At 40.4% G+C, this 72,089-nt stretch overlaps 2 non-coding genes across 2 annotated transcripts; both read right to left on the reverse strand.

The window, feature by feature from the left end:
- Window positions 1-4,584: 4,584 nt before the first annotated feature.
- TRNAQ-UUG (transfer RNA glutamine (anticodon UUG)) lies at window positions 4,585-4,656 on the reverse strand. The gene has a single exon. It is a non-coding gene; the product is annotated as a tRNA-Gln (tRNA).
- Window positions 4,657-33,739: 29,083 nt separating this feature from the next.
- TRNAQ-CUG (transfer RNA glutamine (anticodon CUG)) lies at window positions 33,740-33,811 on the reverse strand. Its single transcript has one exon. It is a non-coding gene; the product is annotated as a tRNA-Gln (tRNA).
- Window positions 33,812-72,089: the final 38,278 nt, after the last annotated feature.

A 72,089-nucleotide genomic window follows, 5' to 3' on the forward strand; every position in this document is an offset into this window, starting at 1 on the left:
CAGTAAGTAGATAATTTACAATCTCAATTGGTGTTTTCTCTGACCCTTCAGTGGAAGCATACCAAACAAAGTTCATTCTATAGTTTGGTTAAATTAAACAGACTGCCATAAATTTCCTTCAATTTATGTACGAGATGATGAGGAAAGTTTTCTCTTTAATTTGTGGGATTTAGTAAATCAAAATATTGCAATTTTTCAAATGATGCGAATATAATTGTTATCTGGTTGCCGATATTATCAATGATTTTTTAGTCTAGAATAATAAACATGTCCAACAGTAAAATTTATTCACCACATCACACCCGCAAAGCCAGTCTGAAATTGCATAGAGTTCTTTTCGAAAATGTCTCTCAAAACCTTTTCCAGCACCACTTTTTCCTTTAACACATGTTGACATCGTGAGATTCGGACATGGTCCACCATTGTCAATCACTTGTTACTTCTCTGAATACGAAAGCGAAGAAAATGAATTACTCCCTCTGTTCCATAATTATTGTCCGGTACACTTTTGTTTGTTGTCCCATAATAATTGTCCGATAAGCAAACTGTGACATTGGTGTATACAGAAGAAGAAAATTAAACACGGGAATGAACCATACAACGTTATTACTCAAGGATCAGTACAAATTTGCCGATCAAGTATCCAAAAGAACATAAATAAAAAGTCACCATTTTGGCATACCGGACTATAATTATGGGACAGAGGGAATATTTAAATACTTTTGCACAACACTTTCACTCTTCTCCATCTTAAAATAATCACATCACTTCACACCACACGTTTAAAAAATAATGCACAACAATCACGAGCAAAACAACGCGGAACGCGGGGCGAATGAAAGCCAAATCGTTGGAAACAAATACAACGCCTTGAGAAGGTAACCATGCTGGTGGGTGGCAGGGTGCGCATGCGCGGTCATCCTATGTTTTGGCAGTGGTAAGACGTTGTATTTCCTCTCCAACGCCCTGGCAGTGTGGGACCGATCTGCCTGCCTGACAACCACTGCGCGTTCGAAAACTACCAGGCGCTCGAGACTGACAATTGAAGAAAAACGCTCAAAATCGTAATTTATTAAAGTACAGATACTTTCCTCTTTATGTCTTTTCCTTTGGCCGTTGACACACGACTTACACACCCAGAGAAATCGCCACTGATTGCACAGTGTTCGTAGATCAAGGCAGCTAATTCCGTAAACAATGACGTTGTTTTCCAAATGTCTCAAATATTTGTCTCAGGCAATACACGCTCTTAAAATAGACGCATCTTCTGTGGTGGTAAAATGACACGTTTGTTGCGAGTTCTTTCTGTATATTTTTTCTCCAATGGCATAACGTTGTCGCATTATAATGAAGAGGTCCTGTGTTCGACTCCCCCTCCTCTGGTGGAAGCACAATGCACACTGGTTCGGACTACACGTTAAATTGTAGGTTTAGTCCCGATTAGCCTATCTGAGCATAAAAGTGGGCTTAAAAACAAACTCACATACTTCGTGACATAACTTTTTTCTTTACTTCAGCTGCATCTACAGATTCTGTCGACATTTTTGGCTGATTCATGTGGCAAAATTTATGTGTCGAACTAGGACTTCTAAATATGATATGCCACTCAATAGCAATTGAATAATTTTGCAGATTTTTCCATACATAACTGGTTTATCAAAATTTATTCAGTTCTGTATTATAGTGATTATTGTGATTACTTCTTATTAATAGAACGAATATAAAGTTGATATTCCACATACCATATTGGTATTTGAAGATGACAGGTATATAAAAATTGTAATGAAATAAAGAAAGGGACACTTCTGGAATTTTAATGCAGAGCTAATTTCCCTTAGGTCCATCTCAACGTTATCCCTCCATCTTCTTGTTGGCCTTCCTACTGGCCTCTTACCATCAGGTTTCCCAACAAGAATCCTGTAAACTATTCTTTCCTCTGCCATTCGTGTTCCATGACCTTCCCATCTAAGTCTTCTTGATTAAATTATTCTAATAATAATTAAAAAGTCTAAATAATTTATTGTGTTGCTGGAGGAATTAACGCAAAGGTGATGTTTTTATTTGTTCATTTGGAGATTATTTTTATCATACTCAAGGCCGCAATTTATGTACGTATGTGGAGGCCCAGAGCTTACAGCACTCAGAACTCACTCCAACCCCCTCTACACAGTTTCAGTTATAACTTCTCGCCAAGTTAAATTTTGTGGTATGTTATTGTATTCCTTACCACATCCGAAGTACCTATTTTTTATTATTATGAGGTACTTTTCAAAGCAGTCTTTCCCAGTGAAGACCTGGAGCTGCAGTCCTCAAGTTCACCTTAAATTCTGATCTAATCTTGATCATACCCTGCATAATTTTGAGCCTCCTAAGCCTACTAGCTGCTTTTAATCATAGAAGCATTAATTTGATCACATTTTTTTCAATAGCTCTTTCACTTTCTAATGGCAAAATTGACTTTTTATGCGTTGATAATATGTGAACATTTCTAGCATAGATAATATTCACAAGTAAAATATACATGTTACGAACACCAGAATACACTTATTTATTAAGTCATTCACATATCCCCAAGTATATGTACTTATTAAATTGGATTGGGTGGGCAATCGGGTGGGCACAGGAATTTTTGGGTGGGCGCTCGCCCACCCGTGCCCACCCCTGTCGCCGTCCCTGACCCTCATGGACAATGAATGCTACTTTACAGTCTGGAAGTGTCTGTGTCACTAGTCACTCAGAGTGAACATCTCGTGTCGCTTGTCCCATTGGTCTGAAAGTTTCCTTACACTCATGTCGATGGCACTAAGAGTGTTTTGTGGGGTTTCCCTTTCCGTTTCATGCAATCATCATTATCATCATCGCCGCGATTAGTTTAAACCTGAAGAAAAGAGACAGTAAATATAAAGAAATACAAATGCTTCAGTGTGTATATCTTTAAAATAAATGATGACGATAATGACAATAATAATAATAATGAACCTAATTCATACACAAAAATTTAGTTACCAAGAGCATTCCACGCGCATATTTTCTCCCGTATTATTAATGAAAGTATAACGATAACAGGACGTGATCGACTGTCTAGAAAGTTCGTTAATATATTCGCGAGCACTGTACCAAATATCATAGCAATTATCACATACATAGAAATGCTTCACTTCACGTAAAAAAAATCAGACGTTGCAGCGAAAACCCCATTTACTTGCATTATAAGCAGACGAATACTATGCAGCGAAACCGACACCAGCGCCTCTAGCGGTATCATATCTGAGTGGAACCAGCCAGAGAGCCCAGAACAGCACCGTTTTCCACACTACGTATTCAAGGCGCTGTAGCTACTGCAACGTGCCTTTGAAACACTGTAGACGTCTACGTTGCATGGATCCTCCCAGCGTAGAGATGTTATTTCTTTAAATTAGGCGCACGCAGGAGATACCAGAGACCCGGGTTCGAGTCTTGGTCGAGCCTGCATTTTTGCTGAAAAATTCTACGAGTACACAGGCCCGTAGCTAGGCAGGAGCCAGGGGGGGCTGAGCCCCCCCTGGAACTGCCGTCAGCCTCCCCCCTGGCACTGCCATCAGCCTACTTGGCATTAGGTAAAACTATTTTGTATAATTTGTTCGCAGCGAAGAGTGAAAATGTAGACAGCTCCCAACTTTAAGGATAAATGCACGGAACATGAAGAGCAGCTATTACATTCGCTCATATTGTTTATGAGCTGAAGTCGAAGTAGCTGCTAGTATGTAGAAGATTATCTAGACTTTGTAGGGGAGCTTATTTATCTGTACCTTCACTGCCCCTGTTGCGGCCTCCATTTATTCAGAAATCTGTGACTGTCATCATGCAAATTTCCTTCGCATCTGCATAAAAGGTTAACAGCTCACAAGTTTTGGGAACGAAAGGGAGTTTCACTGATTCGGCCGGAAATGAAATGTACTGTAGGCACTGTTATTGAATATTGTGCACTCTTTTGTGTGATATAAATATCTGTATCATCTAAAGCAGTATGGAGTGTGTAAGGGATGATTTCAGTACCAGTCAATTAACACTCCAAGAGATATTTTAAAAGATGTAGAAAAATGTAGTATTTGTGTGATATTTATACATTTTTGTAACGTAATGACCTCTCCCCCCACACACATAATTTACCTTAATTTAATACTTCATTTTTTTAAAAAATGGAATTGGTTTACAAAGCCACCGTGATAGCCCGGGAGCCCCTCCCCCCCGCCCCCGGAGATCAATTCTAGCTAAGGGCACATCTCCTGTGTGCGCCTAGTTTAAATAAACTTTTCCTTAGTCTTGTTTTGAATCTCTTTGCAGCTGTTTTTAGAAACTATTATTTGCCAATTCAGATTTTTATTAAACGGAGTAAAGTTCCCCCCCCTAACGACACCTATGCATCTATGTGCAGGTACACTACTTCAAGAATGAATGCAACGTGAATGAATGTTATACTTTTCCAGAAGTTTGTTATGTCATAATTCAACATACATTTTAATCAGCCATAGAGTGACGTACGTACATATGTTGTGTTGAAGTGGTAACATAGGTGTATAGAGGAGAGAAAAAGAAGTACCATTGAGGTTCCACCGAGATTTGAACTCGGATCGCTGGATTCAAAGTCCAGAGTGCTAACCATTACACCATGGAACCACGAGAACGACGTGTGTTTTAACGGAACATAGGTAATGCGTGCAACAGCACGAAGATGGCGCGCGGATCGGGTGAGTGAAAGCAGCGTAATCGTGTCTCGCGTGCACGACCTTCGCACACCTCGCTGCAGGGTTGCCAGTGCATACATCTTCTCCCGTGACGGCGTGAGGTTCTTGTCTCAGTACAGATCTGGCTGGCCCAACTAGGGCACCCGAGGCCTCGCGCCAGATAGAAATAATTTTTCGTGTACCGTCCAGAGACGCAGCCACGAATTTTTGTCTGGAAGGGGGATAAACCCTGGATAAACGTGCCAATAGTAATAATAATAATTTTATAACAATAATAATGATGATAATGCTAATAATAATAATAATGTTAATAATATTATAACATTATTATTATTATTATTGATTTGCTTTATTCTACTTCGCTTCTTGTGCCACTTTTGGCTAATTTGCGAAGATGGGGATGAGTGATGATATGATGAAATTGATGAATGGACACTCACAAACATCCATGCCCAAGCCGGGATTCGAACCCAGGATCAACATTATTATTATTATTATTAGTAGTAGTAGTAGCAGTATCAAAGATGTTATTATCCTCGTAAATTATGCAAGAAGGGTGTAGAAGTTGGTGCTAAAGCATTTGTGTTCGAACAAAAGATTTGAATTTTATTTCAACACGTTCAATTTGACATTAATAATGGAAAACAAGCACACAAACTATTTTTGAAAGACAGAAAATGCTTGATAAATGCATTCCAAATATAATTCTTTTTTAGATTAACATGTATAACTTACATGCACGATTATTTCACATATATGCAACATGGAGCAACGTGGATACTAAATTGTGTACGTATTCAAAGTTTATTTTATACATATTATATGCAACTATTATTATTATTTAAATACATTACACAACTAATTCATCCATCTCACAACAAACCAACAGCAAAAATTACATAAATTTTGTCTCAAATATGCACGCTCCCTTTCCTCCAAATTATTGTTCATGGATTTAAAACAAAAACAATGAAGACAAGTCTTATTCCCGTCTCTCGTAATTTACAATGCATTACAGATGAGAAATTGCGAGCGAAGCGAGCAAAAAAATTTTGGATCCAATTTTTTTGCAGGCTGAAATCTCTATTGATTTAATAGGGCGCAGATAATTTCACGGGACGAAAATACATTCTCTCTTTTACAAATTTGGTGCCTCCCCGATGGTGTAATGGTAACATCGTCACCTTGTGATCAAGGGGTTTCGGGTTCGATACCCGATGGAGGCACATGGTACAGTGGTTCGGATCCCAATTTAAACTGTAGGTCCAGTCCCGATAAGCCTTTCTGAGCGTAAAGTGGACATAGAACCACAAATCAATCAATCAATCAATGTTACAACTTATTTTAATTTAGATCGTTCGGCTCCCATGACCCAATTCCGCTGCCCCCTAGCTATGTTCTTGAACTTGATAAGAATAAGAAAATTTTATGAAAAGTATTTTTATATGCATAAATTTGAAGTTGTAGGCGGTAATTGCCCCCTGCAGGTACACTTCGTCTTCAATGTTTGCCCCCCCCCCAAGAACTAACTTCCGTCCAAGGTTGGGGGGGGCAATGCCTCCCTGTGGTTGCGCCACTGGTTCTGTCTATATACCTATAGGACTCGGGTGCTCCCAATTAAGGAAATAATTTGTTTTTCCTGTCCCAACCTCCGTGGCTTAGCATAACACGCTACGAATCCGGGTTCGAATCCCAGCTTTGATATGGGCGGGCATTCATTGTGGGTGTCCTTTCATCAATTTCATAACATCACTCATTTCCATCTTCGCGATTAGTCCAAAGTGGCGGAAAAGCAAGTTAAATAAACAAAATAAATCAAATCAATTGATTTTTTTCTGACTTCATGGATTGTTTTGGCCTCTCCGATGGCGTAGTTTTTCGGCCCTCTAAAAAGATTGTTATATGCCCCCTGTATATGTATTGTATGTCCCGTACCCACCTAGGACCAGCCCTGCTCAAGAAAAACTACTAAAGTAATAAGTAAATAGGAGTGCCTACAGCAGAAGGGGATAATGGAGCACGCTGTCAGAATTTGAAGGGGGGCATAGTTTTTTTATAATAATATAGGATTCATCATGCATAGCCTATATTTTTCTTGAATATTTGTAAAAAAAAAGTTTACGCCTTGACACCGTGCTGCAATACGTGCGTTGAAGCAGGGAGAAGGGGGAATGAGGATGTATTCTCGTAATTCATTAACTTCAGCTGGTTCCAAGTCACTTTTGCTACTATGTGCACCATATTAAATCCGTTACATGAATAGAATGAAGAATTTAGGGTGGGGTAGATGAAGTAAAGTGACCAGGAGAACTAAGAAAAGTGACTTTCAGTACTAGGATAGTAGTACAGACACTGTCATAAATAAGTACATGGGGATTATGACATGATATGGGGAGATGGGCACCACTGGAAAACTTGGATATACATATTATAACTAACCAAATCCAAGACTCATATAGTCTCCTAAATGTGACGTCACATACAAGGCCGCCCGCTGAATTATTTATCCGAGGGGGTGACAGTGCTGAAAATGGGGGGAACATGGAGGATACTATCCTCCAGAGTATCCCCCAGTTAAGAAAATTGCATTTTCCACATGTATCCCCCACTTTCCCCAAAGTGGGCAAACCACCGCCCCCTCAAACAAGAAATTTCTTTCCTATTCGAGCACGGAGGGGCAGAGTAAGGTTTCATATCCAGCCCTTCAGTCATAAAAGAAACTTATTCCCATTTTACCTTGTATTAATATTGTTATTTTTTACAAATCATAAGAATGAAATTGAATTTTAAACATTGACGTTGTTCTCAAGCTCAGACTTGAGTCCACTATTTAAATATAATATGGATCTAACTTGATTCCTTTTCATAAAAATCTATCACTTTGTAGACGCGCAATTATTTGTGTTTTTGTATGGCACCCTCATCCATGTTTTCATGCTATAATCTAACAATACGAATCATTTGAAGTGTTTCTTGATATCTCAGGGGGAATCAAGTGCCTCCTCTGACTCCCCTTCTGCGGGCGAACCACAGAGGCGAACTTTGTCACCACGCTTCATAACATAACGTAACCTTGAGTTTGATCACTTCACATCTCCTACTTTTCTTTGCGAGCGATTTCGATATTTTGACTTATAATAACCTTGATTTTGACAGCCCCACCCTCTAGTGCTAGTTTTGTGAACTTACCAGTTTGCGATGTGGTTTGAATGTGCCTGTTCTTTTGCTGATTGGCAGAGGGGGCCACTCCGCGACTTGCACGTTATTGGCTAGAGCTTGTGACGTCACCAAGCGGACATGAGCGGAAGAAAGCTATGCGTAGAATGTAGCAGATGGCCCATGAAACGCTGTGTTTTCATGCATCTTTTGATATTATACACCAAAGCTGTTAATTTAATTTGACAACAAGAGATCAAATACGCGATGGAAGAATACACTTATTCCGAAACAATGCATAGTTTATTTTTCATACATTATATGCGTGATATCTTGTCCCTGTAGGCTGTAGTCCACTGCCAGCTTTTCTTTCCAGCTAATTTATTGCATTTATTTTAAATGTCTAATTCTAAGGAAAGTTCTTGTCCGGGCATATTCTGATATGAATTTTTACTGAATGTCCTGGAATTTCCCTTTAATAATTTTACGCTACTTTTAAGATTCTCCAGTTGATCGCCACGATGAGGATAAATTTGTTTTTGTTATTTAGTGTCTTCTTCCACTTTTGGCTAATCGCGACGAACAGGATGAGTGATGATTAGTTTAAATTGATGAAGGGGCACTCGCAGCAGGCACGTATCCAAGGGGGAGCTTAGGGGTAGTGTTGCCCACGGGACGAGACGGGACAGGCTTTTAAAAATTCGAGACGAGACGAGATTGATCATGTGTCCCTTTGACAAACGAATATTTTCGAGACGAGACAGCATTTCACAGCATTTCCACGAGACGAGACAGGCTAAAGTCTCGTCTCGTGGGCAACACTACTTAGGGGGCTCGAACCCTCCGAAAGTTTGCGGTTTACAATTGTTAAAATGAGGTTTTTGGTTTCTTGTGGTGTGAAATAAAATAACGTGACGATAATTTAAGGAGAGAAATAATTATCGAGTCAAGCACGTATGCAACGTGGGAATCAGGGGGCTCCAGCACCCCATTCAGGAAATTACGCTACATAAAATTAGGTTCATGGCTTCTTAAATAATGTGATGATAATTTGAGATAAATAATTTTCGAGCCAAGACACAGAATGTTCTATAACCCTGTTATTGTTAATAGCGCGCACCCAAGGTGGGATCAGGGGGCTGGAGCCCCCCTTAATTTTTTCAGTTTACACTACATAAAATTAGTTTTTTTTTTTGATTTTATTTATTTTATTTTGCGTTTTGTTCCTCTTAGCTAATTTACGAAGATGGGAATGAGTGATGAAATGATGAAAATGATAAATGGACATTCACATACAGCCATGGCTGAGCGGGATTCGAACCCGGGACCCTTGGCGTCGCAGCGCGATGTGCTAACCACTCAGCCACAGGATCCGTCAAAATTAGGTTTTTGTTTTCTTGAATAGTGTGCCGATAATATATAAGGAGAGAAATACTTACCAAGGCAACACGGAGAATGTTCTATAAGCCTGTTGTTGATAATATTGCATTAAAACTTTTCTTGCGCTTTCTGTGTTGTCGCAACACTATGCAAAGACTTGTCAGCATTTGGAAGCTGCAAACGTAGCGCACACGTAGGACGATTCATTGTAATTTTTTAATCTCTGAAAAGCGCGAGAGGGAACGTTCTTGAATAAGAGAAGGAGTCGAACTACTGGCAACATTAACGAATCGTTTTATCTGTGGAACGTTCTAGAATATAATGAGGTTAAAATACGCGGCTTCAATTTCCAGGTTGATCTGTACAACAGAATCGGTTAATGAGTATTCAAAGGTAAGTGTGATAGTTCATACAGTCTATTGGTGGCTTTATAAGATCTAGTGATTCGAAAATGAAAAGGACTAAATACCATAAAGTAACGAAGTCTACTACTAGTTCCAGTTCGGGTCCAAAGCAGAAGACATTAACGACAGCGGAATTTCCGGAGCCTCAGTGTAGTGCTAGTTCGGGTCGAGGGCCGAAGATATCGAAGGTCTCTCTCTAAAGTGAATATTTAAGCAGTAACGGGTATTGGAGCGGTTAATTAAAAAAGAAATAAGCTGCACAGATCAACTGAAAATCAAAGTTTTGAGTGATGAGTTAGTTGTGCCCGGACCAAATTTTCCCAGAATTTTAGAAGAGGAGGGTTATGCATACAATTTTTGGTGGTCAGTCCTTATTTTGCCATCTTTTCCTCTCTTTGACGTTAATTTTTTAAGGAATACTTGGTCAAATTGGGTTATGACCAGAGCTAGGAATTTTAGGTGCTGCACCTTAAATTTTTTTTTGTGAAAATGGGTAAAAAAGTGACCCATCCCCAAAATAAGCACTTATTAAACTCTACTCATGGTGTTTCGGTTGCACCTTTTTGCACCTTTTTCGCAATCTCAGAACCTTTTCCACCTTTTTCACAATCTCAGAACCTTTTGCACCTTTTCGCCCTTTTTGCATCTTTATCATATTTCTTAATACAACTCGCACGTTGTTTAACCCCAGCCACATTCGAGGCACAGCTTCTTGGCACGCGATTCTTGTTTACCGCACAACAATGAATCGGCTTTCTTCAGTTCTTGGACGTTAATGTAGTAAGTGCACGGACTTTAAACAGTGCCAACAATGACGCGTTACATTTGCTAGAAGTTGTGCTCTTCTTGTCCTATGCTGTATTGTTTACAAATTGTTGTAGGAAAGCTGTTTTGCTTTAGTTTCCTTCTCCCGTCTCAGCGAGCAAGGTAACTGCAGTCTGTGATCGACTGATCGATGCATCGGATTTGCTTGTTCACCATGCCAAAACAAAGTAAATGTTGGGAAACTGCAGGACATTGTTAAACAGTTTAGCGGTGATGGCATTCAGAGAGATAGATCTGTTCTGAGGTGTGATCTTTGTGATATTTCTAATTGCTGTTGATGACAAACACCAACACACTCGGGTTGTGCAGCATCTACAAAGTGGTAAGCACGTCAGGAATAAAGAACTACGAGATGGTGAAGGTGGGAAGCGACAGCAATTCATTGGTGAGGCGTTTGCAACTTAGACTTCCAGAAATTCAAATGAAATTTTCAGTGAGACAGCAAGGACATTTATAGCATGTGGAATACCTCTTTCCAAACTTAACAATCTTGTCATGAAATCATATTTGCAAAAATATACTGGGAAGTCAGTTCCAGATGAGAGCACCTTAAGGAAATCTTACCTTCAACCTCTTTATGAAACTAAAATCTCGCAGATTAGGCAAGTAGTAGCTGACCATCCAGTCTATTTCATACTAGATGAAACCCCAGATAGGCAAAACAGGTACGTTTTGAACATTTTAGTAGCACCTCTCAATATACATCAAGTGGAACCCATGCTTTTAAAAAGTTATTTTCTCGGCAAAACAGATAATGCAAGTGTAATGCAAAGTTTCAATGATGCATGTTTTGTATTGTGGCGGGAGGGCGTAAAATATGATAGAGTGTGGTTAGTTCTTACAGACCAAGCATCTTACATGTTAGCTGCATTTTCTAATCTGAAGAATATGTATCCTAACTTAAAACATGTGACCTGTATTGTTCATGCTTTGCATCGAGTTTGTGAAGCTCTTAAAACATATGTGAACGAATTTGGTTCTAGCATTAAGAAAAAAACTGAAAAAGGCCCCTTCTAGAATACAGAAGTACGTAGAAATTACGAAACTTCCACTACCACCTTCTCCTATCCTCACTAGATGGGGTACATGGTTAAAAGCTGCAGTGTTTATTTGCAATCATTTCCATACAATATCGAAATTTTTAGATGCTTTGCCTAGTGATTCCTCAGCTGTAGAAAAAACCAAAAAACTTGCACTTAAACAGGAATTGCAAGATGAACATGGCTTCTCTTTCCTTACTACTGCAATCACAAAACTGGAGGAGCAGTATCCTGAAAAGGAAGCATAGTGGGCTGTATTGATGGATGTGCAACGAGAGCTGCAAGGGGTCAGGAAAGAGAAGTTGGAACAAAGTTTAGCCAAAAACCCTGATGTTCAAGAAGTCGCAACCAATAAGGATGTGGATTACCGGTTGAAAACAAAATACGCACCACTTGTGTCTGTTGACGTTGAACGATCTTTTTCAACTTACGAGTATCTGCTTAGTGACCGCAGATGTAGCCTCACTCAGAAGAACATAGAAATTTTGAATGTAATCTATTTTAACAGTTTTCCAGATGACTAATTCTAAGCAAGTAAGAAGCATGTTTTCCTTTATGTCGCTTTCTAATGTATCAGAGAATTTTCTTTGCTTAGTTATATTAAACGATTTTAAACCAGAGAATACTCTGTGTTTATCCAGACAAGTTGAATCATATATGTATGCATTGCTCACAATAAATTTTACATCTGAAAATTAGCACCTATTTTAGCACCTTTTTTGTACAAAAATTGGCACCTTTTTTGCACCTTTATTGGCAAATTTTTGCACCTAAAATTCCTAGCTCTGGTTATGACCTCACCAACCCTCCCTTGGGCACATCACTGGAGATAAATGAGTAAGCATTTAATCATATTGGGAGAAGAAACACTAGATGTGTTGGGATCGGAATGGTTTTCATTGTGAATTAATTGTTTCGAACTGTATTCGAGAAGACTTACTTTGTTTTGTGCCAATATATGACAAGACTGGGGAAGTTGTGACAGACAATTGTGAACACTTGGGAGTGCTTAGGCCTCAATATGAATAATTTGGTGAGTTTCGGCTTTTATAAGAACTGTAAACATGGGAGGACAAGACACAGTAGTGGTGTTCAAGCTCGAATCAGAGAGAAATATTCGAGAAATTTCTGCGTCCAGTTCGCAGCCCACAGTTTGAGTCTCGCGTTGTCGAGTGGATTGTCCATCCCGTGCGTGTGTAACAGCTTCGTAAAAACACTCGAAGACGCCATAGATGTTTTGATGTCTGATGATAAGAAATGGACAAACACACATACTGAGATGGTTCCGGCACACAATGTTAATGCATGGAAACAGAGGAGTTGAGTGGTAAAAAATGTTCCGATTTCACGTTCTGAATAATTTGGCAGCCTTGAACAGTGGCGACGATTTTGGGGATAGTTGCTCCCCATTTTTTTGCCTTCACACTATGACCTCTTTATGCTAACCCTTGCATACCAAGGGAAGAGAAAGTAAACTTTTCTTGCACCCCCCCCCTCCCGTTTTGAACCCAATTGCCACCATTGGCCTTAAACATACAATTGTGAGGTTCTATCTATACCCCTTAAAAAATATGGTGTTTAGTCCCCCACGAAAGGAATTCCTGCATATGTGCCTGACTCGCAGAGAACACCTATGCCCATACTGGGACTTGAACCGGGAACTTCGGAGGCGAAATCGAAAGTCGACCACTTAACGCCCTCGGCTACCGAGCCGGCGTATGAATTAGATAATGGCTATTGTATAAAGGGTGTCTTTTCGGGAAACATTCAAATAGCAATATTTCTTCCAGGTAATATATCCTAGGAACTTCATTCTTGCGGGCTTACTAGGTTCTGGCATGTGGGCCAACAATCTGTGTAGTACTCTGTACTGTTTGTGATCCACATGGATTGGTGATCATCCATTTCATCTACTCACCATTCATTTTCATCTTTGCGATTAGCCAAGAGGTAAATTATACTTGAAATAAAACAAAAGCAATACAAATACAAAACAAAAATAATGGAACGATTATGCTGTTACGTTTTCCTGTATTTTAGGCACGTCGCATTTATCAGCCAACAGTCAGAGATTGCTTTTCGGTCGAATGATACTTCTAATAATCGGAGGTAAATGCAAGCTGAGAATTATAATTTGGTCTCTTATCCACCTGAGTTGAGAATCTAAATTTTTAGATTTTATTTGTAACAATATTTACTACTGCGAGGAATTAAAAAATACAACTTACTGCTAATTTGGGCACTGGCTTCCTATTCTGTAATAGTTACATTTGTTGTAAGAACATTCATTTACTTTGTATAAATATTACATTATCCATCGCTTTTCCTAATTAAATCTCATACCATATCCAACACACACATAAAATGTGTTTTACTAATAATACAGGTAGGTTTGGTTTGAGTTGGTTTCTTAAGTCTACTTTATGCACAGTAAGGCTAATCGGGACTGGACCTACAGTTTAAAGTGGGATCCGAACCACTTTGTGCCTCCACCGGGTATCGAACCCGGGACCCCTTGATTTCAAGGCGATGACGCTACCACTGCGCCATCGGGGAGGTCGTGTTCCTTGCATTTTTCTTCCAGACGGTCAAGGGTACTTGCAAGGGGCAATTGCCCCCTTCGATTTAAAATTTTATACAAATAAAAATACATTTCGTAAAATTATCTTGCTCGCTTCGCTCACAATTTCTCCTATTCTTATAGTCCAAGTTCAGAGCCATAGCAATATGGGGCGGCGGGAGTCGGACCTGGGAGCCCCCGTAAAATTATTTGCGCCCTATTAAAACAATTTCTTTCTATGAAACGTAATATCAAATATTAATGATGACATTGTAATCCAAGAAGTCATTGGTCAATCAAAGGATTCCTATTTTTTGTCAGGTGTCGAAACATGTATTTCAACTATAATATAATACAATTCACACAATATTTTGCAAAATGGTTAACGTAACCAGTAGGCAAACATTGTCTGTAGTGATACAAGAGTCTCCCCTTTGAAGGAAATAGAGCCCGTGGTGGACTAAGGGACCCATGTTTTAATGTTTTAGCAAGGTCAAAAAAAGTATTACAATTTTTTCCACAATTCATCAAAGTGCAGATCCTAACCATTATTATGTAATTAATCCGATTTTGCTTGAACAACACAACACAATGGTGTTGTTGGATTCTCGATAGATTCCTTTGTGCGTAAAAAATCTTGCATACTGGAAACTAGAGGGAATCATTATGAAGCATGATTTATAAAGGGCTTCCTTAATCAGTTCTGCAGAGAGGCCCAAAGCTGTTGTTAGTCATCAATTAACATTATCGACCTGTAAATATCAAGTAGGGTGAAGGCACATAATGGTTCGGATCCCACTTTAAACTGTAGGCCCAGTTCCAATTAGCCTTAGTGTGCATAAAGTGGACTTAAAACACCAAATCAAGCAATTACAATATCCAGTAGGTACAGTACAGTCCCTACTAGCCTATTTATGTTAAACTTTATATTCTTTGGCAACCTGGAAAGGTCATTATCGAAATATTGCTATTTGATGTTGCTCGAAGTGTTATTTTTTTTTTTTTTTTTTTTTTTGTTCGTTGCAGTTTCAAGATACTATCCCTTTTCTGTTACTTATAGCTTTTGGGGGAGGGGGGCAAGTGCCTCTGTGTACCCTACCATAATATGTGCCAATGCGACACAATATATTAAAAATTTGCCCCCTCTAGGATTGACTTCGCCCTTCCCCCCCACCCCCACAAAGAATTCCTGGCTACGGGCCTGATTGAATAGCTTCTTTGGTCATTATTTACATGACAGCTCTTCTCATTGATTGACGAGAAGATTGAAAGGGTGTGCAGGGGAGAAATGCCTGTCCTGTAAGTCGTACATTATATTTTCAGCACAATTTCTCAACAAACGCACATAAAGTAAAGTAACAGTGCAATTGTTAATTAGTGTTCGCTACCTACGAGATGTTCAAAGTATTATTTTCGCGGACGATGTTTCAATTTCAAAGCTAATAAATCTTAGCTTGCACTCAATATTCAATGAAGCAATACTTAGAAACTGAGTTCCGATTGTGTAAAGGTTTTTGAAAGTTGCATACGTGATGATACGGAAGGCGAGTGTGGAAGTAAGGCCACAGGCGCAACCACGAATTTTTATCTGGAGGGAGAAAGTACCAGGATAAACGTACCAATAATAATAATAATAATAGTAATAATAATAACATTAATAATGGCATTATTATTACTAGTGGCAGTAGTAGTAGTATCAAAGACGTTATTATCCTCATAAATTACGCAAAAGGGAGGTAGATGTCTGTGCTAAAGCATTTATTTGGAACAAACGATTTGAAATATTTTTTCAACACCAGAAATTTTACATTAGGTAATAATTGAAAACAAGCACACAAACTGTATTTTTGAATGGCAGAAAATGAATGATAAATGCATGCCTAAGATATTTTTTTGTACATATAACATGTATAACTTTCATATGTTTTACACATATGCAACATGGAGCGACATAAAATAAGAAAATACATATGCAAGATGCTAACACTAAATTATGTACGTATTCAAAGTTTTTTTCCTTACATATATACAAAACATATTATTTAAATACATCACATTACAAAAAACAATTATATTGCGAGCGAAGCGAGAAAGAAAATTTTTTGATCCAATTTTTGCAATTTAAAACAATATTGATTTAATAAGGAACAAATAATATCACATGGCTCCAAGGCATTCTCTCTTTCACATTTTTTTAAATTAGATTATTTGGCGCCCATGGCCGACTCCCGACGCCCCCTAGCTACGTCTCTGAACTTGACGAGACTGAGAAAAGCTGGCACTACAAGCAAAGCGACCAAGAAAATTTTACGAAATGTATTTTTATTTGTATAAAATTAGAAATAGAAGGGGGCAATTTCTCCTCTGTGCCCCCTGCAGGTGCTTTTGGCCATCAATGTTTGCCCCCCCTAGAATTGACTTCCGTCGAAGGTTGGGGGACATGCCCCTGCCCTCCCCTGTGGTTGCACCACTGAGGAAGTCCGAAATTTGGAGGAACAAATTGAATCAATTATGCTACAGCAACTTTTTGGGAAGCGATGATCACTTTATTCCAGGCGATTTTCTTCTATTATTATTGCACGTGGCAAGAGCACAAACAGGTTGATTTGTTCTCATTCTACCGACATTCAAGAAAAAGTGTGTATAAGTAAATAATCGACCCATTTATCTCAAGCTTCCGTATAGGATAACGAATTAAGTTCCATTCTGTCCTCTTAAAGACGTCATAGCGCGCACAGAATCATGGGAGAAAATCTCGGAACCTCGGGAATGGCCTACCTTATAAAGGTACCTTGGCTGATTGGAATTCTGCTTTAAGTACAAAGTGTGTATTTCAGTGGGTTCTGATGGAGTTTTAACGTTACATTTCCGTTCACATAGATCCTGCTGTGTTCTAAAGTTTAAAAACGTTTACTGTTGTAACGATTTCGTGCAATATGACTAAGGCTGCAGAGAAAAATTGCCTCGAAGATTCAAAACGTAAGTATTTACATACCTATTCAGTTATACTTTTTTGTGAGTTTGTTACTATGCTCTAGGTTAACTGTTCATCACTAAGTTACATGTGTGGGGTGGAATTACTGAACATTCTCTCATCATGTATTGCTACACGTAGATACAAGCACAAGTGTATATTTGACATACATAGCTGTTGTAATTGAATAGATTTATGACGACGATAAGGATATCGAAGTAAAAGAAATCTCTGAAACGGTTGGTTTCGTACTACAGCCATTACAGGATCTAACTTCTAATAATTGTTCAATTTGTAATATTGAAACACATGGATTTTTAAAATAATGGAGTTCAGAAGTATAATGAAAGTTTTCATGAAGATCGCTGCTTTCATATCCAGGGTGCAAAATGTTCTTAATATGAAACACCATTAGCATTGTGATGGAATGACTCGTGCATAAGTCAGTGGAGGAGGGGTATTATTTGTTTGTGCAGTGTAGAAAAAACGTTTTTGAGCAAAGAAAACTTCAATTCTAACACTAGTTTGTACGTAACGAGTTTGGAGGTTGAGTAAGAGTCTATGTTTTAGCGGGAGTTCAAAAGTATCAGTCTTTCTACTTGTACACGAGTACATCCAACTTCAAAAGAAACAGTAGAAGAATTGTCCATCACCATTTTCATTCGGTCTGTATTACACAGTGTGATGTATATGAATTGGGTAACGGTTCCTATTGTTTTATGATTCCTTCTAGCACAAAGGCTAATTATCGTAGAATTTTGGAAATCATTGTCACACGAAATTTGAACCTTCTTTAAAGTAATGAGCACTGTTTGGACTCGAAAAAAAGTTATTTATGTTGAAAAAAAGCAACTTGAAAATTAACTTATATACAAGATATTCTCAGTCCACAAGTTACAGTAAATATCGTAGAAGCGTGGGAATGAATGTAGAAGTACATCGGAACCTTAGTAGAATGCATTTAGGGACTTTATTTTAATGCTAAGGGATCCAAACCTAACCACGAAAGCATATATTGAACAAAACCTTAAGTAATAGCTAAAACTCCGCAGTATGTGTTAACAAACGTACATCGAAATCGAACCATGTAAAAATTGCATTCATAGCATGATGAAATCGCGATAAAACAAAAGGAACTTGGGCCATGAATTGAAATAATGACATCAATATGCAGAGGGCAATGCCCGCTTGTACTTTCATTCTTTAAAACAACACAGGATGTTGAATAAAAAAGTAATGAAAATAGCGGTGGGCAATTTACCTACCATTATCTTTGCCGTTGACTGCACCGTATTCGTTACATTGCAAGTATTTTTTGCTAGGTACCCTTAACCTTCTGCATGGCCACTATAGAAAGTGAACGTTTTTGAATGGTTTACAAAGATTGTTTCTAATGAACGTTTTCGGTTGTTTTTAGCACGCAGAGGGGAACTGATGGGGCTACAACTCTTCCCGCAATTTTGAGAAAATCAAAAAAAGCAAATGAAAGCAATATAGAACTTGAGAATCAAAGTGATGCCTTAAAATGTCCCCCGATTACAATTTTTTTTTGTGTTTCATCAAGCTTTGAAACTATGGTTAGAAATTCTAATTATCAATATTTCATAGTGTGTAACGCCTACCCCCTAGAACGCAAGTATGTAATATCCAAATTTACGATTCCAACCACCCTCCGAAAAAAAAAAATCCTGCGTACGTCAGTATCTGTTACCAGACCTCACTCAAGTGAATGTACTCGTAGAACTCGGACACGACAATCCAAAACCACGCCTACCGCTTCATGAACACAAAATATTAATTATTTTATATTAAAAGTTATTATTATAAAATAAAGCAAATCAAACACGAAGAATGGAAAACGTACGAAAACAAAATAGAAGCGAAACTATCGTTAGTGTTAAATTTAATAGTGTTAATCTAATTACATTGTTAACTTTGTAGTGTTAGGCTAGATTTGGACATTTTTGTCAGGAGTGCTAAGTTTGGCGGCTAGGTTAGGTTTTTTGCTTGCACGGGATCAAATATCTCTGTTGTCTGTAGTTCTCGCGCCCCGAAACAAATTTTATATTCCAGAAAAGATCGAAATCTATCGGCGTAATTCTCGAGGGGTACAGCCGGTCAAGGTTCCTGTTTTAATTATTCTATTTCCTTGCATTAACATTGTGCAACGTTAATCGTGGTTTCATGGTTATGAAATTCGATTTATACAAGGCCCACTCTTCAGTTGATAAGGGGCACCAAAGCCAGTATCGGGTGGACTCGTAAGGTCCCTTCACATGCCACACGTAAGCACAGAACGTAGTTACTTCCCCTTTCTGCTGCAATCCCTCTTTGCCTTGGAAGAATGGGAGGAGGTGTCACTACAAAACCTTGAACTACATGTCTGCTGATCGAACAATGATCTGCCACAATGTACGGAAGTAAGTACGAAAGTAGGGTTACATGATTCTTCCCCAAGATTTTACTGGTTAAGCTACGTTTCCATTCTGACAAGTTCCAGACTCATGATGCGCAACATGTGCCGGCGCATGTTGCGCGTCATTTAGTGCACTGTTTCAAATCCAAAACTACTTCTGCAACAACACTGGAGTGCAAGAGCGCAGTGTAGCGTTGTGCAGTGCTTTAGAGCAGTCAGTGTTTCTTCTCTTGTATTGTAATAATTTGGTGGTAATTTACAACTTGTGTAAAGATGGACAATATAGCTATGGTGGGTTTTGTGGTTATGGCAGGCGTGTACCATGAACTTCTAAATAAAAGAGGCGAAAACGACCTAGATGGTGGATTAGAAGTGTCTTAGAGAAAAAAAAAACCTCGTTGATGAGAGACTTACGTACGTCTCCAAAGTGGATACAAAAAGTTTGTAAAGATGACTGCAAGTGATTTTGAATTGTTATTAAATCATGTTGGACCACAGATTGTTGTCGCGTCGTCTGATTCTACTTTAATGCGTATGCACGTGCCTCAGGAACTTGCTGCATGCTGTTTCCAATGTCCGCGGCGCATGACGCGACGCATGTTGTGCGTCAAAATCGTTTGCGGCAATTTTGTTCCCGGCACTTGCTCCGCGGCATGTTGCAGACAGTTTCCATTTCAACAAATTCTTGGCACATGCCGCGCGTCATGTTGCGCGGCAAATTTGTGGTAATGGAAACGGGGCTTTAACGTTATCACCTTGTAATTAAAGTGGTCCCGGAAATGAATACTGGCGAAGCCATATATTGGCTTATATCAAGGCACTATAAGCGAAGGAAACTTCAGACGGTGTAAAAGTTTTAAATTTTCAGGGCTGCAAGAGCTTCTGGCCGTCCTTCCTTTCATTCGGTGTATGCATGCACATATGTGTGGATGGGTGAGTGGATATGTGTGCATCAAAAACGAATTAAGAAACTTGTTTTCTCTTTTCTCTTCCGTTGCGATTAACCAAATGGTAAAGTATTGGACTTGACCAACTAATTCTTGCCGGACCCTGTGGCCGAGTGGTTATCACAGCGCGCTGCAATGTCAGAGGTCCCGGGTATGAATCCCGGCTAGGACATGGATGTTTGTGTTTGTATGTAATGAGAAAAACCGAGAAAATAGTAATATTGATATGAGTGAAAGTAGAGAAAATGAGTGAATAATAATAATAATAATAATAAAAAGAGTGGTTAGCACATCGCGCTGCGACGCCAAGGGTCCCGGATTCGAATCCCGCTCGGGCTTGGTTGTTTGTGAATGTCCATTCATCAATTTTATCACTCATCCCCATCTTCGCAAATTAGCCAAGAGGCACAAAACTCGAAGTAAAATAAACTAAATCAATCAATCAATCAACTAATTCTTGTTAATAGCTAGGAAAGGGAAGAAGCATTACTAAAAACCGAGAACCGATCTAATATCCGAGATATAAACAGACCTCTCGCCACGTTCTCTTCGCTTTTTCCGCTGCTACATTGCGACCGACTGGCTGCCCGTGTCAGTTTGACAGATTAAATTTCCGGTAGCATTGGGCAGTCCCGTTATCATCTTACAACTTGATTTTTTACCTCATTTTCCTTCGAGATTTTTACCGCGGTGGAATAACAAACAATCGGCCATGTGCGTAAAGTCCGAGTGCATTCGGAACATCTCCAGCTGACTGCGCGAGTCTAGCCAGCGAGCCTAGGAGCAGTGTACAGCGTGAGCAATAGAGTTAGCTATAGGGGCAGAGTAGAGATGACGTCAGCGGTTCACTTCTTGATTGCAGGCGTCTGGAGTTATGACTCGCTCCCAAGTTGCAAGCGCAGAACGGCCAGAGCTGTTACTGAAATAATCTCACTTGTGTCTACACGCACCTTACTGACATTTCGCACTAATGTAAGTAGAAAACAGTTGAAAGTCTGTGTTTAATATATTTCTCTGTGGAGTTAACCTTGTGGTCACAATTGCCTCGTCTAGTTCGCTGCACTTTTTGACACTAGGTGTAATGCAGGCAGTGGCGTAGCAAGGGGTTGGCGAAGGAGCCTCACGTCCCATGGGATGGATACGAAAATGTAATAAATAGAAGTGAGAAGAAAAGATGGAAAAATATAATTTTTGTGGCCAATAAAATTACAACATTCTGTTTTAATCTGGCATTACATTCTAGTTAAACGTAGTACACGTCAAATCATGGGCATAACATAGAGGCAGGCGGAACCTAAGCTTATGGGGACCCGGAAAAAGTATAAATTGTTGTCTTATTTCTCTTGTGAAACATTTACCAAAAAATTGACGCTAACTTGCTTGGACATTTTTACTCATTTATTATTTTCTTGAATACAAATCACTTTGTCTTGACGTTTCTTCTTTCTCTTGACCTTGCACTCCAGATTTTAATATTTTAACAAATAAAAGCCCATTAAACTGCCACGAAGCAAGTGTGAGACATTTAAATGCGTTGTTTTCAACCAAAGGAGAACATGGGTAATATTAGCAATTCTTCCTTCCTTCTTACAGCTTCAGATTTCAGCTTCCGGAAAACAGAGAAATACATTTTCAGGGTGAATGAAATTATTAAATATAGTTTTCGTTAGTAATTTATTACTATTATTTAAATATGATAATTTACTGACGTATCTCTGAAGATTTTGTAGCAATTCACATTGACACGTGTATCCCGGTGTCTGGCCTGGTGCAAGGAAATTACGTTCAAGCAAGTAGACGAATAGCGTTGTTCAAGTTCAGAGGATTGAACAAATGCCTGTCTGCTGCTTTCAACGTTCATTTGATTAGTTGGCACTCACCACGTGACTCATACACCACACTGTACACCGCTCCAGAACGTAGTGCAAACTTTTAACCATAGTTAACATGCCTTAAACCAAACCCCAGATTCTATTTCCGATGTCGAATTGGTTCAAGTGTCCAGCAAATCTAGTCCCGATGAACAGGGGAGGATTTACCAGTAGGCTATCCTAGTAATCACAAAAATGAGGTGCTGAAAGGGCAGAAGTGACCAATACCGTCGACTATTAACATGCCTTAAAATTGCGAAAATAGCAAAATAAAACAACATCTCAACTTCTTTTACTTTCTTATTTCATTGATTGATTGATCGAATGTAAACTTGTGGGTGCGTCAGCACTTAGGCTATTTTGCCCCCGTCACATGATACGGGGTCCAACCCCTTACCTTCTCTAAAATATAACTAAGAACGCAACTGTAATATCGGAGACTGGACCTTTGGCAAACGAATGGGCGATTTTTTTCAATTTCCTCTCCATTCGAAAAACCGCCGTGATATTCCAAAATCTGAAAAATTACATCAGCTTAGAATTCCTTCTAGAGCATTGAAGTGAATTTTTGTGTAGTTTGCTTTCACTGTTATATAGATATTATCAATTTTGTAATTTGCAGTTCATTTCGCATTATTTCGTGACAAAACAGGGTAGAAAAATGCACCTCAGACCTCTCAGAAATATGAAAAATGAACATTACAGCATGTTATTTCATATTTCGTGTTTTCGTCAAAAACGAAATTTGTATGCCTCTAACTATACATTTTATTTCAGTGACGTGCACTGAGGAGTAGCTAGTCTAGCAGAGATAGTTCAATCAATCTCAAATCTCTAATTATTTTCAAATCACAATATTTATTGTTTTGTTGAAGCCACAGTTTATATGCAACACTTTTTTTCACGCGCTTCTCGTCCCTCTGTGCGTTCAGCGGTCTAGCTCGCTCTTTCTCCGCCTCACAGTTCCAGGTAGAAACGGGTTTTCGAAGGGAAAGGGAAGATTTCTGCCTCTACCTCCCTTGCCCCCTCGCCCCCGCTCCAATGGTTGAAAGCCCGTGCTTTCAGGTCCCCCAGTCTATCTCCTATAGGACAGATAGGGGATTGGATTCCTTTTGCTTCCTTTGTAAATCCTCTAAAGAACTAAGGGGAAATTTTTCTGCAGTACTTCTGTTCTCTGTATTTACACTACTTTTTACACGTTGTTCAATATGTATGTATAATATGGGATGTACTTTTATTATTTATGCAATTGGAACGTCTTATGTGCAGACAAAAATTTTATGCTTTTTTAAAATATGGAATATATAATGATTAGATAACAAATAATTGCTCTCGCTCTCTCTTGCTCTCGTTTTACTAGTGTTTTATTTAAATATACTAATCTCTTGGCCTCCAATTAAAAAAAATGGATAAGCTAAACAATCATAAATACGGAAGTATTTATTTGGGCAAGTGAACGCGCGTTCTAATTCTTGATGTTGGTTTGGTTTATTTTACTTCGCTTTTCTGCCACATTTGGTTATCGAGAAAATGAGGATGAGTGATGATATAATGAAATTGATGAAGGGACCTCGCAAAGAACAATTCAGGCCGGGATTCGTGACGAGCGTACATTCTTGTTCTTGTGTGTTGTACTCTGCCTGCAGTGAATAATGAAAAAAATAGAAATGAAAACTCAAAGAAAGTAGAAAAGAGGTTTGTTTAAAGGTGTGTTTTGTTACCCATCGCTTTTTCCAGCTGTATAGATTTAATCGGAATAAGAGCTTGGAAAGTCGTGAGGGACAATCATAAACAGAGAATTCTAGGCTCCTGATTTCACTGTGCCCTGCAGATGCACTGGGAGGAAATTATTTGTATTTTCTTCTCTCTTCCATCGCTTTACCTAATTTCTGCCATGACGATGAACGTTGATTAAATTAAACGGGTGAAGAGTGGTTGCAAAGAAACACTCATGCAAAGGCCAGGGCTCGAGCCCGGATCCTTCAGTAACGAGATCGTGAGATGGGGAAATTAAGGAAATCAAGCAATGCAAAATTTTTGAACAAACGTTAATCATAAATAAAGATGATATACCGCGGTGGCTCAGTCGGTAACGCGTCTGACTACCATGCTCAAGGTCCCGGGTTCGATCCCCGGCCGGTTCAAATCCGGGAACTTTTCTAACGATGGAAGCGGCCCCGGCGCCTACCCAGCGTCGAATAACATGGGTACCTGGGGGAAACTCTGGGGGGTAAATGCGGTCAGGGGCGTGATGCTGATCTCATCACCCCCACTCACGACCGGATCAAGAAAGTGTGGGGCGTTACCCCCACACCCCCTATACGCCTTCATGGTGTGGTGCTATGCACAGGGGAACACTTTACCTTTACCTTTTTTTATTTCAAAAATTATATTGAAAATTACTACTCAGGAAAAATGTAGTTTGCTTCACCGATACCCACGTATCCGAATGGTTAGCGCCTTCCTCACATGTTTGTTGTCGGCCGACCTCCGTGGGGGAGTGGAAGTGGTCCCGGATCTGTACCCGATGGAGGCATATAGTGGTTCGGATCTCACATTAAACTATAGGTCTAGTCCCGATTAGCCTTTCTGTGTATAAAATGGACTTAAAACACAAAATCAACCAACCGTGGGGGAGTGGTTACCACAGCGCGCTACAACACCAGGAGTTCCGGGTTCGAACCCCTACCTGGACATGGGTGTTCTTTGTGTTTGTCCCTTCATTAATTTTGTCGTATCATCTTCGCGATTAACCAAATGTATCAAAAAAGCGATTCAAATCAAATCATTCATTGATTGATTGTTTGATTTGGTTTATTTTACTTCGCTTTTGTACTTGATACAGAGTCTGAAGAAGACCTTGCTAGAAGGTTGAAACGTTACGTTAGTTTATGTTTTTAATAAAATAAATTACTGCCTTGGTCAGCATATTTAGTTTTTCATTACATGTGCTATGCCTCTTCGTCTGCTGTCACGCGCTATAGGAGGTCCCGACCCAAAATGAATAACTCAACTCTTTAAGACCAATTGCCAATAACTAAACAGATCGTGTACAACTTGGAAAATAACAAAATTCCAGACTTTCGAAACTAGGAACCACAAATTTCGAGACAAACTCTAGGGCGATTAGTATACATGACCATACACCTAAAAAGATCACTATACCTTAGCTGAACACACTCAGAATGCCACAAAACAAATGTTTAGAATCTTGGCCTCTCAAGTACATGTAAAAACTAGAAACTAAACTGAGCAGTTACCGACTACTGAATGCAAAGAAGCATCAGGCGTGAATTTTAATGTTCCACTTGGCATTGCCACGTACAGACTTATCATTTAGATAAAATTTCATTTCCTACAAATTTGCAACAATTATAATGTAAACAAATCATAATTAGTGTACAGTTTAGAAATACATTGCTCCAGAAGTAAGAAAAATATAAGATTTCCCGGCCTTTTCCACAGTGTAAAGACTGCGTAATTTCCACATGAACATGCATTATATCGTAGGGAAGCGACGTGAACTTTTGCCGACACCAATGCAGAACAAATTTGAAATATACCGGAAACTAATGTTCTTCTGCAAATGTTTCTCAATGAACGCAAGAATAGATCATTAATCTTCGTAATTAATTTTGTAAGTAGGTAACTCAAGTATAAGTTTTCCTATTAGAAAGGAACTGAATCTCAATGCGTTTAGCGTATGTGAATTACGAGTTCATAACAAGCAATCAAACAGTAGAATGTAGTATTAAATGATAAGGCTACTTACAGCGATGGATTGGCCCATGTCCACAGAGTGCTGACAAATTTCTTCCATCCACAGTATATAAACTTATTCCTAGTCGCATCTATTGCATTTCGCCATTGATATCGAGGGCTGAAGAGAGTTGCCTTGTGCGAATTCTGTTCACGTAGCAAATACGGGAAAGGAGAAAAACAATGGTGGCATTGTTGGATGCCGTTTCCGTGGCAAACTGGCTGCCATCAGCATTAGGTTGGAAAGGGAGTCTTTTTAGTTTTGCTCGCGAGTATTTTTGTGTTTTTGAAAGTATTTTTCACTTGTGAAGTGAAAATGCTACCAGACTTGCAAACCTTAGGGTTTCTCGTCGCCTTGCTGCTCGAGGCAGACCCTTGCCTCGCAGCAATGTTTTTGTTTGTTCCCCTTCTGTGGGAGCAATGCATCAGTAGTACTAGCTTACTGGCTCTAAATGGGGATAGTCGAGGGCGAGACGAAGGACGGCGTAGGTTGACCTTCCACGTGGAAGCGTCCAACCAAGATCTGACCTTCCAAGGGGACCTCCACCATGCACCGATGACACTGTGGACTTTCACGTCGACGTGCATCGTGGGGGACACCTTCCTCCGCCTCTTAGGCTTTGCTACCACGCCAGTCTTAACTTATTTTGACGTTCATCTGGCCGACGGATTGATACCAAATGTCAGCATCGTGGTTAACAGGCTCTCTAGAGAAGTTGCGGAGGCTGCCTATTTCGCTGATGATCCTCTTTCTTCCCACGGCTTGGTTCTCGCATCCAGCAACCATCCTTCTTCTCCCAGATCGATCGCTATATCAGGAAGGAGAGTATCCAGTTTGGTGTTTTCTGACAGCACGTATTCAATGTTCGAACTGATAGTAAGAAGTGTGCGTGTTGTTCTCGTAAGATGCTCGCCAACTTCTCCCACCATGTCAGAGGCAGTGACTGCCGGCTGTTCCCGAGACTTGCAAAATGAGAGAGAAATAGGAATACGATCGATAGAAGAAGCTTTACCTCAGGAAGTTGAAGACCCTCGTGTTTTCACACTAGCTAACTTCGCTCCATTTGCTCATCGAAACAAACCGAAAGATGACAAAAAGAAGCGTGAAGAAGACTTGATAGCAGGTGATATTGCTGAGAGAAGAGTGGCAGCTTCAAACGTGTGCGTGAAACCAGAGAAAGAAGAGTGCAAGGACAGAATGAAAAGAGATGGCCCCTTAATTGGAAATGATGCTTCTTCATCTTCGTCTTCCGAAAGCTCCCTCGAGAGTGATTCAAGTGATTGGGAAAGAACCTTCGAAATCGCAGCAGCAGAAACGAAGGAAGGGCTTACGAGGAAGTGGCAAGACTTCATCGCTTTGTACAAGAAAGATGCCACAGAAATGGAACTGATGCCTACTTTATTTGCGAAATGTATAAAGAGACTCAGCCAGTTGGAAAGGAACTTCGTATTTCTATACGAAAACTTGATTCTCACTAAACAATTTCAAATGCGAAGCATGGTTGCTGAGAAAGGTTCGAGTGTGGTTCCAAATGTATCCCAAGCTATGAAAGACATTGAAGTAAAGCTGAATGAGAAATGGAAGAACGCTTGCACCGAGTACGGAATGTTCACTCACCGAATAGGAGTGCAAAACTTGAAGGAAAGAAATGCTGAAGACGAGAAGAAGCGGAAGAACGAGATGAAGATGGAACAGAAGCGCCAAAAAATGTATGAGAAACTTGATGCTTTGTTCCAGCGCCTCAGCTCGAAAGCAAAAAATAAGTTGACAAAACAGCTACAAGACGACTATAATACTTATCGCAAGCATGTGGAAACCTTGATCCTAGACGTCCACTTCGACACAGCTGTTATGAAGAAACTCTTGAAGTCAAGAGCCAGAACAATGGATAAGTTCACATTGCGTCTAGAGCAGCTGCGAGCAGAGTTGAAGACCATGGACGACACCCAAAAATGTGGTATATATTCTTGTTATATACATAAAGAAATAGATGATATGGTGGTAAAGCACCGTGATCAGTACGTGAACGATTTGAAGAGCATTACAGCGACCATCACGTCGTTCAAAGACAAACTGACATTGCGTGATTGTAAAGTAAATGCCAAAGCAGAGAAGAGTCATTGTTTTATGAGTAAAACCCTGAAGGAGAACGCTCACAGGTCGAGAAGGAACCTACCCAGATTCTTCCAGAATTGCGTTCCAGTGTACCTTCCAGATCTCCAAGAGAGAGTCAAGGATCAAGAAGTGCTGGACGCCATCAACCAGGCCCTCGACTCCATCCTGAGAAGCTGCCAGAGAAACCTGGAAGATGTGCTGAAGGATTTGCAGGTGGAGTTGGGTTCAGGGTGCATGGACTGGGAGGATGATTACGTGGAGAAGAAACTCCGAGAAACTCGACGAGAGAACGGGCAGCATTACCTGACGAAACTTGGCGAGTTGAAGAAGATGGTGAAGGATTACGAAGAACTGCAGGAGTCAAGTGCTGCCGGTGCTTCCCTTAGTTGTTGTCCTTTCGTGAAACCTCTTCGCCGCTGTTTCGACCGCTTCTTCTGCAACGTATAAACGTTACAGTACGAGGTGTGCAGAAAAGTAGAAACGTTTCAGTGACGGTGTATAAAAAAATAATTTTATCCAAAAAAATTCATTGTGGCTTCAGCCAAGACTGCGATGCAAGGATATTTACTGAGCACTCTTCGTAGATTCAATTAGCAATATTTATCCTATATAGTGAAGTTAAATATTTTCAGATATTTCGGAAAGCTTACTTCAAAAGCATTTTAATTACATTATCACAAATTGTTAATGTCAATATTTAATCTGAGTAGTAGTAGTACAAACCGTATTTAATCTTGGTTCGAATTAAATGTTCATGCATTGAAATTAATAGTTTTAATCGTTTGCTTTGAGGTAGATTCACACAATCTTAGGAAAAATAGCACGTTAGATATCAAGCATAAAAACAACAAGTACATTCTTTTTCTTATCAACACTTTTTAGTTGCCCCGCATCTCCACGACGTATCATTCGACTGAATGATGGGATAAAACCAACCACTCCCAATAGATTAATGGAAAATGCATCTATTCACCATTCATCCTCATTAATGATGAGACCACTTGTCCTCGTGACAAGTTGGGAAAGGTAAAACTGAAATACAATACTTAGTTATACAACTAGGAATGGCAATAGTCACTCGTTCGATTTTGTGAACCTTTGAACCTAAATCATGCATGTTATGGTTAGGATAGATACCTGTCTACACTTATAACAATGATCATGAATTTAGTAACGCAGAGTAACATAAAACTGAGCTCTCTCTAGGCTTCGTAGGTAGTTCACCTAACTCAGGCAGATTGGTCTCCTTTGCAAAGAGCTGTTGCCTGTCCCTAATCAAAGCCAACAAAAGCGAGTCCCTTGCCAGCCTGTCCGTTCCCCTAAACCCCTGTCCTTGGAGTTTCCTCCACGCTGACACGTGAGTTTTCCTTCCTAGTACTCATATTCTCCACAGCTTGCTGCTTGTCAACCTTTTGTCAACCTTGCAGCCTCAATACATCAGGAAGTTTGCTGGATACACGACAGTGCATATTTCACATAAGTGAGAGGAATGGACAGCTGGTAACTAACAAGTGAATGACCTGGTCAGTTCGAAGCCTCTAGAGAAACTTTTGAATGAAATAAAGTATAATCTTATGGATTGATAAGATATATAGCAAGGTAAATATTCAATAACTGTTTCAATACCATTCTTAACATCACATATAAAGGTGATCAAACAAAAACTTTTCTTAAGTAAATATTTTGTCTTATCTATTTTGAAATGTATCAATGTTTATATTTAATTGTATTGTGTAAATTCATGTGGTTTTAGGGTATGTTTGTAAAATATTTTACTTATACAGTATGTTACTGTATGTCTGTACCAGTGTTGTTAAAGGCCCAGGAATTTTAAATAAATTCAATTCCGGTCCAGGAGAGAAAATCAGCAAGCGTAAATGGGTTCTGGATTGTGCGAGAAAAAATATTCCGATCCTGCAGCGAAACCCAATAGAATCCATTAGAATTTATGGCTTCCTGGACTTTAACAACCCTGATCTGTACAAATATCTTGTGTTTAATATTTCCATTTGATGTAATCAATGTATGTAAAACTACTGTAATAAGGTAGCCATGCTGTTCACAGCAGTATAAACGTTTAAATAATAAAAAAATATCGTTTTAGTTGAAACATTATTAAAACCTTTCTACGTGTTAATGTGTAGCTGGAGCAGACTAATATACGGTACCTAGTGAATCACATACATTTAATTATAAGGCGACGACATAAATACTATGCCATCTCCAAGGACGTATTTAGGGGGGATTAAGGGGGTCCGGATACCCCGGAAAGACTGACCAAATACTAAAAAATAATTAAAATATACTTGTTTAAGATTTCTTGTATAATCGATGGTTATTAATTTACTCTGGACTTTAGGAAGGCAAAGATTGTTTCATCCTACAAATATTCAATTTTTCATTAATTTGACATGGATTTTTTTGCCAGGGAACTTGTTTTTATGGATATAATGCCGATCTTAACTACAGGTAAGCTAGATCATGAATACGTGCTGTTATATATCTGCTCATATACGTTACCTATTCGTGTAATAATAACAATTAATTTATCTATATATTTTTATTTAATTTAATTTATTTTATTTAATATAATTACATAATGATTTGAATTTGAACATTGTTATTCCTGAGATACTTGGTTCGAACCCCCCTCGCTCCGAAATATATTTCTAGATAAGTGCCTAGTTATCGGGGGACATACGCAATACATGTTTCTTGGCCTGTAATGCCCGTATATTGATTGATTGAGTTGGTGTTTTAAGTCCACTTTGTGCACAGTAAGGCTAATCGGGACCTACACTTTCAAGTTGGATCCGAACCACCATGTGCCTCCACAGGGTATCGAACCCGGGACCCCTTGATTACAAGGCGACGATGCTACCACTACACCATCGGGGAGGCCCCACAATGCTCGCATAAGTGGAGCTAAAATTATACAGGGTGTCATTTTAATGGCGCCCACGGACCACGGAAACGTACAGAGGACATCAAAACAAACAACTTTTTTCAGTAACATTTTTCTCGTGCGTGCGTAGTTTCAGCGCTACAGTCGTTCCAAAAGCCCGTTTTGCCGCCTGAATGCTGGCAAGCACACACGCCATTTGATGGCATCTGTGACGTCAGTTCCTGCAGCGAAATAGTGCACGGCAGTGTTTTCTGTGACACACTGAACAGTTGACAAAATAGAAATGAAAGAACTCAAAATTCCAAAGGTAGGTAACACGTAACGTAATGTATATTCACGGAATTATGTGGCAAGGGGTAAAAATGGTTGAAAATAATGTGATATACAGTAAGTAGTAGTAAAACAAGCTATCAGACGACTATATTTATCTACAAGCTGAATACACATGTACATGGCAGTATATTCGCTGCTGATTCATCATTAGGTTGTTACTGTGGTTGTACAATGGGATCCATGAGCACAAATTGTCCATCACTATGTGGCTCAGTCGGTAACGCGTCTGACTACCATGCTAAAGGTCCCGGGTTCGATCCCCGGTCGGTTCAAATCCGGGAACTTTTCTAACGGTGGAAGCGGCCCCGGCGCCTACCCAGCGTCGAATAACATGGGTACCTGGGGGAAACCCTGGGGGGTAAAGGCGGTCAGGGGCGTGATGCTGATCACATCACCCCCACTCACGACCGGATCAAGAAAGTGTGGGGCGTTACCCACACACCCCCTATACGCCTTCATGGCGTGGTGCTATGCACAGGGGAACACTTTACCTTTACCTTTTTTACCTATGTTCGTGCACTTTATTTGAACGAATGAGAGCTTCAAGAATTAACAGAAAACTCAAAACAAGCTGTTGACAACTTCTGCATCAGCACACACAAAATCCATCGCTCAAAAACACATAGGCTGGAAGAGATAAATTAATGAAAATAGTCATGGACAATTTGAACGGTAATACACATGGATCCCACTGTACGTGTTTTAGCCATAGTATAACAAGGCGAATCTCAGATTCTTCCGTTATCAGCACCACAATACCACAACGAATGTATTAGGTCAGGACCTGTAGATATCAACTTTGCAACGAGATTTGCAAGTATTTGACATGTAGCTGGGCGTAAACAGCCACATATAAACTTTAAGTCCAATAAAATTTGTTGTTGATGATCATATTAGACATGTAGGCTGAGACAAACTCCGATATTAACACTTCATTTTGAATACGTTGTTTTTTTACATTCTTTCGATAGTTGGTTCCCTTCCCCTGGAATGACTGTTGGGCTTCTGGTGCTGGTAGGTCATGATCATAGGCGTAGCTAGAACTTTATATTTGGGTGTGCACAAAGGAAAAAAATGAGGTCTTGCACCTTTTTAAAAGCATATTTTGCAACACAATCACTTGGATCTTTAACTGCACTGTAAACTGTTTGTAAAGGAATATAAATTCACTAAATGACAGTGTTGAAAATTTCTGAATATATGTAGTAGAAAAAAGTCAAATTGCATAAATTACACACACACACACAAAATGTTCATAAATGCTACAACAAATACATCAAAATACACGTCATCTATAACAAGAGACATCTGTCAAACGGTACAATGTTCTTAAACTCATCAATAACTTCATTTACATCAATAGACTAATCTTTTTCCTGTTCCACAAATAGCAAGAGCAGGGCTTCCAATCTATCCTGCTTCTGAGTTGCTCTTAATTTAGTTTTAACTTGGGAAAGCTTGGAGAAAGCTCTCTCACACGTCTTGTGACAGGTATAGAAGAAAAGCGTTGTAGTACAGAGTATAATTCAGTAAATATCTTCTTTCTCCAATGACATAAAAAAAATCGAAAATCTATAGACACTCGTTTCATCAGCGATAATGCACACGTTTGTACCAAGTAATGACATTCTTACAAACTGACGCTTATCTTCACTCTTATTGAAATATCTGTCTTTATTTCTCTTTGATAAAGCAGCCCATTAGGGTGTGCCTAGGCACACCCGGCACACCCCGTAGCTACGCCTATGGTCATGATACCCTAGATGTTCCGTCTACTGGACTCGTTCCTCGCTTTGTTTTACAGCTGGTAATATGGTTGGTATTCTGAAATTTTTCACAAAATTTGTGTGTTCCTTGCAACACTGCCGTGCGCTGTTTCACCGCAGGAAATGACGTCAGATATCCGATCAAATGTTGTGTAAGGTTGCCATCATCCAGGCGGCAAAAAGGGCTTTTTTGAACGACTGTAACGCCGAAACGACGGACCAAAGTGAAACATTGTTTGTTTAGATGTCCTCTATACGTTTATGTGGTCTTTTGGCGACATTGAAATGACACCCTGTATGTATGTATGTATGTATGTATGTATGTATGTATATATATATATATATATATATATATATATATATATATATATATATATATATATATATATATATATTTAGAGAGAGAGAGGAGGGAGGTAGGACAAACAGACCCACTCACTGACTATGCGTTTGTCTTTGAACAAGTCCTGTGAAATACAGGAAGAAGGAAGATACCGATAATGTATCTTGTCTCATTGAAGAGCGCACGACAGCATTACTTCAGTGATAAAAAAAAAGTCCTAAGGTCCCACCGAGATTTGAACTCGGATCGCTGGATTCAGAGTCCAGAGTGCTAACCATTACACCATAGGACCTCGGCTGTTAGTAGCTACCATGCGTCGATGCTTGTCCTATCTCTCCGATGTTATTTTTAACCTTTTTGTGTTTTCTCTTCGCGCGAGTCCTTCTAATTCTTCTCCACCAATGGCGACCCTGAGGTTGAGTTGGGAGATCCACCTCTGTCCTCCGTCAGCATTTAACGAGCACCATGTCCCTTAGTTAAAGACATAATTATACTATCCATATTACATTGTATGTTGTTACCCTGCCCCTGTGTCAGGGCAACAGTGTTTTTTTTCCTTATTTAAATATTTATTAATATGTTAATTAATTAGGTAATTACGTGTATAAACATATATATGTGTTATTAGTGTACCTCAATTTATTATGCATTTTTAGGTTCGTACTATTCCATGTATAAATGCCATGTAGCTCTCTGTTCTTGCTTCGTGTTTCGAACGTTCAAAAGAAAGGCGGGCAGTTTAGCTGTTAAAGATTAAAAATTTTGAAAGAAGGGCCGTTGGCAACAGACGCCAACCAAACATATATAAACTCCCAGATGAGAGTAGGGGAGGTCGGCTGTTGGAACTGAGACATGGAAGGGAGAGGTTGTTTTTGCTTCGGTTAGCTAGGACCGGAGGACAGGTCTCCCGAAACGGATGCTGTAAGAGATTGGATTGCCGGGCAAGCTAGTGCCTTGGTGTCCAGTTTACAGGTAAAAAGGTAGTTTGTACTGGATGTTATTTTGAAGTAATTACGGTGCGCCGGGCAGCCTAGTGCCTTGTCACCGTGGAGTGTTGAGAAATGTACACGTCGGGCGGCCTAGCGCCTGTTAAGACGTTTCTTGGAGTAACGCGAGTCTACCTTGTGACAAGCGTACTTCAGATGTAATTCATAAAATGTAAAGCATCCAGGTACAAACAATAGAGATTCCAACATCAAAATTAGAGTTTTGGCCCGATAAATAATTAGAGAAATGAACGTTCGGATACGACCTGTATATACTTCAAATTTTACTTTAATTAAACTATAGAAAATATCCAAAATTTCCGTTTTTAATTTCACAAACGCTGGACAAGGTAATTTATCCCCCTGATCATAAAGGTTTCGCAAAAGGTTTTCCGTTGTCTCTTGTAGTTAATTATATAATTATGTTGACTTGTAGCAACCCACGTGCATTGTCGTACAAAGAAAGATACCCCTAGACAAATCTGAGCCGAGTACGAAGTGCACCGAACCTCGAGTGCGGAGGTAAAGTGTGGGGGCAGGATAGTAACAATGTGTGCCTCCATTAACAGGAGGAGAGCGGGGCCGGTTGCCCCAGACACTGAGGCAGAGGCGCAACCACAATTTTTCGTCTGGGGGGGGGCAATTACCAGGATAAACGTACTACTAATAATACAAATGATAGTAGTAGTAGTAATATAATACAATTTTCAATAATAATAATAATGTTATTATTATAACATTATTTTTATTGATTTGCTTTATTTTACTTCGCTTCTTGCGCCACTTTTGGCTAATTTGCGAAGATGGGATGAGTGATGATATGATGAAATCGATGAATGGACACTCACAAACATCCATGCTCAAGCCGAGATTCGAACCCGGGACCATTATTATTATTAGTAGTAATAGTAGTCTAGTATAGCAGCGGTAGTATCAAAGATGTTATTACGCTCGTAAATTTTGCAAAAAGGGGGTAGCATTTGTGTTCGAACAAACAATTTGAATTATTCTTTCAACACGTTCAATTTCACATTAATAGTGGAAAATAAGTATGCAAACTATTTTTGAAAGACAGAAAATGCTTGATAAATGCTTTCCAAATATCATTCTTTTTTACATTAACATGTATAACTTTCATGCACGATATATGTTTCACGTATATCCAACATGGAAATTTAGAATGCATTACAGAGAAGAATGATACATTCCGAGCGAAGCGAGCAAAAAGCGAGCCGCCCCCTAGCTACTGTTCTGAACTTGATAAGACTAAGAAAAGCAGACACTGCGAGCGAAGCGATCAAGAAAACTTTACGAAAAGTATTTTTATTTGCATAAAATGTAAAGTTGCGGGAGTAGATAATAAATGTACTTCTGACCACAACTTTGATTTCTTGACTAAACGACCACAAAAAGTTGAAAAACTCACTTTCTCTCCCCGTTCCGCGCCTCATTTATTGCGCTGACGATGTTTCACGGGCGCAAAAAGGCAGTGATGAGTGAAAGATGAGCTCTCATCCTCTCATCTTTCTCATCTTTCTCATTCTCTTTTTATTCTCTCATCTTCCTCTCATCCTCCTCTCATCCTCCCATCTTTCTCTTATCCTCTTATTTTTTTATTTTCTTATTTTCTTATTTTTTGAAAGATGAGTGCATCTTATCGTAATTTTCCAAGTCTGGGACCAAATGTTTATATATCGTGACCTACGTAAACCTCTTTTCTCATTCTCTCATTCTCTCATTCTCTTATTTTTTGAAGGATGAGTGCACTTTATCGTAATTTTCCAAGTTTGGGACCAAATGTTTATATATCGTGATCTTCGTAAACCTCTCTTCTCATCCTCTTATTCTCTTATTCTCTCATTCTCTCATTCTCTCTACCTTTAGAATATTGTCGTCAACATTAGAGATGAAGTTGGAGTGCTAGAATCAACGGGGCCAAATGTTTATATATCGTGATCTTCGTAAACCTCTCTCTTGGGGGAACGATGTGGCATATACACACGCGCGCGCTCTCATCCTCTCATCTTCTCATCTTCTCATCTTCTCATCTTCTCATCTTCTTATTTTTTGAAAGATGAGTGCACCTTATCGTAATTTTCCAAGTCCGGGACCCAAATGTTTATATATATCGTGACCTTCGTAAACCTCTCTCTCGGGGGAAGAATGTGGCATATACACACGCACGCACGCACGCGCGCGCATATGTATTGTAACACAAACAAACAAACAAAATAATAATTGTTGTTTTTAGGATGCCTGGCCCCTATAACCTCGCCAGGGTGCGTGGTAACGGCGAAATCATCAGGAGTTTAGATTTGTACTGCGAATGTTGTCAAAAATTTAATCAATGTTGTTTATTCTCGATGCTAGAATCTTACATAGATTATTCTCTAAAACGAAAATCGATAATCCTATGCCAAGCCCCCAAGCTATTCAGGCAATTTCTAATGTTCGCGTGGATAGCGACGCTCGGTAGAATTTTTCCTGTCCCTGTGGAGAAATTGTGTTTCATCGCTCAATGTAACATTTTCATCACGGACCAAACTATCCACAGCAACCCCTCCCCGAACCCATTCGCCTTACATCCTCTTTCGCCCGAAGAGATTCTATTTTTTTTCAGCTTTCCCACGGTTCTGAATAAAGAATCTATTACATCCCCGATAACAATAGAATCAGAGGGGGATGTGGCGGAAGCAAACACAGCAGCATCTTCCGCTTTTTGAGTTTTATACTGGGAATCGTTTGTTTCACACACCACACCCTGACGGGGCGTGGAATAGAGGCCGAGGGGAAATGATCGACAATACATACATGGGTGGAACTATCAACGTCCCGTTTATTGTTATTTGTCCCCCACAGGATATTGTGCATATCACAAAAGTTTTTGTTGAAAAAATATAGCATGAATAAATCAGTCAACAAGGGTTTTATTTGCTTATTGTGTTTTCATCAAAAAGAGTCGCGTGGAGTAGGAAGGAGAGAAGGAGAAAAAAGGAGAGAAGTTCCTATATAACCTACCAGTTTTTTTGTACGTCATTATCATAGTGAACGTCAATCCTGGCAGTTCAGTATTTTTTAATTTGTTTGTCTGGCAGTATACATATATATCATCGTGGAAGTTTTAGTGAGCTACAAGTTTTATTTTGAAGTCTCTCTATCTCTCTTGAAAGGTGAACGTCAATCGTGGCAGTTCAGTATTCTTAATTGTTTATCTGGCAGTATACATATATATCATCGTGGAAGTTTTAGTGAGCTACAAGTTTTTATTTTGAAGTCTCTCTCCATCTCTGTTGAAAGGTAAGTTTTTATTTTCATGATATATTAATATTTTATGTTTTTGCGTCTGACACACACATATTCAGAGGAGTCATAAAAAATTGACACACACTTACATGTCGTATATTTTTAACCTCCTACAACAGTGCACACACACATACATACATACATACTGTTTGCGTCTAATATATATATGTGGAAGGAAAAAATATCTAGCATTTTTCAACTTTTTTTCCTTCTGTTTCAGTGCGCTTTCCACTACCATCACCACAACCCCCCCAAAAAAATTTCTCTGTATATATATATATATAAATAACAGAGAGAAAAAATGGAACCGCAACCAGGTCCCTCCGGTCTTGGCGAGAAAGTGGCATGTTGCAACTGTGGAAAGTTGATTTCTAAACCTAATATTGCTAGGCATTTGAAAAAATGTCGTTTACCGGATCATGATGACGTAGTCTCGCCGGCAAAGAAATCTCGCACTGATGGGCATGAAGTTGGTGCTTTGAATAAAAGTGCACGCATCATAACGTATAAATCTGGAAGGGATGAAAAATGTGACTCAAGCACCTTCCTCAACAATGTGAAATCTCTGGTAGTCGATAAATTACGTGATTGCCTCGTCAATGTTGCAATTAAAATTCATCTCGTCTTGACCCTGCTGTATGAGAAAGTTGTCTCGTCCGAGTCAAGTACTTTTAGCTTTTACGTAGGGTGTGAAGGCTTACACGATGACAATAACGAGGATCTTGACGAGATAGTGACACGGCTATTTGAGCACTTGACACAAAAACAAGAAGAGTTTGAAGGTAGAGGAAGTGGATGGAGTCTTTGCGGTCACAACCACATGTTAGAACTTCGAGTCTGCAATTTCAAACCATTACGCAGCACTCAAAAAAAAAACAAAAAACAAAAAAAGCAAAATGCAGTGTTGAACATACAAAGTAATGATCAGAAGAGTTTCCTATGGTCTGTCATCGCCGCATTACACCCGGCTAATAATAATAACCCCCAACGCCTGTCCAATTACAGAGGATATGAGGGGATATACGAGAATATGATGAGAGGAATTTCCTATCCTGTGCCTCTGAATAAGATCAATCAATTTGAAAAAAACTATAGAGAGGAAAAAGGAAAATATATCAATATTTCTGTGTTTGGGGTTGACGATTGCGACAACATTCGTGTGTTAAGACCTGCGAGAAGCCAGAATAATGTAATTCGACTCTTGCTTGTAGATGGCCGTTACAGTTTGATACGGAATTTCTCAGGATTAGTAGGAAGACAGATCAGCAAGCATCACGATAAGATCGAAATTTGCGATCGGTGTTTGAGAATTTTTCGCGGAGGTAAAAAGATGAGAGAACAGCACAAGTGTTTTGGCTCTGTGAATGCAGAACCCGAAGATGTCATGCCGGAACCCGGAACCAAGATGAAATTTCAGAAACACCAGGCTCTTCTCCACCATCCCGTTGTTCTTTATGCCGACTTTGAAAGCTTCCAAGTTCCCATGACGTTTTGCGACCCTGATCCCTCTACCTCAAGTACGACCCAAATTTTTCACCACGAGCCTTGCAGTTTCTCCATCTACGGAGAAAAATTGAATGATGTCATCTTGTATTGCGGACCCGATGCGGCAAAACATTTTGTTGAGAAGATAGCGGAATGCGCGAGAGAACTTGCACCCAGCCTGAAAGGCTCTTACGTTTCTCCACCTGCTCTCACAACAGAACAACAACAGAGACATGACGCGGCGACAAGATGCGAGGAGTGTAACCAGGCTTTCACCGCCGAAAATTACAAGGTCGTCCACCATAACCACCAGAATGGATTATTTCTAAGCACCATCTGTAATTCGTGCAATCTTAAAATTAAGGAGTCGCATTTTGTTGCCGTGTTTCTGCACTACACGGAGAAGTACGACACACATCTCTTCGTCAAAGAACTCCACAACATAACTTCTCGAATCAGCATCATCCCGAGAACGAGCGAGAAATATATTGTGGTGAGAGTGTGGATCCCTCTCCAAGAAGGAGGAAGTGTGGAAGTGCGAATCCTGGACTCTTACAATTTCCTGTCCTCCAGCCTCGCAAGCCTTGCATCTCAACTTGGCGACGAAGATCTTGTGGCCACCAAGCAAAAATGTTTTTCGGGGAGAGATGAGAATTTGAATCTGTTGCGTCGCAAGGGTGTCTACCCCTACGAGTACGTCAACAATTTCGACAAATTTGACGAGACGGAACTTCCACCTCGGGAGGTATTTTATTCTTCTCTCACGGAGGACGTCTGTTCCGAAGAGGACTACGAACACGCTCGTAGTGTGTGGACGGCATTCAATTGCCAAACTTTTCGCGATTATCACGATCTTTATCTGAAATTGGACGTGACACTTCTGATGGATATTTTCGAATCGTTTCGTAAGAGATGCATCGCGATATACAAGTTGGATCCTGCGTATTTCTTCACCACGCCGGGATTGACTTGGGAATCGATGATGAAATACACCAACGTGGAACTGGGCCTCATCGCAGAGAAGGAACAGTATGCTTTCATGGAGAGTGCGATACGGGGTGGCATCGTCCAATGTCCCCGACGCCATGCTCAAGCAAACAATCCTCATACGCCTGGTTACGATGCATCGAAGCCCAACACCTATATTGTCTACTGGGATGTCAACAACCTGTACGGCCACTCCATGTCCCAGTGTCTTCCCATCAGCGACTACGGGTGGATGACCGAAGAGGAACTCTCCTGCGAAGATTTTCTCAACTGGAGCGAAGATAATGAATGGGGCTGTTTCTTGGAAGTGGATCTCGATTATCCCAAAACGCTTCACGAGAAACATCACGGATTGGCCCTGGCCCCCACCAAGGAGAAGCCACCTGGAGGATCGGAGCCAAAACTCATACTAAGCATGGAGAACAAGCGGAATTACGTTCTGCACTACCGACTCCTCCAATTTTACATAAGTCACGGCTTGCAGTTGAAGAAAGTTCATAGAGGATTGAAGTTCCGACAGAGCAAGTGGCTCGAACCGTACATAGCCGAGAACACGCGCCGCAGAGCGCAATCGACATCGCCTGCAGACAAGGATCTGTACAAACTGTTCAATAACGCCATCTACGGCAAGACGATGGAGAACGTGCGTAATTACATCGACGCAACGTTGGTCACGGACGAAAAGAAATTTGAGAAGATCGTCGCGTCACCCTACTTCAAAAACTTCACTATTTTCGACGAGAATCTAGTATTTGTTGAGAGGAACAAGAAGCAAGTGATGCTCAACAAGCCGATTGCCATAGGTGCCACCGTCCTTGAACTATCAAAATTGCACATGTACCAATCGTACTACGATCAGTTTCAACCCTTTTATGGAGATAACATCCAAATATGTTACATTGATACGGATAGCTTCATTTTTCTAATCCAAACACCAAGCCTCGAACATGATCTGACTAAGATGAAGCATCTGTTTGATTTTAGCAACTTACCATCAGGCCATCACTTGCATTCGACAGAAAACAAAATGACGATTGGAAAATACAAAGATGAAGTTGGCGGGGAGTACAGCAGGGAATTTGCGGGGCTTCGTGCCAAAATGTACTGTGTAAAGATTGCAGAAGAAAAAGAGATCAAGAAGGCGAAGGGGGTGGGAAAAATAAGTACCAGCAAATTTAGCATGCAAGACTACAAAGAATGCCTTTTTCATGGTAAAAGGCAACTTAGCACCGATCATCGCATTGCTAGTAAATTGCATGATTTGTACACGACGCGCGTAACCAAGGTCGCATTGGATGGCAGAGACAACAAGTTACGCGTTCTCGATTGTCAAATCCACACGCGAGAGTGGGGGCACTACAATAAAAGCGATAAATGTGACGTGTGTTAACCGTAACCCCATAGTCATGAAGTCCGCTGTGTTTTTGAAGAAGAATGGCAGACGGAGGAAAAGAATGAAAGAGGGAGCCCTCGGGCGATGAAAAATAAGAGTTGAATTTAATGAGCCTCGGTTTGAGCGAGCTTAACAACATAATAACAGGTTGCAACTTTTCATCGCCTGAGGGCTCCCCCTTTCATTCTTTTCCTCCGTATGTTTTGAAGAATAGCAAAAAAGCACAATGTTTTAAATAACTAACAAGGACAATGAATCTCTTTGGTTTTCGCAAACAAGGCAACGTGGACACTGCATCACCAAATTCCAATAACCTCTTACCTTCTGTGTTACCTAAACTCAACGGTCTGTTGATCATTCATCTCAACAGCATTTGGACGAAACTGAATGACGATGTGGGCAAGATGTTTTATGTTTTTAATAACAATTTAGATTTCTACGAAATTCCGATCGACGGGAAACTTCAAATCACAGTAAATCCGGAGAACGCAGGCGAAATCAAAATTTCTACCGGCAAGAACATTTTTCGAATAAAGCACGACAAGATGCTTTCTAACATTACGTACGATGTGTCTGCAGGAGATTATCTTTACGTGGAACTCCTAGGAGATTACGACAAACTCGTTCCTCTCTTCGTAGAATTACGAATCGTCTATCCTATTATAAATAACCGTTAACCAAAAATGCCTAACGACATTTTCGGCAACACCAAGCGTGTAGACCATGCAGAAGAGATTCTCATGCTGGACGTTCGAGTTAAGAAGTTGAGGACCGATTTGATCGCTTTGCAGGAGACCTTAAACAAAAGTTTAGAGTCTGAGATCGCTACGCTCCAAACGCAATGTCTCGATCCCATTCTGAAAATCGATTCCGAACTGAAAACACTGATAAAAAATTATGTTGACGTACCTTCTTACGACAACATTCAAAATATACAGTTGAGCATGGATTCGCTTCAAAATGATTTGGCCAAATTACAGCAATTTCAATCGAAAAATGAAGATTTGGAAAAATTGAAACTCGAAATCGAAGAGCGAACTTCCGCAATAGAAAAGAATTTCTCTGAACTTCAAACCGTCGTGAATGATATTGATATAGAACGCTTGCAGGTCGTTGTTTCTAAATTACAAGAAGAATTCACTGGCACGTTGGAAGAAATCAAATCCAAGTTGCAGACTTTGGAAGATACAATGACGAACCTACCATCGTCGGACGAACTGCAGGTCATCGGTAAAAGCGTCGCGAACATAAAAATTCAACTGGAGGCTTATCAAGATTTCGAACACATTCAAACCACCATCGCTACGCTTCAGGCGTCCTTGGAATTGATCAACGAAGAAATTAAAAATATTCACGCTGAAGCAAGTGTGTTGACGAGCATTCAAGACACGTTGAGCACGGTTCAGCAGAAGATCGAATATTTAGAAAATTTGAACGTCGAAACGAATCTCGCTCATTTTCATCACGTACTGGACAACATACAGGGTGACTTGGAATCGTTACGAACGAGCGTGCCTTCAAGTGAAGATTTGGAAAAATTGAAAACGGCGGTGACGGCACTATCCGATTCGAGTGACATCAAAAGTTCATTGAGCGATCTCGAGAGTAAAGTGGCCAATCTCCCCACCTCCAAAGAATTACACGCTTTGAAAAGGAACATATCACGTATGCTGAAACGACTGGAAACGGAAACAGCGAACGTGGAACAGATTCGAGACGAACTTGCTTCGCTGGTGTCGACGCTGCCCACTTCGCAGAGCGTCGCCGACCTTCACACGCAGTTTACAGAGATGCGAATCATCGTGAACGATCTTACCGAGAAGAGCTCGAAATTGAATCAAATCGAGAACCTTCAGAACATTGTCGTCAACATCAGAGATCAAGTTGGAGTGCTGGAATCAACGCAGGAATCGACGCTGGCCTCTTTCGGTGCCAAGTTGCAAGAACTCAACGAAAGCTACAAGCAGTTGAACGTGGAAGTGAAAATCAAACCGTCATTTTCTACCGTAACGGATACCATAGTCGAGCATTTGGTGCCCGTACAAAACACACTGGGTCAGCTTCACAGCAACCTCGTTAGCATCGATACTAAATTCGCTAAACTGCATTCTCTGCAAGCCATCGAAATCAACAGCGTTCCCAATCAACAGAGAATCTCCACCTTCGTCGAAGGTAACAAACTGTACATGCTACATCCTTATCATCCGTACTACAAGTTTCTCCTCGATGGCACGATTCAGATAAACGAATTTTCGTACTGGTCTCACGGCAGAAAAGCTAGCGTTCCCACCATGACTTTGATATCGAATCGTGGTGTCCAGAAAGCAGGAAACATTCCTCTGGCGCGTTGGAACGAAACGCGCAACATATATGAAATACACGAAGACGAAGATCTTACTGTTTTCGACGTGAGTGCCGGCGATAAGCTGATCATTCAAAACACGAGCGAAGTGCCACCCTCTTTGAATCCCATCACGCTTGTGCTTCTTTTGAAACGTAATCTCTAAAAATAATAAAAAATGTCTAGGCAAGCCATCGTCCAAGAATTGCATAAACCTGCACGCCGCAACTACGAACGTTTGGCTGTGGTAACCAAGGGAATCGACGACCTCTGGGAAAGCGACCTCGTCGAAATGAGTAGCGGCAAGTTAAAAAACGTGCATAAATTGAACAAGGGCAACAAGTACCTCCTCACCGTCATAGACACATTTTCGAAATTCGCATGGGCTCTACCTTTGAAGGCGAAAACAGGAACGTACGTCACGGAAGCATTCAAGACAATTTTTTGCGAAAGCGGCGGCAGACGACCCCGGTTTCTGCACACGGACAAAGGGAAGGAATTTTACAACGCCGTATTCCAAAAGTTTATTCAAAAACATGGCATTCGACATTACTCGACCTTCAGTGACGTCAAGGCCAGCATCGTGGAAAGATTCAATCGCACTCTGAAATCGCGCATGTGGTCACGCTTCACGCTTCAGGGAAGCTACAAGTGGGTCACTATTCTTCCGGAACTTGTTAACGACTATAATCACACACGGCATGCAACGATAGGCATGAAGCCAGCTGACGTTACCAGGTCTGACGAGCAACGTTTAATTTCTAGCGTTTACTGTCCAAAGTACACGCCCACGACAAAAAAAGCTAAATACAAAATTGGAGAACAGGTGAGGGTTAGTAAATTGAAGCGAACGTTTGACAGGGGTTTCACACGAAACTGGAGCACTGAACTTTTTACCGTGGTTCGAGTTCTACCCGGGAACCGTCACACGTATATAATAAAAGACAGTGGCGGTGAAATTTTATTGGGGCGCTTCTACGAGGAGGAACTCTCTAAAACTAAATACCCCGACACGTACCTTATCGAAAAAGTTTTGCGCAAGAGAGGCAACAAACTTTTGGTGAAATGGCTGGGACTTCCGGAAACAAGTTGGATCGATTCAAACGAAGTGATTCTATGAGTACGTGGAACGTGGTAAAGCGTCTACCTGATTCGGAAAGTGGAACGAAGAAAAAAAACGGTGAATTGCTTCCCGACAGCATCCGCTGTCTGATCGTAGGACCTTCGGGGTGTGGGAAAACGACACTGCTCGTGGACAATTTTCTCCTCGCACCGAATTGGTTAGATTGGAAGAACAGGCACCTGTACGTGTTCTCGAAAAGTTTGGAGCAATCCAAATACCAGCAACTGATGAAACTGTACGATGGTCTGGACATTGCAACGTTCGCTTCGGAAATAAAACCACTCGACGATTGTCGTGAAAATTCAGTCGTTGTGTTCGACGACGCCATCCTGGAAAATCAAAATGAAATTCGCAACTTTTTCACGCAAGGTCGTCACAAAGGAATGGATTGCTTCTACCTAGCTCAAACGTTTTCCAAAATTCCAAAACAGTTAGTACGCGACAACGCTAATTTCATATGTTTGTTTCGTCAAGATCACACCAACCTCAAGCATGCGTACGATGACTACGTAGGCGGAGACATGAACTACAATCAATTTTCGGAAGGCTGCTGCTCTACTTGCTGGAACGGTGACGATTTCGGATTCGCTACGATCGACATGACGAGGAAACCCAACGACGGAAAATACAGAAACAAAATCAACGACTTTCTAAACGTTGCAACGTTGTGAGAAACGACGTATATAAATAACGTCATGACGAAACGAAAAATCGAAGACGAAAATCTCAAGCTTCGCGATTACCTCGCGAAACGCTTCAAAGGTTGGAAATCCGAAAATCGCGGATTCTACGAAGAGAAGAAACGTCAGGATCAACCTGTGATCGATGCCATCAGCGGTCTAGGTAAAGAAATTAAAAGTGTCACGGAACAAAATAAAAATTTGATCAACGAACTCGTACCGCTCGCAGCTAAAAGTTACGCTGTACCCACGCCTATTTCAAGCATTCCTTCGACGCCGTTCGAACTGAAGGATGCACCGGCACGACGTCGAGCCATAGGCAGCACGTCTTCGGATAAGATCGAGTTGGGACCTTTGGCACGAGACTACATGAGCACGGGGAAATTCGACAAGGATGAAGTGTTCGGATTGTATCCCAGCATGGAAACCAGCGAAGGCGGCGGTGTGGTGTGGAAGATTGGGAAATCGAAGGTGACCTTCGAAGGCAACGACATTAAAGTCAATTTAGGCGACAAGGATAGTTGGAACAGGTATCCGGGTACGGTGGGACTGTGGGAACTCGTTGCCAAAAAGCAGCCGAAAGATTACACCGACGAAGATTACCAGAGTTACAAGGAAATTCTAATCATGACGGATGCCTTGTACCAAAACAATGACGCCTCGCAGAATAGGGTGAAATCGAGCAGCGGCGAGAAGTACAGGAATCTCATCAAACCGATTTGGAACCAGGTCAAAACAGGCAGCGGGGTCAAACGCTACAACACGTTACCCAAAGAATTCGTTTGGGTGGACGACGTGAGGAAACTCGTGGACCGATTGTTGGTGATAGCCGGCGAAGAGAATGCAGGCAACCGTAATTTCTACAACGAGAAGGTTGGCATCGTGGACATGATCAGCACGAAACTTTCCAACTTCATCGTGAACGACGACAAGGGCATAGGTTACCTCATCAAAATCATCAACACGCTGCCTCCGAAATTCTGGAACGTGGCCGAAGGAAAGGGACTCGTAAACGACATCATCAACAAGTTACCTTTCGAGATGCATCTACCTGGCTACCAGTACTGCGGACCGGGTACCAAACTCGAGAAAAGATTGGAGAGAGGAGACAAGGGTGTGAATCCATTGGACGCCGCATGCAAAGATCACGACATCGTCTACAACACCACGCAGACGGATCTGGATGCACGTCACGAAGCAGACAGAAAGTTAGAGCACGCAGCTTTCGAAAGGTTTGTGAGCAGAGATGCATCGCTGGGTGAACGGGTCGCCGCACTGGGTACCACCATCGCCATGAACACAAAACAAAAATTGGGGTGGGGTATATAAATAACATCCAGTAAAAAAAACAACATGGCTTGCATAACTGATTTGCCGCACGAACTACTATCTAAAATATTCAAAAAGGTAGTTAACGGAGATGTTAATAAACTTGTAATCATGGCAAGAACGACGCCGGAATTTCGCATCCCTTGTGAAATGGTTCTCAAGGACCATCTTCGGGAGATCAGCGACCTAAAGTGTGATGATCTCAACATTCTGCTTTCGGCTGCAGGGGAAAAATTAAACGAAAGGTTGGACGAATTGCACGAGGCAAGGCAGGGAAGAAGATGGTACACAGTAGATTGGTACAAGTCTATGCAGGAGACGGAAGATATCATTACGCAAATCATCGCGTTCTCCGAAGCACGAACTTTCTTCCTCTGTTAAAAAAATAATAATATATACGCATCAAAAAAACTTGATATATAAATAACGCACATCGTGAAAAATATAATCTTCGGTATATATAAATAACACACATGGTGAAAAAAAACAATTAAATTTCCCTAACACACACACTGAAAATTTCTCTTCTTCGATATGACAACTGAAAAAATAAGTGATCTCCAAGCATTAAAACAAATGCTAAATTTGTCAGTCGAGTATGTAAAAATTCGGGAATTGGAAGTCGACAAATCTTACACGATAACTTCCGGTTCAATCGTTTCTACCCAGTATGGTCCCAAGGTACGCCTGTTGCTCAACGCACAATACAGTTTATTTTTACCAGATCGATACGCTAACATGTTATCGGACGAGAAGCTATCTATTTTAATCGAGAACAAAACTCGAATCGTATACAAGGGGACAAAGGAACTTTTTGGCAAGAAAACGAAGCACGTAATAGAATTTGTGTAGCGACTGCAAGGCCTTGAAAATATATAAATAACATACCGTAAAAAAACTACACAAGAAAAAATCTCAGAATATATATAAATAACATACTGCGAAAATAACACATAGAGCATCAACATGAAGCCCAAGGGTGTCGTGTACCAGATACCATACTCCAATCTGAAAAATCTAGGTGCCCTCGATGGGTTACTCACCAAGAAACAACGCGAGAAGAAACGTTCTTGCTTGTCGAAAGGACATGGAATGAAATTGCTGCTCAGCACACCTCAATTAAGACGCTTGCAGCGTTCGCGGAAACAGCAAAAGATCGGAGGTTTCATATTCAGCATCCCGGCCATCCTAGCAGCATTGGGGGCCGTTGGAAGTTTGGCTGGCGGAAGTGCCGCCATCGCGAAAACCGTCATCGACTCAAAGAAGAACAAAGCAGAATTGGAAGAACAGAAACGACACAATTTGGTCATGGAGAAGAAAGGGGGGAAGGGGGTGATGAAGAAGTTTAAAAAAAAGAAACAGAAGCACTCACCAACCGAGACATTGAATCTCTGATCGAACCGTTACAAATCAAACACTTCAGAGGAGTTTTTATGTCCGACTCGTTACCTTCAAGCGTGAAAAGAAGAGAATGTGGAGTAGTCAACTTGGACGGTCAAGAAAATCCAGGCACGCATTGGATATGTTACCACAAAAATGATGATAAAGCATTCGTTTTCGATTCTTTCGGAGGTGTTCCACCTACAAATTTAATTCATTATCTGAAAACGACCAAAACCTCTATATACTACAACGACGAACGCATTCAAGATTTCGGAGACGTGAACTGCGGTCATCTCTGCCTCTCCGTGCTCGCGTTTCTCTCTAAAATAAATAACCCTACGATCGAGGATTTCCAGAAAGCATTGTGGAACCTCAAACAGCATCACTAGGATGGGCGTGTTCCATCTCACGAGCGAATCTTCAATCTTGAAACTCACGCTGCACGACGACATTGTCTATCCTAAATCCGTGGCTCTGCGTGCATTCTACAGCATGTACCTCATACCTAATGTTACGCAGCACAACAACAAAATTAGCGTCGGAAGCGAACACATCGTCGTCACGCCAGGACAATACAATCTTTCCACTTTGCAAGCTCAGTTACCCAAAGGCACATACTTTTCTCAAAATTCGGTCACGCACAGAGTGGAAATCCTGTCGGCGACGGAGACCGTGGACCTAGGCACCATAGGAGAACTTTTAGGTTTCGAGAACGACACCAAACTCGAAGCTGGCATCAAGCACACGGCAGTCAATATTCCTAAATTTTTGGCCATAGAGACTCTGAACGTACACTGCAACGTGGCGGAAGGTATGATCACGAAATCTTCGGACGGATTGTTAGGAAGTCACAAGCAGACGGGAATCATAGCCACTTTCAAACCAAGTTCCGAGTTCATGGAACCGATCATCTACACGCCTTCTTCGCCGATCTATTTTCCAGTATGTCGCAACCGCATAGACGACATAGAGTTGGTGGTGACGAACGAGAAAGGAGACGTGGTGGATTTCGCAGGTGCCACTACGACGGCCATCGTGGAGATCAACGTATAATAAATAACCATACATGTAAAATGGAGCAAATCGAAAGTTACGAATTGCAATCTTTCCCTCCCAACCGTCGCACCTTCGCCAATCTCAACGAAGCGAACAGGGAGATCGAATACGACCTGGACGTAGGCGACGGGTTCGTTCATTCTCACAGAGCGGACCTCTACCTTCAATTCGACGTGGTGAAGAAAGAAAGCGGAGACGCGTTTCCCGCAGCAGCAAACTTGATACTCGTAGACAACTTCGTGCCTCACCTGTTCTCGCAGGTGGAGGTGAGGAAACACAACACCGTCATCGACAGAATAGATTATCCAGGCATCACGTCGACGGCAGTGGGAACGTTGAAATTATCCAAAACGGATGCAGCATACTATCAGGCGGGAGGATTCGAAGCCGGGACCAAAATATCGACGAAAAGTCACACGGCGCTCTTTCCCATGCGTCTGCTGCCTGGTTTCTTCTCCGATTACAAGGAGATCATGTGGAAGGGAGGACTGCGCGTCACGTTTCGAAGAGCGGCCAACGACAACGACGCATTGATGCGATACGCTACTTTGGGTCCGGACGGCACCACGCCGCTGCCCAACACTTTACCCGAAGCGGCCAAGTGCGTCATCCGGAGCATGGAATTGAGAATGCCGGTGGTGGAATACGAAACAAACTACGCCCTCAAGTACAAAGCGGAGATCTTGAAAAGTCCCCAGGTGTTGATTCACTTTCACGGTTACCAGTGCGTGCAGAAGATGGCGTCGGGAAGTCACATGGAATTCGACGTGACGACGCAGTTCAACAACATACAGTTCGACATGCCAGATTTCGTCGTTGTGCTTTTTCAAACCGGGCGCGATAACAACCAGGAGAAAGATTCCAGCAAGTTCGACGACTGCAAGATCAAGAACGTTTATCTGAAGAACGGACGCAACGAAGTGTTCCCGCGCGAGAATTACAACCTCGACATAACCAAAGATGATTATCTCAAACTTTACGAAGCTTTTTCGGCTTACAAACGCGTGACCGAGGGAAGCGTGGACATGTACTACACGCCCAGCGAGTTCAAAACACGGAGACCCATGACCGTCATCAACACATCTAAGAGAAAGAAGATTGTGGTCAGCGATCGAACCAACATCAAGGTCGTCTGTGAGTTCCACGATGCCTTGCCCGAGGATACCCTATGCAGTGTTATCCTGATTGCAGAGAAGTCCTTCGCCTACGACGTGAAGAACGAGAGGGTCACAGAGCAGTTTTAACAAGTTTTTATCATCTATTTTCTTGCACAATAAGAAATTTTTTGGACTAGCACAATCAGTTACAATGGCACAATACGAATTTCACTAGTTCAGATCAGTTACAATGTCACAATACGAATTTCACTAGTTCAGATCAGTTACAATGTCAATTTCATTAGTTATCACTTACAATATCTTTTTGCACTATAGCACGAGAGACAATCAGAAAATTTGCACAAAAAAATTTGTTGTTGTTTTTACACGTGAAAATTAACAATAAAATTTCTTTTTTATCGTTTCAGATGCTGTCGAAACATCAAAAACACATACACACACACACTAGAAAAAAGCATGCAACTTTATTTGTAACACACACATACATTCTCCATCTTCATCAAGAAAATATTAATAATAAACATAATTATTTTTATCTATATCTCACAATAAAACTCTATATCCAAAAATATCACAACATCAAATAACACTAGAGTCGTTAGTACACGTTGCATGCATTACGGAGGTCCTCTGTAGGGTTTCATGGAAGTTTGGGGGAAAAAAAAAACACGTGAAACTCTATAGAGGTGCGGTAATCTATAACCGCAGCCGTTAGAAAACCTTTTACTTTTTTGGTTGGGCACCACGCACCCTGGCGAGGTTATAGGGGCCAGGCATCCTAAAAACAACAATTATTATTTTGTTTGTTTGTTTGTGTTACAATACATATGCGCGCGCGTGCGTGCGTGCGTGTGTATATGCCACATTCTTCCCCCGAGAGAGAGGTTTACGAAGGTCACGATATATATAAACATTTGGGTCCCGGACTTGGAAAATTACGATAAGGTGCACTCATCTTTCAAAAAATAAGAAGATGAGAAGATGAGAAGATGAGAAGATGAGAAGATGAGAGGATGAGAGCGCGCGCGTGTGTATATGCCACATCGTTCCCCCAAGAGAGAGGTTTACGAAGATCACGATATATAAACATTTGGCCCCGTTGATTCTAGCACTCCAACTTCATCTCTAATGTTGACGACAATATTCTAAAGGTAGAGAGAATGAGAGAATGAGAGAATAAGAGAATAAGAGGATGAGAAGAGAGGTTTACGAAGATCACGATATATAAACATTTGGTCCCAAACTTGGAAAATTACGATAAAGTGCACTCATCCTTCAAAAAATAAGAGAATGAGAGAATGAGAGAATGAGAAAAGAGGTTTACGTAGGTCACGATATATAAACATTTGGTCCCAGACTTGGAAAATTACGATAAGATGCACTCATCTTTCAAAAAATAAGAAAATAAGAAAATAAAAAAATAAGAGGATAAGAGAAAGATGGGAGGATGAGAGGAGGATGAGAGGAAGATGAGAGAATAAAAAGAGAATGAGAAAGATGAGAAAGATGAGAGGATGAGAGCTCATCTTTCACTCATCACTGCCTTTTTGCGCCCGTGAAACATCGTCAGCGCAATAAATGAGGCGCGGAACGGGGAGAGAAAGTGAGTTTTTCAACTTTTTGTGGTCGTTTAGTCAAGAAATCAAAGTTGTGGTCAGAAGTACATTTATTATCTACTTGCGGGCGGTAATTGCCCCCTGCAGGTACACTTGGCCGTCAATGTTTTCCCTGCTTTGCCCCCCCCAAGAACTCATTTCAGTCCAAGGTTGAGAGGTTGCCCCCCTGTGGTTGCGCCACTGCACTGAGGCAAAGCATAGAGGAATAGGCGAACAGTCAGTGGCGTAGCTACATTTCGCGAGGCCCTGGGCGAGATTAGAATGCGAGGCCCCCCATCCGTTCTTTAATCCTCGCTTGGTAACATAACTTTAGTTGGTAAAGGCAGTTATTCGTCATCCCAGAGGCTTCGTATTCAATTAAAATATGATATACATCCCTAATTATTAATATATGATGAATTACTTTTATTATATTATAATTTACTTCATTTTTACAATTTTCAAAGTAAAATTAAGCAAAATTGCTCATTTGCAATAATTTAAATGCATCACATTTGTTTCGTGGCAGTTGGAGGTACTTTATTGTTAACACATTAAAATCGGGAGTGCTTTTTATTCCAGAAAATAATAAATGCATGAAAATGTCCAAGCTAGTTATCGTGAATTTTTGCGTAAATATTTCACCAGAAATACCACAATAATTTTTACTTTTTTCCTGCCCTTTAGTCTTAGGGCCAGCCCGCCTGTATGTTACGTCCCTGATTTGACGTGTTCATTCAAATTATAAAGCTTAACAAGAATTTAAATCCAGATAAAAACAATTAGCCTTTCCATCATTCTTTCTCGATCTATCTTTTACATTTTCCGTATCGACTCCATGAGACGCGAGGCGGTTACCCACTTCGACCACCCTTTGCTACGCCACTGCGAACAGTAAACGTCGAGAGGGGCTGTGAAAGCACTGATCCTCAGTTCAATTAATATTATTCTCAGATTGCAAAGAAATATACAGGGTGTCCGGGCTAGAGGTATACAAAAATATATGCTTACAAAGAGAGAACTGTGCATTTTATGTTGTTGCGTAAATGCTCAATCGATAGAAAATCTCCCCGAGATTTGATCACCATTTCAAGGTCAGCACAGAGTCTTATAGATCGCGCATGCGCACAAATATCGTAGGGAAATAGCGGCAATTCCACAAGATATGGTCCTACGCAAGACAATTAGAAGTAGTCTTGGGTCCAACGTGCTGTGCGGAATGTCAGTGACAGGTTGCGAGAGTGCGTTTGCAAGAATGGTTCTAATTTGCATTATAATTTTTAAAACGTAGACATTTCTTTATCCAGTTTCTTCGTTATGATTCCTAAATGGGACTTCAAAAACCGTCAGATTTGACTCGTGGACCTTGTATTTTTCGTTTTGGCAGTTTCCAACTTATCGTAAGCACCTGCACACATTTTCAGTCATTGCTCGGTACCTTGAATAACACTTCGTAAGCAATAATGTGACTGGTACAGAAATTATGGCATTACTGACAGTGCTCATAGTGATGAGGAGATGCGTGGGAAAATCTCCTGAGCTAGAAAATTTTCACAAAGCGTCCCCCAGCAATCTTCATGCCACTATATTAACCGCTTTCCTTCAGCGACCTTGAACCGAAGTGCGTCCAAACAGAAATCATCTATAGATCGACCACAAGGAAAAAACCTTGGGACGAGAAGTCCCCGCGCAACTTTCCCTTCTTCCCTCCACCTCGGGCCATAAGGAAGCATGGTCAACTCTCCCCCTCCCCTACTCGCGGGGGTACGGTGCACAGGACTCGCGGGTCTGCGCAGGTTGTTTAGCTCGTGGTTCCACTATATATATAGATGTCCCCCCTCCATAGAGCACCATGCCATGAAGGCACATTTAGGATATTTGGGGGTAGGGCCCCACAAAACTATCCTCTATCTTGGCCAAATTGGAGGTGATGTTATCAGCACCACGCTCCGGCTCCCTCTACTCTCCAGGGTTGCCCCCAGGTGTACATTTATTTAAGGCTGTGTGAGATTCAGAGCCGCTTTTTGCATGGACAATGCAGGTAAAATTCCGACCTTAGAACACCCACCCCAGAAATCGAACCCAGGTCTCCCGAATGAAAGTCATACATACACCCTACCAACTACACCATCACGGCTATAAGTCCATATTCGCGATTAAAATTAACCGATATGCCATCTGGTGGGATTTCCAGGAAGTACTCTAAGTAGGATACGTTGTGTTGAAGTCGTTTAAAGCATGTGGAATATGCGAGAGAGTAAGGTCTACTGTTCAGGTTTTTTTTTCTCTAAATCGTTTTATGGGTCAGAACAAATTAAAAGTTGTCATGTGTTTCCACCCCGTGGAATCAAGAAAATGAAATTTGTTAATAAATCAGGGAAAACGTAATTGACAGAAGATTGATGTGGGGGATATAACACTGTAATTCGCAAAGGAAATTACGAAGAATGCACGAGTCTTATTACTTTATTTTTCGAGAGATAAATATATATTACCATGAAAGTAAAGTTTTAAAGTGTACTTTATGAATAAAGCTTTTTTTTTTCGAAAAATCATGAAGCGTCTTACCCAATGCGTCCATGTATTACCGGTATTACGTATGTGTGAAATTTGGAACAGGTGCAAGTCGATTAAGAGAGAAGATGAAAATAGTTTGAGAATGAATTAATGTCAAATGTAACCAGAAAAAAAGGTGGTCATGCTAATGTTACTGTTTCATTCAGTACGATGTCCTTTTTTAGTGAGTATAGCCTGGTCATGAAATCGTGAATATTATTATCAAACCAGCCTTTCTCTTTCGAGAAAGAACTGCAACGATATGTTCGCAATTTTCTCCTGTCCCAGCTTTTCAAGTACAGGCCAATTTCAATTCCTTTATTTTCAAATAATTTCCGAGAACCCCAGTTACAACATGACGTGCAAATGATACAGCACTGCTTTGGACAACGAGTGCGTATACATAGTTTCGTCTGCATTTTCCGTGTTATTTTTGCCTATCATAATTAAATGCTTCGTTTTCAGTACAGCTTCACGTTTGTTAGAGTACCTGGAATTCACATCGCATTCGCAATATTTAAAAATAATGCGTAATTTAAACGTTTTCTACCATACCAGTCATGACAACACGCTGCTATTTTGTACTACTGCTGAATGTAAACAAAGATTTATCCTACTTAGAGCGGTCATATTGGAAGCGACACTAGCGCTCAGGTGGTAATTTTAATCGCGAATTGGAAAAAAATAAATAAATTCAGGAACCGAGAAAGCATTAACAATGGATTTTTTATTGCCAATAGCCCACATAGACTACTAAAAGCATAAAAAATTGGTGTCTATAAAAATGACTACCACACTACAAGAACCGGTAATTTTGAAATACCGTCTATACATAGACGCTCCGCAAAAAAGGCCCATTTTAGAGTGTTCTATATATAAATAGCTCTGTCACAGTTAATAGGTTAAACCATAAGGGCATCGCCCCAGGTAAGCCCGAAGTTCGACCAAATATCGTAGCATATTCGCTCGGTTTAAGGAATATTGACCCTGGCAGACCTTGCCAGAGCCTGCTTAGAATGTGTAGCATAAGGACTTCTACAGGAAATGGTAAGAACACTGGCCTTTGGCTAGAGGGTTTAAAATGGGTGCGCATGAGAGCGCCATGAGGTCTTTTACTTGGAATCGTCGGAGGAGCAGGAGCTATTGGTCTGTTTTCTAAACCGATCAGGGTAAGCTATCCTTCGCACTTATCTGCCATTTGCATTGCTCAGTTCAGTATAAAACCTAATCATGAGTGTATTTTAATGTTAATTTAGATAATTGTACCTGCCCTTTCAGGGCTGTCTCTACCATCAATAGGGATAATCGGGAGGGGCAAGTTACACCCTTATTTAAGCTCCCCGCGTTGGAACGCTACGATATCTGCCGCAGCCAGTATTAAGCGAATTAAACTTTTTCCTGAATTCCAGCCCTTAAAAACACGTAGGATGCAACAGAAGTATTAATGAAATTAGTAATGGACAGTTTGCCGAGCAGTACTTGTGCATCTCACAGTACGATCTAATGTAGCCTGTAAAGTATTAATGTTAGCTTACAATCACGCAAGCTGAAAACACAACAATAATATTGTTTTCTCCTTCCCTTATTTTAGTATTTTATTACCGGGATCTAAGTATAGGGTGAAGAAAAGGGACTAGCGAGAGGTTGTGTAAATAGGCTCAGACCTTTATAAGTTCGGAGTGACACCTCCGTCCTCCAGGTACATACCTGCGCTCTATCTTCCTCGGTGTTCACTCGCACAAACCAAATCAAATACTGATCTCGAAATTTCCTTCCGATCTTCTCAGATCGGTTCAGTTGCTTCGCTATACAAATTCCAATACCTGTAGATTCAGATCCGGCTGTCAGACTGGTACCTTTCCACGGATGAGGCAAGTAATGGAATTTGTAAGGTCTGCATTCCAAACCGACGAGAACATCCTGTCTCCGTAATGTTTCGTTTTCAAGTACACCTTCTAATTTTTACCTACAAGTCAAACAATATTATTTATTCGTGGATGGTCTGTTCTGTTTTTCTTCTTTGTGCTGGCCGGGTGTCTTCTGCCTGAATTTAATTCTTGATTGCTACTGGTAACAGGTGGTTATAATTAAAGTGACGGTGTTCAGAGTGGTACAGCACGGGCTGTAATGAGAGTAGCAGTCTGAAACTTCGTAGATATGATAATGAAGCAATGCGCTCGCGAATTATGCAAAAAAAAAAAAAAAAAAAAAAAAAAAAAAAAAAAAAAAAAAAAAAAAAAAAAGTTCCAATTCTCGCCACCAGGGTAAAAAATGGCGCTGTAAGCAGTCGAAACGTGGAATTTTCCGTAACTCTGACGTCAAAGTCGGTGACATTGCCTAACCATTGTGTGAGCTCCCTGGTTGTCATTGGTGACGCTTGTTGCTTTTTCCTTTAGTAATGTTCATGTAATTCGAATAGTGAAATTGTAGCGATATTTTATTACAAAGAGTATTGTTTTCTGCGATTTATAGTATTTTTCCTGTAACTATACCACGTTTTGACTGCTTACAGCGCCATTTTTTACCCTGGTGGCGAGAATTGGAACTATTTTTTTTTTTTCATAATTCGCGAGCGCATTGCTTCATTAGCATATCTACGAAGTTTCAGACTGCTACTCTCATTACAGCCCGTGCTGTACCACTCTGAACACCGTCACTTTAATTATAACCACCTTGTACTTTATCTCCATCTGATTCTTTTTATTCGTGCGAACTGCCATAAGTTGCGTTCTTTCTACTTGCCTCTTTCTGTAATGAGATAAATGTTCAAAATAGTTTTGCCATTTACACTTTCATAATTGATTGTCTTTCGTGAAACGAAACTGGAGATATAAATATTCAAGTTAGTAGTATACGATGATAATATAACTATAATGACTAGGGCTCGGAATTTGAGGAAATATCGTTTTTCTTCCTAGTGTCCGAAGACGAGGTCCAACATAATATATGTTCATTTTGGGTCATTGTATGCCAGAAAAGGGTGGGTTTTATTTGTCCTTTTTTGCCTTTTTCAGCGTTTTTTGGCTTATTGGTACTTTTTTAGCCTTTTCTTAGGTCTTACGGCTTTTTTTGCAACTTCACCTTCTTTCGACTACGTTTTTACTGCCCATTCTCAATTCGAATCATCATCAGTTCATCACCTCTTAAACATCCTTTCTGTAGTAAAGATATATATATACCCAACTGAGGTAAGGTTTCCGAAGTCCTATTTCTGTAACCCTAGTGTGGTTAGGACAAATATGATTCTTCAAATATGATTTTTCAAATTATGTTAATCTAAAAAATATATAATGTCTGAAAGAAGATGCATTTCATTCATATTGTTTTTTCGCACTGTGTGTTCCATACCACCAGAATTTTGTATATTTTTTATGCATTAAATATGTAATTAAAACTGAAGTTATTAATTAATTTGGATCACATTTATACGTCTTTTTTCTGTTTTTAGGTCCTTTTTTTATATATTTTTAGGTTTTTTTTTTGGCAATTTATAGGTCTTCAACTTCCGGCCCTAATAATGACACGTGGCGCGACGGCCCTCAAAGGGCCTTGACCTATCTCCCGACTGCCAGTCTCCCTCCCACAATCCTACCTAGAGGTGTGGAGATCTTCAACCGGTAATGGGGTGACGTGGGGTCATGATGTCGAACCCTCACACAGGCTGAAAACCCAGATACTGAACCCAGGCGTTCCGCAGTCAGACCCCACGGAGGTGGACAAGATGATAATAAATGACGAAAATCAAATGTTTGAATGAATTTCATTTTCTTGCAAAATAAATATGACTTAAAAAAAAAACTAAAAAAAAAAACTTAAGTATTATAACTAGGGCAAGGATTTTTATGACCTAATAATCACCAAAAATATGCAAAATAAAATATGCTCTATGACCTAAAATATTACAAAATATGCCCTTATAACTGGACTGTTTCAAACATCAATATCTAACTGCTGAGATATTTTCACTATTTTCAGTTCACTTTATGGGCCCTGCCTTGCAATGCACCATGAACACTTTCTCTAAATTTTCAAATAAAAATGAAAAAGATTTTGCTGCAGTCCAAAAAAAAAAAAAAAAAAAAGAACCCTCCAGTGAACATTGGAGTAAGAACAAAACCCACTTTGAAAATGACTGTATATTTCTTGAAAAGGCGAAAATATGCTGAATATGACAGAAAATCCATCAAAATATGTTCTATCACGTTCAAATGGCCAAATATTAAAAAATATGTTCTTAAAAAGGACCTTAATTTAATTAGTTTCTTCGTAATATGAATTTCTATATATTTACGAAACAATTCATCCTTACCAAAAAAAGGTGTCGGACACCTTGGAGATGATGTGATCAGCAAGACGCTCCACCGGGCACCATTTGATTTGCGGCTGGGTGGGCCCTAGAGCCGCTTTATGCGGGGACAAACTCTGAAAAATTCCGACCTTAGATCATCCACCCCGGGTCTCCCGCGTGGCAGTCAGAATGAAATCAGGCTGAAATTTCACGAGAAATGCAGAGATGAAGGTTTCGTCAACCTATCTTTAATCAGGAAAAAGTTATGATTGTATGATTGTAACAAATGTATCATTTTCCAGGTATCTGAAAACAGTGTCATATATATATATATAAAAGGTAAAGGTTTCCCCTGTGCATAGCACCACGCCATGAAGGCGTATAGGGGGTGTGGGGGTAACGCCCCACACTTTCTTGATCCGGTCGTGAGTGGGGGTGATGAGATCAGCATCACGCCCCTGACCGCATTTACCCCCCAGAGTTTCCCCCAGGTACCCATGTTATTCGACGCTGGGTAGGCGCCGGGGCCGCTTCCATCGTTAGAAAAGTTCCCGGATTTGAACCGGCCGGGGATCGAACCCGGGACCTTGAGCATGGTAGTCAGACGCGTTACCGACTGAGCCACCGCGGCCACATATATATATATATATATATATATATATATATATATATATATCGCGTGAGGCACCTAAAAGTACCACCTGAAATAGCGAAGAAACCAGAAACAGTAGCGATGTGAGGTTTGCGGGAAACAATAATATCAAATGGGGCTCGTAAATCGGAGGTATGGGGTGGGTCGAAAAATATCGACAAATGGGGCATCTGGAGCAAAGTCATATATTTTTAAATGGGACGATATACAATAACATGCATGATATAGAAGAGCACACGCAGAGAAACACAACGCCGTTGATCTCATGCATCTACTGCACATAGGAACGAAGATATGGCCATGTGAAAATATGTAAACAAACTAACAAGTGGCCCACTTGACCGTCAGTACCACGGCATGTAAGACTTCTCAGGTGCCTGACAGAACTGCCTTTACGCAGAGCAAGTTTTAATAGCAGGTCCACGAGATCGTGTTAGTTCCTAGCAAGCAGTCGTTGTGGTAAGAGCGAAGAATATGGTGTTCACAAACATAGAAAAAGCGGACATGATCCTGAATTATGTGGAATGCCGAAAGAATGCCTCAGAAGCCTACCGTGTGTACGCAGAGAGATATCCGGACAGACGACAGCCATCTCGACGTCTGTTTGGTAAGTTATTTATTAAATTAAGAGACACTGGAAGTGTAACACCACTAGCACGTGTGCGGAACAAGCCAACTACAGGTGAGGCAGGTGCAACAAATGTTCTCGCTGCTGCTGCTGTGAATCCGCACGTTAGCTCCCGTGAAATTGCCAGGGATGCTGGGATGAGTCAGCGAAGTGTATTGCGCATTCTGCACACACACAAGTTTCACCCATATCATATCTCCCTCCATCAGGAACTTCACGGGAATGATTTTGTGGACCGTGTTCGGTTTTGCACATGGATGTTACGACACGACACACCCGATTTGTCACGTATCCTCTTCACTGACGAGGCAACTTTTACCAATCATGGAAATGTCAACCTAAGGAACATGCACTATTGGTCGGTGACAAATCCACATTGGCTTCGCCAAGTGGAACGCCAGCGCCCATGGAGTGTGAACGTGTGGTGTGGTATAGTGGGTGAACATCTCATTGGCCCTTTTTTTATACAAGGGACACTGAATGCTGACCGATACATACAGTTTTTACAACATGAACTGCCTGTACTATTGGAGGACATACCACTTCAGTCAAGGAGGGAAATGTGGTACCAACATGACGGGTGCCCAGCTCACAGTGCAAGACGCGCTACAGCATGTGTGGAAAATACATTTCCAAATCGTTGGATTGGACGTGGAGGGCCTGTCAAATGGCCGGTTCGTTCCCCAGATTTGACACCGTTAGACTTTATCCTGTGGAGAAAGCTGAAGGACATTGTCTACCGGGATGTGCCAACAACTCCAGAGGATATGCAACACCGCATTACTGCGGCCTGTAGGGACATTCCCTACGAGATGCTACATTCTGTGCAACGATCTTTGCGTGGGCGCCTCGTTGCCTGTATCGCAGCTGACGGCCACCACTTTGAACACACACTTTGACAGGTTTTCGCTTCTTACGCAGTGGTTCTTCGACATACTGTCATGGTCATTTTCATTATGCTGTAACACTGTCAAATACATGGTGCTGACGATGTCTACTGTATTTTTTCTTCCTTTAACACGTTCTGTCTTCATCTTGTCCAATGGCTTCCGACATCTCATACTTGTACATGCCGTGGTACTGACGGTCAAGTGGGCCACTTGTTAGTTTGTTTACATATTTTCACATGGCCATATCTTCGTTCCTATGTGCAGTAGATGCATGAGACCAACGGCGTTGTGTTTCTCTGCGTGTGCTCTTCTATATCATGCATGTTATTGTATATCGTCCCATTTAAAAATATATGACTTTGCTCCAGATGCCCCATTTGTCGATATTTTTCGACCCACCCCATACCTCCGATTTACGAGCCCCATTTGATATTATTGTTTCCCGCAAACCTCACATCGCTACTGTTTCTGGTTTCTTCGCTATTTCAGGTGGTACTTTTAGGTGCCTCACGCGGTATAAAAAGAATAAGGTATCCAAAATAAATTGTGCAAACTGAGGCATAAGGTTTTTGATTGATTGATTTGGTGTTTTAAGTCCACTTTATGCACAGTAAGTCTAATCGGGACTGGACCTACAGTTTAAAGTGGGATCCAAACCACTATGTGCCTCCACCGGGTATCGAACCCGGGACCCCTTGATGACAAGGCGACGACGCTACCACTTTTTTATTTACATTTCTTTTTACATTAAATTACCCAAACTACAATTCTTTTTACATTAAATTATCCAACTACAATTTGCAAATAATTTGCATACCTATGGTTTTTTTTTCCATACACCACAAGAGTTTGCATAAGCATTACAAAAGTCTTGAAAATTTCCTGAAACCGGATTTTCTATATTTTCATACATTACAAAAGTGGCTAAGAGCCACTGTAAAGATTGTTGTTTGGTAGCCGGAAAAAAGTGAACTCCGGCTTTAAGATATAGTCTACCTAATACTAGTGGGTGACAAACGACAAATTCTACTTATACATTGTTGTAAAAATAACCATGCCTCTTTCATTAGTCAGGCGATGTTCTATTGTATCAGTTTCATTACATGTGGTACATAACGCATCTATACTAAATCCTAATCTAGGTCTTTTTTCTTTACAATCTATTAACTCATTTATCGCTCTAAACCAACATGATCTTTATTTTTTTGTGAGGTGGCGTGCATGTATATTTTTCCAAATTATGTTCCACTTATAAGTTACATATTTCCCCATAATATGTGAAGCAGGAGATTCCTTGGCAATATTTTGTTTATAGATTTGACGTACAGTTTGTTTTGGTGGATCGTCATTTCTCATCAAAGCGTATATTAAATCAATTATCACAGGAGAGTAATGACTGAAGAAAGGTGGAACCTTTGGTTTGTTTACCGGAGACATCTGTGGAATTTCAGTGAACAATTGTCGTAAGAAATCAGCATTTGGTTCATTTACGCTGAACACCCGCGCTACAAACCGCTGATAGAAAAGGTTCTCGCTTTCACTTAGAAATCGATCAATTCAAGGCCACTCTGTACATAGGAACGTGTAAGACTAGATTGTCTAACTTTAAAAACGTTATTTTTCCACACAAATTTTCCAATGAGGCCCTTGATTGTGGCCGTATATTGAGGTGTTAATGGTAGTATCTGACAAGTATACATAATCTTGACAGGCCATATATATTTAAGAAAGTAATTCGTGAAATTAAACATAAGTCAAGATGATTATACATGTGTAAATAATACCTTAAATTTGTACATAATTTCTGATAACTTACGTTTATACTTTCTTTAATAGTAGAGCCAAACATTATTCCCAGTATCTTTAGCGAGTTCTGCATTGGGAACACTGTTGTAGCTGAAACTGGCAACTGTAACCCTAAAGCCATACAACGTGTTTTTAAGTTGTTGACCTTGGCACCGGATACTCTCTCGTAATCGATGAGACACTTTTTTAAGGCCAAAGCATCTGCAGTGTGTTTACAAACAACCGTTACGTCATCCACAAAGGCGCCGACCTTCATGTGGAATCCGTTTACAGAAAATCCTTGAACTTGTTCATTTACATGACATAGAAAGGGGGGCAAAGATAACGCAAGTAGCGCCAGAGACAAGGGATTACCTTGAGGTAAGCCATTACTTACTGAAAAGCAGTGGCGTCTCGTCCCTTGGGGCTTCCGGGGCTTAGCCCCTTAAGAAAAACGGACGTATTGACGTAATTATCCATCACCATAATTCATAACTATCACACAGTCTTTTAAAAGGCGATTTTTACCCACGTAAATTCGTCGTCTGCTGCAATGGATACGACAGCGCTCCTAGCGGCATTGATGTCAATTATCGCTTTCCGGGGCTCGTCGCAAAGGAAGGCGTGGCCTAACAACCACTTACGCTACAGTAAAGGTCACATGCTAGCAGAGAGAGAAGGGGAGAGTCCAATGGATTTGAGTGCTGATTCGGGGCTATACGGCGTACACTTTTAGAAGGAACATGAGTTCAGCTAATATGCTGCAAGCGCTCTTGCGCTGTTGTCAAAACAACTGCTAGCGGAAGGGGAACACAGAGAATTCGTTTTGTCTAATATTCAACTTTTTATATATTATGCATGCACGTGGTATTTGAGAACAATGAAATATATAGTGAAGAATTCTACACAGGATTATATCATATCACTGCAGCATATATGAGAAACTCATACCTGAAAGAAGTTTGAAGGTATTTATTATAGAGGAACTGCAAGGTCATCATCATCCTCGTTCGTTTCTGTTTTCTGGCATGTTTCCCAGGAGATTTGAATAGGGGATCACCGATTTCTGTGGTAGATACTTTACCCCGTTTTATATTACGCAACACAGTAAAAACAAATACACCACACGCTTTACCAGTAAATTCTCAACTCTGAGAAAACACTGTTTCAGCACTCACTTCTTCCGACGCCAATTCATTGAAGTAAGAATATACTTTAAAAGTAAGATTTCTGTCTTGTGAACGTAACATTTTACCCTCGGTGCCTGTACTACTGGTACTACGTTTCGAGAGCAACGTTATTAATTTGATTTGATTTGTTTAACTTTGTTTTTCTGTCACTTTTGGCTAATTGCGAAGATGGGAATGAGTGGTGATATAACGAAATTGATGAATGGACATTCATAAACATCCATGCCCAGGCCCGGATTCGAACCCGGGACCCCTGGCATCGTATCGCGATAAGCTAACCAGTGCACCATAGGGGCCGGCGCGACATTATTATAATAACACTCACGGAACACAAACTATTCCACAACTATCGAACATAATGGCTGTATTACACAGCGTTAGGGTGACCAGATATTTGTTGACCAAAAAGAGTATAGTCTATAGGTTGAAGGTGCGCATGCACAAAACATAAAAAGAAAACGAAAATAAGGGTGGTTATTTGTTATTCCTTCTATTATAGCCCCTATAAAATAGGCCTACACTCTACAGATCTAAATTACTTATGGGTCTAATGTAATTAGCTAATTACAAATACTTTCTCACCAATGGCACCGTCGTTCATACTTCTGGGATGATTTTGCTTTCTTGAGTATGTTTAAATCGTCCTTTATTGCCTGTCCAAACTCTTCACAGGTCATGTCCACATTGAATTTCACTTTCATTACTTGTTCGAGTGTTGACACCAGGAGTGTACTTTTTTCCTCTCGCCAATAAGTTTTAATAACACTGAAGAGTCTTTCACAACCAACATTTGTACGAGGCAGAGTAAACAAGAATTTTATAAGAGGCACAATCACTTTTAAATTTGACCCAGCCTGTACTAAATCATTGCACACTGACCTCCACCTCCACATCATTGATTCTTTTCTTTCCCCCCAATCTTCAAGATGTTTTTCAACGGCTTTTGAAATTGCACAGTAAGTTTCAAAAATATCATTTTTAGGGCTGAGCCGATACCGATGCCGATGTATCGGTATCGGAATGTATCGGTTGGAATTCAGCTACCGATACCAGCCTATACTTTCCGGCATTTTGGTCTTTCACAGGGTCCGCAAAATTCCCGTGCGACTTCTTGACAGTCTTAATTATCCTGAAAATTATGCAAAATTAAAACTTCCTTTTTATTTTACAGTATCGGTGGGAATTGGTAAAAGTATCGGTTTAAAATGGTATCGGCTCAGCCCTAATCATTATCATTAAATTCCAATGAATTTGAAATATGTTTTGCTTGTTGATGGAATATGAAAATGACTCTTGAAATTGTTCATAGGAAAGTCTTGAGTCAAGGAGTAAATACTTCAGTTTGTTGACATCCTGACGTTTTCCGTTCTGTGGATTTTAAGGCATTTTACGCGTAAAATAATGAATGAAATTAAATAGCAAGGAAAAGAGTATATTTGGGGATTTTTGCAAATTGAAAAGAGTATAGAGTATATGAACCTCTAAAAGAGTATAATACTCTTAAAAAGAGTATGTCTGGTCACCCTACACAGCGTGCTACGACGCCAGGGTTCTCAGGTTCGAATCCCAGCCCGGGCATAGGTGTTTGTAAGTTTCCCTTCATCAATTTCATCATATCACCATTCATCCTCATCTTCGCAATTAGCCAAAAGTGGCAGAAAAGTGAAGTAAAATAAATTGAATCAATCAATCAATAAGGGCTGTATTGAATCCTCTCACAACTGTTCTTCGTGGCGTACGAGTATAATTTTCTTACACCGCCCTTGTTACGAAAACGCTCTCAAACTGACTTAACTGACTCGCAATGTTCGTTTACGTCCACAACAATGAAGAGTCATTGTGTATATTTAGCCGAATTTGACACCCATAGCTTTACAAAGACACAACAACTCAGCGGGGTCAACACGGTGGCAACGAAAAAAAAAAACAGACAGCACACGGATGGAAAACGAAAGGGTTGTTGTGTGTGTGTGTAGAGACGTGTTGTTTCCAGTGTTTCTTCGAGAAGCGATAACTCCCGCTGAAGGCGACGGAAATTCATGGGACTTGGACGGTCATATTCAAAATGTCGTGCCCCATCTTATGATTAACCTTAAAGTGGCGAGTTTTATGCAAACTTATTGCGCGCAAGAAAAAAAAACAGAACACGGTGTTTAACTTGCGCGCCGAAGTCTACTAACTGTACAACGTTGCACTCCTGCCATTGGCTGGTCGCCAAGGACACGCTCTCAGTAGCTACGCCCGATATCGCTTCTAAAAACGTGCGTCGTATAGTTCCTTCGCGTCGCGTTCGATCTCGCGTGTTGTTCTGTAGTGTTGTGGTGGCTTTCATTCGCTGTTTGAGTGAGTTTGGCAGGGTTGATGTTCGAACACAAATTGATGAAGGACATAGGCTGTCAATTACAAGACACAATGAATTTGTCCGGAAAAATAGGCATATATTAAATAGAATTATCGATTGCTTAAAATTCTGTGGTCGACATGAACTTGCTCTACGAGGACATAATGAAAGAGAACAATCTTTTAACAGAGGCATCTTCCCAGATTTATTAACCCTTCATACAAGAGGGAAAACTAAAGGGAAGTTCGTGTTCTTTATTGTAGTGAAGAGTTGAAAAACATAAACTCTATCAGTAGATTGCATTCATTTTTTATTTAAAATTATTTAGAGGGTACCGTTTCAGAAACAGTAAAAATGACAAACATAGTTTTAATAACTCCAGTGGCAACAGCTGAATCTGAACGATGTTTCAGCACATTGAAGCGTATTAATTAATACCTGCTTAAGAAATGCAATGGGACAAGACAGACCAAATGCCTTGGCACTTGCTTACAATAGAGAAAGAATACCTTTCAAACATAGAGGGCTTCAACGAAAAAGTAATAACAAAATTTGCTGAGCAGAAGAACAGGAGTCAACATTCGTAGAAAGGTATGTTTCACAACAATACCTGTTTCTTTTGTAATCATGTGAATTGTCATTATACTTTAAATTCTTTAAAAAAATAAGTCCAGTTTTGTAGTTTAAAAGAAGATAAATACCCGTTTTTTTGTAATTCATGTAATTTGTCATTACATTTTAAATTCTTTCAGAAAAGTAAGTCCAGTTTTGTAGTCTAGAAGAAAAAATACCTATATTTTGTAATTCATGTGAATTGTCATTAGCCTATATTTTAAATTCTTTAAAAAATAAGCCCCGCCACGAGACGCCACTGCTGAAAAGGGCTTAGAGAGAAATTCATTTACCTTTGTTTTGATTTGTATAATATAAATAATAATAAATAATAACCCATAGCTCTACAGCCCGAGGAGGGCCTTGGCTTACCTACCGACTGCTGGTCTCCCTCCCACACTGTTCCTCCGTCACCTGTTGTAGCGTGGAGATCTTAGACCAGTATTGGAGTGTCGGGGGATCAGCCCGACGAGCCCCCAGCCGTTGCAGGTCTTCTCGATCGGGTTACGCTCACTCACTCGGAGCTTCCCAATTTCCTCACGATGGTGGGTTGCCACCGGCCCTATACGTAGGCCGAATAAATTCCGACCAGAGCCGGATTCGAACCTACGCCGTCCCGCAGCGAGCGATCTCAAGACGAGTGAACGCCTTAACCCGCTCGACTACGGATGAGACACAAAATGATTGATTGTATACCTTCCATTAAATTCCGAATTTGAGTAATAAGGACCGGTTGTATACCGCAGATTCGCCAACTGGAATGTGTATTGAGTTGGAGACACACTGAAACTTTAGAGCGAGTCGAGCGAGACTGAATGCGTTGCAGAGCGCGTGGAATCGGTGATACCAGTGTTGCACATCCCACTATTTTAAACCTATGTTTATTGTAGAGTGGCGAGAATGGCTGAATCTCCTGTTCAGCGCGCGGTTTTACCCGAATGTTATTTTGGGCTTCATCCGAAGGGAAATGCTCTTCAAAGTCAAGCAAGTTGTTTGAAATGCATAATCCTCCTTGCGGCAACAAGATCAAAGTAAAACAGGGCGTGAGGTGAATGTGCGCACGAATTGTATCACGGGTGTTGAATGATTTGCGGTTTGAGTTTAGCAAGAGGAAACGATTGTTTGTTGTTTGACGACAAAATAATCTCCGCGGTATTAAAAGATATCGCAGTGAGAAGAAACATGTTTATTATTTGGACGAGACGTCCTTCAACTCTGTGGGTGGGGGAAGGGGGAATAAAACATGGAAGGATACCACCATTCAAAACCACCGCCAGGGCTGAAGAAACCGACGATGTGGGGAAGGGGGAGGCTTATTGTTTCACCCACTGGTGGCAATGAAAGGTTTGTTGAAGGCGCATATTTACTGTTCCGCGCAAAGAAAGGTAATTATCAGCAAGAAATGGACAGACCAAGATTTGAATCCTGGTTTAGTGAAGTGATTCATAAATTGAAACCAGAGTAATAGCGACAGACAATGCACCTGATTGTATATATCACCAATAACAAATCATGCTTTTTTGGTGGTATAACTTGAAGTGCGGGTGTGTTACAGTAACGGATGTATTGCGAACGAAGCAACCACGTTTTTCATAAATTTATTTATTTCTAAACCAAAAATAATAATTTGTCATTAAATTCAAGAGGGGCCTATTGTTGTTTACTTTTATCTCCTTTTATATTTCGTTTTGCGTGCTCGAAATATACACACATGCTCTCATGTTTAGAAGTTATTTCGCTCTTATATTAATGACACATTTATTAAATAATCTATGCGCAGAAAGTACTTTTAAAATTTTATGTTTCAGGAGACAAAGAGAAGCAATAATACATTCCACTTGACATGCATACGGGTTTGATGTGTTGTGTGGTTGGCAATACTGTGGATTTTCTCATTGTCTGCGATGTAAGCAGCTCGGCGGTTGAGGCAAGACTGGCACGGAAGATTCTGAGCTCAGTTCTCGCGCGGATTGATACATAAAACCTGCTGCAAACTTAGCCTGACGCGCGGCTTAGTTACGGGGATCAACGTTATGCGATTATAAACTTCCCTCTGCTACAGTTTTTCCATTTTCTGCACAGCGTCTTTGTGAGGGACGGTCGGTTGACTAGTTAGCGACTGTACGAGACACTAAGCAAATTCAGGGCCTCCCCGGTGGTAATGTTGTCGCCTCGTAATCAAGTCCCGGGTTCGATATCCGGTGAAGGTACATGGCACAGTGGTTCGGATCCCACATCAAACTGTAGCTCCAGTCCCGATTAGCCTTTCTGTTCATAAAGTGGACTTAAAACAAATCAATCAATCAAACTAAGCAAATTCATCTACCAGTGACTTTCGGTATAGTGTAATGTGCAATGAAAAATAGGAGAACGACAAAACTGCCGGAGAATGGGCAAGAGTGTACGAATGATCTCAACAGCTTGGCGAAGAACGCTAGTTGCTCACGAATGAACCGCGTGGACACATTTGTCCGACTGGGACATGCAAGGTGTTATTTATGTGAATTTTTGGGGAAAGGGTCATGATTTACGCCAAGTTTTCCTGCACATTGATGAAGGGTGCCGTATAATGACATTTGCATAAAAAAGACGTTGATGTTGTCTGCAAATGTTATCCTTCACCATAACATCCCCACATGGTCAATTTGACAGCAATAACTCTCCGAAAGGGTTTTGCTTCATGTTCTTACACTCCGGGCTTAGCTCTTAGTGAATATCAGATTTATTTGAGCCGCTTAAAGATAATATGTGAGAGAAGAAATTTTAGACAGATGAAGCACTGACAAAAGATATCAAGATATCCTGCAGTGGCTACGACAGCAGTCTATTTTCTTCAACGCCAAATAACTCACGGAACTGACACATTGATAGCAGTTATGCCTGTATGCTCAGGGAGATTCCTTTAAAAGACTCACGTATTTTTGTCCTTGTAGGACTTGTAGTCTTGGTCGGTCAACCCTGAATGACCCTTGCAAATGTGCTGTTTGAGAAAATATCAAACTAATTCCATCTGTATTTTTACGTCGCTTTTCTGCCAATTTAGCTAATCGCGACGACAAGGATAAAATTGTGAAATAGATGGAAAGACAAAAACACATTATGCCTTGACAAAGATTCGAATCCAGGAATTCTGGCGCTACACCTACGTTTCCGCCACAGAAGACGATCAAACTAATTTCATTTTTCAAATTATTTAGAGAATATTTTCGTTCACTGTAAATTAATGGAAAGACCAAAAATCATCAAATGAAATAGGTCTACAAGTTAGACATAGGCGCAGCTACGGGGTGTGCCAGGTGTGCCTAGGCACACCCTAATGGGCTGCCTTATCAAAGAGAATTAAAAACAGATATATCAATAGAGAGAAAATAAGCGGCAGTTTGTAAGAAGTTGAAAATGTCATTACTTGGTACCAACATTATCGCTGATGAAACGAGTGTCTATAGTTTTTCGATTTTTTTATGTCATTGGAGAAAGAAGATATTTACTGCATTCTACTCTGTACTGCAGCGCTTTTCTTCTATACCTGTCACAAGCTGCACGTGTGAGAGAGCTTTCTCCAAGCTTTCCCAAGTTAAAACTAAATTAAGAGCAACTCAGAAGCAGGATAGATTGGAAGCCCTGCTCTTGCTATTTGTGGAACAGGAAAAAGCTTAGTCTATTGATGTAAATGAAGTTATTGATGAGTTTAAGAACATTGTACCTTTTGACAGACGTCTCTTGTTATAGATGACTTGTATTTTGATGTATTTGTTTCTAACATTTATGAACATCTTTTGTGTGTGTAATTTCTATGCAATTTGATTTTTTCTACTACATATATTCAGAAATTTCCAACACTGTCATTTAGTGAATTTATATTCCTTTTCAAACATCAGTGCAAGTAGACCCAAATAGAGAGTTCACAAACCGAAAATGGGGCTCGGTGGGGCTCGCCTTAATGGTTTGCGCTTGTAAGGCATAAGCCCCATTTTCTCGCAGTGTTGCCAACACCTTACTCGAAAAAATCACCAAGGTTTCTCTCCACGTTCCGCGCCTCATTTATTACGCTGACACAGCGTGATGAGTAAATGAATGCACCTTATCGTAATTTTTTTCCAAGTCCCGGGGACCAAAATGTTTATATATCGTGACCTTTGTAAACCTCTCTCTCTTAGAGAGATAGAGAAACGATGTTCCCGCGCGAGAATTACAACCTCGACATGACCAAAAACGATTACCTCAAACTTTACGAAGCGTTCTCGGCTTACAAACGCGCGCATATGCCTCTCATTATTTCCGTATTGTGACGCAAGCAAACAAACAAAATAATAATTGTTGTTTTTTTAGGATCCCTGGCCCCTATATAACCTCGCCAGGGGTGCGTGGTGCCCAACCAAAAAAGTAAAGGTTCTCTAACGGCTGCGGTTATAGATTACCACACCTCTGTAGAGTTTCACGTGTTTTTTTTTTTTCTCTCAAACTTCCATGAAACTCTACAGAGGACCTCCGTAATGCATGCAACGTGTACTAACGACTCTAGTGTTATTTTGATGTTGTATTTTTTTTTTTTGGATATAGAGTTTTATTGTGAGATAGATATAAAAAAATATGTTTATTATAATATTTTCTTGATGAAGATGGAGAATATGTGTGTGTGTGTGTTACAAAATAAAGTTGCATGCTTTTTTTTCTAGTGTGTGTGTGTATGTGTATATGTTTTTTTGATGTTCGACAGCATCTGAAACGATAAAAAAAAGAATTTTTTTGTTAATTTTTTCTCGTGTAAAAAAAATAACAAAATTTTTTTTGTGCAAATTTCTGATTGTCTTGTGCTATAGTGATGTAACTGATAACTGATGAAATTGAC

This window comes from Lepisma saccharinum, chromosome 13 (assembly GCF_977018435.1).
Source record: "Lepisma saccharinum chromosome 13, izLepSacc3.1, whole genome shotgun sequence".
In the NCBI taxonomy this organism is placed as follows: domain Eukaryota; kingdom Metazoa; phylum Arthropoda; class Insecta; order Zygentoma; family Lepismatidae; genus Lepisma; species Lepisma saccharinum.